Below are 66,369 nucleotides of genomic sequence, written 5' to 3' on the forward strand. Positions count from 1 at the left end.
GGCATCAAACCATCAAAAACCCCAACTACAACACACAAGCAACTCACATTGTTCAAAAATCACACCAAAAACCCATAACGTAACTATGACCTAAACATGCATTCTACCCCCATGAACTTCATAAAACTTACTTAAAACATAACATAAGCTAGAGATCGACTCTTACCTCTTGAAGATCTAGAGTAGAGGCGACCAAACTTGGAGTTGGAAGAGATTCGAGTTCTTGAACCTCAAAGCTCCAAAACTTTGCTCAAAAGCTCAAATCTTCAAAACGAAGTTAAAACAAGTGAAAAACTTGAAAGATCTAGAGGAAAAACATCAAAGATCGGTGAGGGGCGGCGGAAAGCTCACCTTGGCCGAAAATGGGGAAAAGCTCGCCCGTTTTCGGCTAAGGGACCCTTTTATAGTGGCTGGCCAGGCCACGTTCGGGGGCCGAATGTGCCTCCGCATGCATGCCATGTTCGGCGGCCGAACTTGAGGTTCGGCGGCCGAACCTGGACTTCCCTCACTTGTGCTTTCGGGGGCCTAAAGGCGCTCCCGAAGGCATGCATGTTCGGCGGCCGAACCTGAGTTTTCCTCCAAGGTTGTTTTAATGCAAAAACTCATTTCCATTTTACTTAAAACCATGAAATACCTTAAAACATTTTATGAAAATATGTTTCTACCCTACTAGAGGCTTCCGACATCCGAGATTCCACCGGACGGTAGGAATTCCGATACCGGAGTCTAGCCGGGTATTACAGCTGGGCTCAGTTGGCTATCGTAGACCTTTAGAGTTCATGAGTGGTGCCTTCACTCCTTGTAGACCATCCCCTGTAAAGAAGGTGAGGATTATTGTAACGTTGGTATCGATAATAATGTATAATTATTATTTTTTCCTATAATAAAATAAACAGTTTGTTCATGAATTCTCATGTCCAGTTGTTTTTTTAATAACTTTTGTGAGACTTATGAGCATATGCTGCTCGTTAGATTCATTGTTCGCTTGTATAATCCCAGCTAACATGACATTTGTTATTATAGATTATTAGGTGATTCTTTAGATTAACTTGGTTTTGAAAGAGTTCAAATCAAGTGTAAGATTTCAAGCAAGTGCTAAATTTTGAAACCATGACACATACCAACAGGGTTTGCTGAAATTAGTAGCTCTCCAAAAACAGTCTTCACGGCATCAGTCAAAGTCCAGCCTGGTTGGTATAAGGCACTTGGCCACTAGTTGCTGTAAAATTACCGACCTTGATAGTTCCCCGTTGCACTTGTAGTGGCCTAAGAACCCTCCATCTTATTGGTACGGAGAAACAAAATAAATCAAACTGAGCCCATGAAACTAGTCAAAAAATCAAAATAAATGTCATTTGATAAGGAATTCACCACTTCTTAAGTTTGTTAAGAAAATCAACGACGAGAGCTTGCATGTCAGGCATGATTACTTGATGTTTCCCTAATCAATTGCTGCAATTATCAGTACACAGTAACTAATCGCTTACAACGCCGAGAGAGAAAGTGCAGCAGTGAAAAGTAACGACTTATAAGTAAATTTTTCTAGCTTTTCTTTAGATTTTTGGCCAATCAAACAAACTATCAGGAGAACCGAAATTAGCCATAACTATAACAGAGTAAAATTGAGCTTAAAAGAATCGACTAAGCTAAATTTCTGAAAGTTGAAGAGCAACACAATGAAGCATTGTGGTCTTTGGTTTGGGCTTCAATGCGTTTTCTGCTTTTGCTCTAGTTTGTTTTATGGGTTGGTCAGTGGTTACAGCTACTCGGATTGTCCGATAATAATATGGGTTCCGGATCCAAACCCTTCTATGTTTGCACGACTTCAGCTTAAATAATTATCAAATCCAAAGCTTTGTACATCAGAGCGTTGCTTCAATTCTACGTATCAATGTGCCATTACGTATGAACATGCATTTTCTGAGCTGCCGATGGAATCATAAGCTGAATTATGGCCCAGCACGCCCTTGAAAAAGGGAATGTTCGTTCCTCCTCAAGTCTGAGGTAATGCTTTTAGGAATGATGATTTCATGATTTATCAGATAGATCAATATATGCATTGATTATAGGAACTTACTTGATACCATTTGCCATAGATTTATGTCCATGTGGGGGAGACTTTTGAAGCTAAAGAAAAGAAGAGTGCTATTTCAGACGTAATTTCTTAATTATTACACCATTCAATACTCAACAAGAGATGATTATAAAAAAAGAAAAATGAAAGATTTAAGATTGCAGACTATGCATTTGTTATTATGCCGCTGTAACATTCTTCAACAGCAGCGTTTATTTTGGATATTTTAGAAAAGTTTTAGCCATGGTTTTATCAAGTAGTTTAAGATGAAATATTTGAACAAAGAATGAATTAAACAACCAGTTCACCATTGATAGAATGACTCTTAGTATGCTATTTAGGCTAGCTTCAAACTGCCATTTTAAGTAGAAAAAAAAAATGTATATATAAACTACTTCACACGACCACATGCCAATACCAATTTAAAAATAATTCGATCTATTTTAAACGAAATAGTTGCAGTAATTAAATATTTATTGTAGATTGTTGAACATTTTTAAAGATGAATTTGGAATATACATAAACTTTTAACTTATAACCTTCTAAATACAAAATTTAAAGTATAAAGTGATAAAATATCATCAGTTTAAAAACAGAGGAGAGAGTGAGATAGAATTGTATTACTTTAAAGAAATTGCTAAAAGTTAGAGAGGATAATGTTTAACTTCAAAATGAGTAGGAAAATAATAAAATAGAAGTGGGTTTAAAGCTGTACTTAATCATTAATAAACACACTTTCTCTTCCAAACTTGAAAGGCCTTTTTTCCATTTACAGGTTTGCTAATTAGCAATGTCTTTTTAAAAAACAAGGAAAAGTGACTTCGAGAATGTCATGCACAGTTAAGACAAAAGCTGGTTCCTTGGAAGCTCCTTTCCAAGTGGCCACTCTTCATTTCATTCCTAATGACAACAAATTAATTTTCGATCTCCATTAAACCTTTTGGTAATAAAACTAAGCACATTAATCAATAATTTTATATAACAATGTTACTTTTTAATCTAATGTTATTAAAAATATTCTTTTATTAATTTAAATTTATCGTCAATATATAATAAAATTTATGCTAAACTTATTATAATTAATAATCATCATAATCAAATAATTACATATACCTTTGTTCATTCTAAATTATAAAATTTTAATTTACTTCAGATGGAATTAAAAGATATCTAAAATCATGGGACGGGGACCGCAGCGAGCATAGTTCCAGCGACGACGTCACGACTGTGAAGTTTGATACAGTAAATATTGATGGTTAATCAAGACTGTTGCCCAAGTCTGCTTAGACTGTGGCCACCAAACACGGTTAGTGCCGTCCACAGCATTTCCGGCCCATTGCCTCCTTCTCTGACTCTGTCCTCCGCACAGCAGCATCATACACAGCTTTCTCGTTTATAAGTTAAAATCAAATTCTAATCTCTCTAACTTTCTGGGATTTGAGGTTACTAAGAAAAAAGCTGGGTTTTTTTTCGTCAAACTGTAGAGGAAGAGAAACAAAAACGAAAACCAGGCATAGGGCCCCACATTTCCTTAACCTTTCCTTTTTGTATTTTCTCGAGAATTTTCTCTTTCTTACTCTCCTCCTCTCTGCACGCTCCTCTCTCTCTCTCTCTCTCAACACGACTTTAATTTGAAATCCTATACCCTCGTCTATATTTACGCGCATTTCATCTCTGATCTCATTTATTGCATTATCATTTAATAGACGCCCACACTGCAGCTCAAATCTCTCCGCTTTCATTTTTTCTTCCTTTTTTGAGACTATGAGTTATTAATCAAAAGATTCAAAACCCTAAGCGCAGGTACATCTTTCGTTTACTAGTCTGATCTTCTGGCTTATGTTTTTATCCTTTTTTTTTTTTTTTTTTTTTTTTCTGGGTGTTTGTTCTTTTGCTGATTGGTTTTGTTTTTGTGTAATTTTTCGTCTAAAAGTTCCCATTCTGCGTGAATTTGCTTTTGGAATATTCTAGATCTACTGCTTATTTGCTTTAGATTTTCATGTTGGCTTTCCCCCCCATTTGATTATTCCCCACCATGTTTCTGGATCGACATCTTTCATTAATGAGTCTGATACTCTGGGTTCTGTTTTTATCCTTTTTTTCTGGGTGTTTGATCTTTTGCTGATTGGTTTTGTTTTTGTGTAGTTTTTCGTCTCAAAGTTCCCATTTTGCGTGAATATTCTTTTGGAATATTATAGATCTACTACCTCTTTGCTTTGGATTTTCATGTGGCCTTTTTCCCCCATTTGATTATTCCCCTCCATGTTTTTGGATCTTCTCCTTCGAACGTCAAGACAATTTGTACACTTTTGCTCGTAAGGTTAAAAAGGTTTATATTTAATTCATCCTGTCCTGTAGTCTCTGGAAGTGTTAGGTGTTCCTATTGGTTACGGTTATTTGGTTCAGAGAGAGAGAGTGATGGCTTCTCATCGTCATTTCATAATATGCGTCTTGTATATGGCATTGTAATTTGGTGTTTTTTGTGTAATATGTTGAGTGTTGTGCAGAGGTTCAGACAAGTAATAGTCTTGATTAGAAATTATGGAGTCACATCTTGCTGATGATCTCCATTTGAAGTGTTTTCTAACTTTGTCAGAAGACTGCCTTCTGTGCCACACTGGTATTTAATATCTTGGATTCTATGCTATCTGTAGTGTCTTTTTAGATTAGCATAAGCAGGTGATATGTTTGTTTCTCTTGATCATGTGTGGCTTTCTATTTATATGTTAATTAGATGCTCTAGGATTGCTGTGAGGCAGCCCGTGAGGCTTTGTATTATTCAGTTGTTTCAGTGGACATCCTACAAGAACAGAAGTCTGTTAATTTTCTGTTTGTTTGTGTTTTGAAGTTTGAGTCAAATCATGAAACTTTATGTGAGCTAATTGCCTTACCATTAGTAGGTTGAGGAACTGCAACTTGTCAACTCCTTGCATAAATCATGCAAGAACATGCTTAGTTAGTTGCTGTATGCACCTTAGAATTATATGTCAATCTTATTTGGGACGTGAAATGGTGAAAGGAGGCAATGGTGAAAATGATCAGTAAATAGCTTGTACTATTGAATTATTAGCAGATAATTGCTTGAAGATGTTAAAAGTTTACTTTATAGCTAACGTGAACTGATTAGCATGCTTGGCTTTCTATTAGAGTTATGGTACCCCCAGCCAATTAATGAATAAATAATATTGAATCCAATCCTGTGTTCTCCCTATCCTATATGACATGTTATGAGCATTGAAGTTCCTAATCACCTTCATAGAGTTGGCAGTGATTTGCTTTATATGTATTTTATTTATTTTTTACAGAGTGGCAACACTATCATGGCATCTGGCAATCCTTTATTTGATGACATGAGAAGTAAGCCAGAGGTTATTGATCCTCCTCAAAATGAAGACATGATGGATGTTGGTGAAAGTGTGAATGATCCTGCTCAGACAGCTTTGAAACCTAATGTGACGGTGTCTAGCAGTGTCCGCGAATTGTTAGAGTGCCCTGTGTGCTTAAATGCTATGTATCCTCCTATTCACCAGGTTTGCTGTAATGCTTTCTTGGTCATTTGTGATCACGGGGCATTCATGTGATTGAAACTTGCCATTCCTGAAACCTTTTTTGGTTTTAAAATTATATGAGTTCAATTATGGATACATCTTTTGGACACAGTACACATGAATGCTCACACATGCACACATCATAGGAGGAATTTAAAATTTTCATTTGAATACTTGTTCTATATTGATTGTTTGTCATCATTTGCAGTGCTCAAATGGTCATACATTATGTTCTGGCTGCAAACCCAGGGTTCATAATCGGTGCCCCACCTGCAGGCATGAACTTGGTAACATCAGATGTCTTGCATTAGAGAAGGTTGCAGCATCTCTTGAACTTCCGTGTAAATATCAGAGTTTCGGGTGCATGGGCATATACCCATACTACAGCAAGTTAAAACATGAATCACAGTGTGTTTTTAGACCATATAACTGCCCCTATGCTGGATCAGAATGCACAGTGATAGGTGATATTCCTTATCTGGTTGCCCACTTGAAGGATGATCACAAAGTTGACATGCATAATGGTAGCACTTTCAATCATCGATATGTCAAATCGAATCCACATGAAGTTGAGAATGCAACATGGATGCTAACGGTATTGTTCTGGTTTGTGCTTGATTCTCTTGTTAGTTTTTGGATCCCCCCTTGATCGTGAACAGATGAAGGGCAATACCTTTTTTTATGCACCTCAGAAAAGAATTTTTCATGTAGATCCAATTAACATTAATAATGTACCTGTAAATCCATGCCTCATAAACGTTGCACCTTTTTACTAACAAGCCTCATTGAGTCATTATGTAGATTAAGTCTTCATAGCTCCACCTGTTGACATATCATGCTGATTTCTTCTAGAGTGAACTTTTGCAAAAGTTTTCATGACTACATAATGACTAGTTTGTCCCCATTTTTTTCCTTCTCTCCCTCTTTAATTGTAGGTTTTTAGCTGCTTTGGTCAATATTTTTGTCTACATTTCGAAGCTTTCCAGCTGGGTATGGCCCCTGTCTACATAGCATTCTTGAGGTTTATGGGTGATGACAATGAAGCAAAGAACTATAGCTACAGCCTGGAAGTGGGTGGGAATGGAAGGAAGATGATATGGCAAGGAGTGCCTAGGAGCATAAGGGACAGCCACAGAAAGGTGCGTGACAGTTTTGATGGTCTCATCATTCAGCGAAACATGGCTCTTTTCTTCTCTGGTGGAGACCGGAAGGAATTGAAGCTTAGGGTGACTGGTAGGATTTGGAAAGAGCAGTGAGGTGATATCTTTCCATTCTGTTGAGTAACCAGAGGTAGTAAATTGGTTTTGCAGTGTGACGAGTCTTCTGATCATGTATTCTTTGAGTTGTAAGAAGGCAAACTCTCTTTGCTTGTCCATGCACCAAATACATGAATGGGAGACATGACGCGTTTATGCCTGCAGCGATAATATTTAATTAGATTTAGATGTGCTATTCTGCACTGCCATATGTAGCAATTCATGGACCACAAATGTGTGCGTTGAATTAGTTAATGCATGAACTTATCGTGGAGCCATCTACTTGAAATTTTGCTTTTAGTTTCTTCAAGTGGGTAGATGGGAAGTCCTCATGTTGCAGCTCGACTCTTACCTCTTAAAAAAGAGAAGTGCATAGATAGACTTGGATTGTGGGCTTCTGTTACTTTACACGCGTAATATTTTAACCTTTGAAGCACCGCTTGGTACATTCTCCAATCATACATGTAACTCACGCCACTGCATAGCATGGAAGAAACGTGAAAAAATGTTGTCAATAGTTGAAGACTGATAAGATGATTATTTGACGATGCGGTTGATTTTTTTATTTTTAATAATAGACTTTAATTAGGTCCAAGTTCAAAACCCATCAGTTTTATCGATGACTTCAAAACTCATTGGTGGGATATTGCGATTGACTTTGAGCGTTGTAAATTCAAGAATTTTCATATGTTCTCGTTATGGTTCTTTTACAGAAGGTTTTGAGAAAGCGCAGTGGCTTTATTTTCACGCTTCTGTATTTGGGGCAACGGTTTCTTTCTGCTGTAGAGACTTGGGTTTAGGCCTCTAAGCCTAAGAATGACAATATAGCAGTGGCTCTATCAATCAACGCAAAATGACAATCCAATTAAAGAAAGATGTGTGAATAAAAGTGAATTCAACAACTAATAGTGGGTTTCACAAAGAATAACTACTAAAAAATAAAATAACATAATTATTGAGTTGCCACTTTCCTATTAGTTTATGTCAAATGCTAATATGAAATCACCTATTTATTATATAATTTATCTTATATTTGGCTTCATGCACGCATATTAATCAATAAATTTTCTTTAATTTAAATCAAATTTAAGCGAAAATGCATGCTACTTTTAATCTTTAGTTATAAGTAAAATTAATGAACAAAACCCAGAAGCTTCCTTCCTTCTCTTTGATGAGATTTAAAGGACGCGACGTGGATAAAATGCTTGAGACGTTTCATTTCTCATGGCTCAAATCTCATTAAGAATACTTTGATAGATTAGGAGTTAAAACCAAAACAAGACTGTCCAGTTGAAAACATAAAAACAAGTAAAATTCTAAATCAAATACAGTGTCGCTATTTTACATATCAAATAAAATTCAACTTTTATATTAATGAAATGCTTAAGCCATGTCGCTACGCATACGGACTGCCATATTAGCTGCTTTTAGACAATCATGACAGCAACACAAAGTTACATCAAATAAAATTATGGATTCAACTGAGCATTGTCAACTTATTTTCATTGATTTATTCCCTGTATTTAGGGTTCAATGGGACGTTAGAAAGCTTTCACACATTCCAGAAGAATTCAAAATGTTGACAAACAGCCTTCGTCGCCGCCTCGTATATAAATATCAAAGCCTTAAAAAGACCAGAGACAAGGGATGTTCAAAACCTGTTATCAAGTTTGTATGATATCCCGAGATCATGTAGTTGAAAATTAAACAACAAATGGCTCATCTGTTAATCAAACAAAAACCATTTTGAGCATTAAAGCAGAGGGAAGCAGACCCACTGCAGCCTCAAGTGCACTTAGCTAGGTAGGCATCCCATCCTTGAAGTCGATATTCACGGGCTGCTTCTGCCGGATCTGCTGCCTTTATAATCCCCCGGCCCACAATGATGATGTCACTACCCCTATCATAGATCACCTGGAAAATCATGTCCCACAGTTATAGAAAAGCTACAACAAAGCCAAGACTAACATACTTTGCTGATGTAAATCATTGGAAAAGGCGGAAAGTAGTGAAAAATAAAGTAGTGCTACAACTTAAGAAAGGAATAGAAAGTTGTCAGAAGCAATTTCAGTTAACTTACAGAATATGGAGTGTTGTATTGCTGGCCAAGAGCATCTCCCCCAGTCACCTTTTGAACTCCTGGGGTTGCCTGAATAAATGCTGGGTTTACTGGTGCACCTGACCATGATGCTGGATTAACTGAGATGAAACCAATGACAAAATCTGAATGTTCTTCAGCAATTTTTACTGCTGCAGCTGTGTAATCTCCAGTGGCAAAGTTACCAGCTGAACTCATTTCTGCAAGCAACAACAAGCCCCTACCACGAGGCAGACCCTAAAAAGAATTCAAGAATAGATATGAATCAGGTAGAATCCTCTAGTATAGATGTAGTGAAAAATAGCACAGCTATGTGTCAAACCTTCAATTTCAATCCATCCACAATTCCAGGACCAGAAATAATGTGAGCATTAACAATATCAGCCCAATCCAGAATATGAAAGATGCCCCTGCCGAGCAAAGACAAGGATGTCTCAGGCATGTGCGTGGGCACTTATTACTAAAGGAAAAAGGAAAAAGGAAAAATAAACAGTAAAAAGCTAAAGCCATGTGGCAGTTGGGTCTCACCCTTCATACTGCATAGTCACAGTGTTGCCAATGTCGGCAAACTTGCGATCTTCAAAAATTACGAAATTATATTTATCTGCGATCTTCAGTATCCAAGACAAGCAACTAGAAGTTAGCAATACACAAACTTTAAAATGTGACATTTCTAGAAGTGCCAAATAAAGAGAGTAAGAAAGCTTCCAGGTTCCAGCAACTTAATACTACAACAACAACAACAGGCCTTAATCTCAAACTAGTTGTGAACTATATGGATCTACAAGAATTGGTATTCTTTTCAAGTTTCAAATGCCTTATTTTAAGGTACCTAAAAATTATAGGCATATCGGTAAACCATTTTTGCATAAATATTGATCTAACCAAACTTCATAAACAATCAAGCACTAACTAAAGTATGAATGCCTGTCTCCATTCTGTCATAACAATTATGGATCAACAACAATAGTTTCCAGAACTATTCTCTCATCATTACAGGATATATAATGTAAAAAAAAGTTGATTTCAGGTAGTTGAATGTTGTACGTTCTAGGGAACCAAATAAACTCAATCTCCATATAACGTGTGCTAAATTAATAATAAATAATAACAACAACAATAACATAACGAACCCTCAAAAGCTGCAAACTTGAAATATTAGGTGATGTAGAAACATACCGCGCGAAGCCTTGAACCAAAATCTGGGGTGAAATCAGGAAATATATCAACATGGGTTTTCAACATGCAAATCTCTGGTCCAACCTACATAAAGATAAAAATTAAGTTAGCCTAAGAGGAAAAGTAACGGAACTTTATGGGTCTAGACATTTTCAGGCAACTCTTTCCTCTTTTTCGAAGAAACTGAAAATTTTCCAGGAAAGAAAAAAGTTTACAGAAAACACTCGCCTTCTCAGCAAGGTCGAGCAACTCAGCAGCAGTCCCAACATCAGCAGCCAAACACAAATTACTCTCCTTCTTGACCATCAATTCAAATAGTCTCTTCCCTGTTGGATTCTTCGCCAACTTTGCTCTCTCTTCAAATTTCAAAGCCTTAGTCCTAACTTTAGCCATGGCTGGAGCTGCCACCTTCCTATTCTCCTCCAGAAACTTCATCACGATTCTTTCCATTTCCTCATCCAACTTCCCCTTCTCCCTCAAGACCCTAACCATCTCACTCAACTTAATAATCGAATGCAGTTTAATTCCATTCACCTCCAAATTCTCCCTCCCGCCTTGTTCCCTATCTATTAAAACGACAGCATCGCTGACGTTCAATCCCGCCGCACGCAAAGGAGCGGCGGTCTCGAGAACGGAGGTGCCGCTGGTGACGAGATCTTCGACAATAAGGCAAGTTTGGCCACTCTGGAAGACGCCTTCAATGGCCTTAGAGGTGCCGTAGTCTTTAACTTCCTTGCGGCGCATGACCATGGGGATGCCATTAGAGAGGGAGACGCAGGTGGCGATAGGGAGGGCGGTGTAAGGGACGCCGCAGATAAGGTCAAAGGAGGAGGAGGAAGAGACGGAGGAGATTAGGGTTTGGGAGATGTGGCTGAGTAGGGAAGGGTAGGAGATGATGAGGCGGAGGTCGATGTATATTGGGGAGGAGATGCCAGATTTAAGCTTGAAGTTGCCAAATTTAACGGCAGAGATTTCATGGAGCTTGAGGATGAGAGACTCCATTGATGACATTGTTGGAAGTGGAAGTGGAAGTAAGGAGCTGCGGAGTGAGCGAAGTGGGAGTTTCAGTTCACAGCTTAATAAAAGGAAGGGCTTTAAGGCCGAGGAAACGTCTCCCTGAATTTTCCGTCAGTTTCGGCTTTGTTTTTTATATATATATATAAAAATTATTTAAATATGTCATCTTCAAATTTCTTTTACACCTCTACCTTTGTCTTTAGGAATTTTAATCCAAATACTAATTTTGATGGGCTAAACTAGGGACGTAAACAGATAAGAATATCTATGAAAATTAAACTATCTGAATTTAAAAAATTAAATTATTCGTATTCAAATTCGATTTATTTATATTAGTAATATTTAAATTCGTTTAAATTCAATTAAAAATTAATTTAAATTATTTAAATTCATTTCAAATTTAATTATTTTATAAATTTTAATTAATAATTTATATAAAATATATTTTTTATTAATAATTTTTATTTAAAAAATTTAATATTTTCAAAGAATATTTAAATTTAAATTTTTAAATAAAAATATATAAAAAAATTTATAAATATTATTATAAAATATAATTTTTATATTAAATTAATTATTTATATAAATAGATTCGGATAGTAGGTAAATCTACATAAAATCGAATCCAATTCGAATCTGCAACGGATATTATTTTTAAAATCTAAATTCATTTCAAATTCGATTATAATTATCTAAATTCATATTCTATTAGGATTCGATCGAATTGAATATTTAAAAATATTTGATTCAATATCATCTCGAGGCTAAACTATACCTACAAAAGTTTCCATAGATAATCAGAAACGGCGGCTCTGTAGATGCTTTTGTAACGATATATATCACCTACGAAACCGCCGATAAAAATTACTAACAGAAAGGGTGCCATCATACCGTATTAAACACCGAATTTTATTAGAACTATAAAATTAAACGTGTTTGAACTTAGAGAGCAGTACTAAGGGTGACTTCTTGAAAAGTTCAATATTGCTGGATGATTTTTTAAAAAGTCTTTGTGTTCTATATTTTACTAATTTAATATTAAATTTGATTTTCAATTAAGAATTTTTTTATTTTATATTAACTTCTTAATTTATTTTTAATTTTGAAATTAATTTTATTAATTCTCATTTTAACAACTAATGGGATTAAAAAAGGCTCCTTGCCTTGGAGAAGAATTAGGCATAAGTTGCAAAGGAGCTCGCATTTTATAGGAAATCCAGCTCTTCTTTCCTTTCACTAAAGTATGATAATCAATTTTCTTCTTTTTTAAAAAAAAAAAAAATATTATCAACAGATTATTTATAGAATTGATTTGTAGGTATTACTGAAAATTTGATTTCCACGATAAATTCATAGGTAATTTTATATTTTTATTTTTTATCATAATTTATAGATAATTCATACATAGTTTAACATATTGTCTTGTAGTGCATTATTCTCATTCAGATTGATCCTTCAAAATTCTTGGATGATAATTGAGTTAAAAATTATTAGAAAAAAAAAAACAAAATAATCAATATATTAGTCATCAACCATATTTTAGAAATATAATAAATTTAATTTTATAATTTTAATTAACATATTTAAAAATATTTCTAATGCTAATTTTAACAATAATATCAAACTTGACTATAGTGACACACATTCATAAAAACAAAACTTCAAATTGAAAAATTATACTATAATAAGCTGTAATATAAATGTAATGTAACTAATAATTTGATTTTTCAAAATTAAATTTTAATATCAGTGGTGAAGGAATTGAAAAGATTTTATCATTTCACTTTTTATCCCACTAACGCCTTATTTGGTTGAGATAATTTAATCAGAGAATTTCAAATTTTCAAAAACGTTAATTTGATTAACATTTTTATTTAACTTTTTAAAAAGTTAAAAATATTATTTTATTTAATAAAAAAAAACTTATTTTTTTCTAATTTAATTAAATTAGATTCTAAAAAATAAACTTTCCGGTAAACTAATTCCCATCCCAGAGGATGGGCATAAGTAATGCAGGGCAAAAATTTAACTAAGATGAGAGAATTCTCTGGGGGTTTGGAAATGTCATGATATGTGTGTCTGTGGGTCATTTTATAAATGTTTTTTTCAGAAAAAAGAAAAGCTTAAGCATTTGTGTGAGAGTAGTATCCTATAATTTGTTGTTCACAGCTAGCATGTGATCCATCAACATTCCCAAAATACTAGCCTGCCATATCCCATTTGCTTGCAGGTTAGACACTGCATCCTCTAACTCTTCCTATCTGAGACTGTGAGGCAATGCACTCATAAGTCTCTCTTTCTGCCTGCAACTGGGAAGGACTTTAAACAGCTTTAGTTTCAGCTTCAGAACATTCTCTCTGTCTCTGTCTCTTTTTCAATCATTCTGAGCGTTATTATACCTTTTTCCTTGTTAATATCTTCAATGAAGCCATTATTGAAAATATTAAAAGCAAAAAAGGGAATGATATAGACAAAGATAGTAACATTATCTTTAAAAATTACTTAACAGAAATATGATAACCTTTAGTATAAAATGTAATTAACCAGAACAAGAGACTGCATTCTTCCCTACACCTAGCAACAGTAATGGTATCTGTACAAATTAACTCAAATAGCAGTCAATAGCAACAACTAAATCTTAGGTTTTGTTTGGTTCAAAGTCACCATTAATTTCTTTGGAAGTTACATAATTTCAAGGAACTAATTTCCTTAAGTTCCTAGGAAATTGAAAAAAAATACCAACCAAATAAACTGAATATGCTAACTTTCTGATAATTGATTAAGTTAGTTATTTTTCTTTTGCTATTCACTCCAACTGAAACAAATCTCGCATCAATATCAATATTAATGTCAATATCAAACACGGCATAAATGATGAAGTTTTTTTAAGACAATAATAGAATCTGTGTTTGGTACAGTAGGAGCTGTAGATAAAAATTAAAGAATGACATGAAATGAACAAGTATAGTGCTCATAGTTTATGCAATTGCCGAACCATCTTCAAACCATCTTTAATTCTCCTGTCTAACCGGAAGAAGATTTGCTTCATTCCGGTTCTTATGTAATTTAGAAAAGGCATAACATACCGTGAAAATAATGGATACGAGAGAAATTTTGATTGGATTCTCTTTACCTTGATGCAAATATGCATATCCAATGCTCGCCAAAGCCATTTGAACCTTGGCACCAAGTAGGATCAAAGCATCCACGAAGCCATAAGGTTTCTTACCACCAGGAGAAGAAAAAGGAAGCAGAGATTTCAAGCATTGCAATATACTTAGCTTTTCCTTGATCATTCCCTTAAAAATGAGCTCAGCGATGCAGACAAACATGACTGCCGAACACAGTCCCCAAACTATCAAACCATATCGAGGCTGATTCGGCAAGGCCATTTGGTCAAAAGCCAGCACCAGGATCTCTAGCAGGAGGTTTGCGAGAATGAAGATCCATCCCAATTCTTTATGATCCTAAAATTGGATTGTTCAGAGATAAAATTGTTAATCTGATCCCTATTGATGCCGGAAAGAAAGAAAAGAAATTGATATGCATATACCTTGGTGTCTCTTCGATGGTGATATCGATGATTGTTGTTGGGTTGAAAGAATTCATCCCCTGTTTCTTCCATCATCAAGTCATGGACGAAGGTGTTGGTATTATCATGTTCTGGTTCAGATGAGGTTCCATGAGACCTCGAAATCATGGTGACCGATCAAGGAAAACAGACAGAGAAGCAATTGAAGATACACGATTCAAGAAGACCTGTTCTGCTATCCCCACTCCACACGGGTTGACTTTGAAACTTAATGGTGAACGTGCAGTCATCATAGACTAGCTTATATGCCACTAAAGCAATGGGCCTTCGGGTCCATTTCTAGAAAGTCATGAAACCCTAGGTTTGAATTAGAATTTATATATACAGACATAAAAGGATATAATTTAAAATTTTAATTCAACATATTTAATCGTTCTTTATCTCTAACTATCAATTTGAGATGAGGCTTTGTTATTTTGAAATTAAAAGAAAATTATAGTTATTCATCTTAATAACGTAGACAGACTTAAATATCTTTAGTATTTAGATCAAGAGCTCTCATTATTTGAAAGTACAAGTTTGATACACTTGGTAATTATTGGTGAAATAAACAAATAACACAATGTGATTCTTATATACATACCTCCACCGCAGGCGGTTAAGAAAAACTTTTGGTTCAATTGCCGCTATAACCCCGGATCATTCAGATCATCTCTTGAGCTGGACCTGTAGGAGAATTATTGCCATTTTCGATCCCTTAATCTTGGAAGCTATCGCATGTAAAGAAACAATCTTCCATGCTCGGGCTAAAAGATACCAGAATGTTATTGTAAGGTGACTAGTGTCCTCATTCAGTCGACATCCATGGTATAATCCAGGGACATTCATGAGCTTGCAAATGATCTTCATTCTGTCACCTTTCTCCATTTGCGACACCAAGGCAATCAAGCTGCCCATTTTATTGCTTCTGCAGTAATCCAGTCTACCAACACATTATTTTTCTCTCATCTCTTCCCAGTAGAAAGTTTTTTCAAGCCTTTGAGGAAAAATAATATGTACACACTTTAATAAAAAACCAGCAAAGTTCGGCAAGCCAATGCAAACAAATGTAACGGACTCGCAGGGCCCAGAGAAGTGAATGCAGCTGCACACCTCAACAAATTCATTCTTCCAGTTCCAAGTGGCACAAAAAGGAATTTAGTTTTCTTTTCATTTTTTTTTTTAAGAAAAATGAAGAGTGGGATGCAGCTGAATCACATATCTTTTTTTTTTTTTTTTTTTTTTTTAAATTTTAATAAATAAAGTAACCTTGAATAAATTAGTGATTTTATTAGTGCAGATTATTTACTATTTTATTTTATATTGTAATTTAATATTTTTTGTATTTTAAATTTGTACATATTTATAGTTTTTTTTAATGAATTTATAGTTTTATTTATACATTTAGAATATTCTTATTTTAAAAAAGAATTAATCATTGGAACATTATTCTTCTTCTAATCATAGCCATTTCATTCCTTTTCATTCTTTCCTTCTGTTGCCTAAACCAACAGAACTCATTTTTAACTGGCCATTTGTGTTTTATCCGTCCCTTTTTTTTTCTGGTGAAATTATCCATTTCCTGTCCAGCCAGATAATTCCCAAATTTCATTGCTTTTTTCTTTCTTGTTCTATTTTGTAATAACCCTTTTTGGCTCACATTATTTTGTCAACTTACTGCTGATTTGAATTTATTTTCTTTCTCTTTTAATACGATATCTCTGATGCAGGGGAGCAACTGATCAAGCCCCTTTTCCCATCAATTCAGATTCTTTGTTGAATATGTAAGGGAAGCCTTTTTTTTTCAATTATCTCTTTTTGTTGTTGAGTGATTGGTGCAGTCGATTGTTGTTCACATTTCTTATTTTATTGAACTAAATATGCTATATATTTGTGAGTAATTCATACCCTTTTCATTTCATGCAGAGGAGGAGGAGGAGAAGGAGGGAGTAATAAATGGCCAGCAGCCGTTGGTGATTCAAGTTTTCTTACTTTTTTGACGGATGGAAATGTCTGTGCGACAGGAGAATTCTGATGGTAATGTTTCTTATCATTTGGCATTTTTCCATTTGTATTTAAGTATATGAGAAAAATGCCTTCTTTTTTCCTCCTTTCTGCCCTCAATGAAATGACAAAACTTAGATTCATATGGCCCTCTGACACGTTTATAAACCTATCATGGTGAGATGTTATCATGAGGCTTATTCAGAAACTAAATTATTGTTGTGTGATTTGGGTAGCCAGATGCAATGATCATAGGCCTGTTCTTGAGAGTTTATTCTGAACTTTTAATAACCTTAGAATGGATAAATTTGTTTAAGTCTTAATATGTATTAGTTCTAAAATTAAATGATTTTGAAACCTCTTCTTTTTGACATGATTAATTACTTTCGGTAATTCTTCATTTATGATATTGTAATAATCATTCTAAAAATGTTTGCTGTATGTTTGATGCAAACTTGGGTTTTTGTTTTTTGATTAAATACATTGCTTTCATAGGAGCTTATGGTAGCATGCAAGATTACTTATTTCCAGAGAAACACAGTTGGAGCAGGAAGGATCGGAACAAGGTTCCTGGTAATCTAAATTTCCTCTTGAAAACTCTTCATTTTTAAATGGCCTTCCTCATGGAGTTCGATGGGATATATAAAAGTGAGCTGTAGTGTGGTATTTGCCAGCTCTGAAACTTATAGCGTAGGGTCATTTCTTAGTTGCCCAATGTGGTTTTCTGCTAAAATGTTACCTCCTTTTGCCCTATTCTGAAAGCTTGTCTGGCAGATACAAGGTAATCTTGTCTACTTCATTAACCAGGTCCACAGCGAAAACTGGAGAAACTGCTGAATCAACCAGGCAATAAGATTTGTGCAGATTGTGGGTCACCAGACCCAAAATGGGTGTAAGTTTTTCAGATTGAACAAAAAGTTTTTTGTTTTGTTATTTTGATTCTTTTTTCTCCATCTAGCTTTATTTGCTCAATGAAAGATGAGTTCATGTTCATGAGATTTTTTTTTTGTGGCTGTTGGCTGGATATCACATTGACTATTTTTCTTTTGACCGAGTTGTTTGGTATGCATCAGGTCCTTAAGTCACGGAGTATATATTTGTATCAAGTGTTCTGGTGTTCATAGAAGCCTTGGAGTACATATATCAAAGGTGTTATTTTTGCAATTTCACTCCTTATCCTGCTTCAGAATCACAGATTGTTTAATATTGTGCTACTGTGATTTCATACTGTAAACTAAAGGAGAGTTGCCTCAATTCTTTGTATTCTATTACTTTTTTCACCTTATGTGGGTGATTGATTAGAATTACAAAATTTTGAAAAGTTTTATGCAGCATTATTTATTTTGCAGTTTGATGCTCTAATTTGGTCCTCATCTTATGCCAGGTTCTATCAATCAAGCTAGATGAATGGACAGATGAACAAGTGAGTTGTTTCATTGAATTGGGTGGCAATATTGCAGCAAACAAGAAGTATGAAGCTTGCCTTCCAGATGAATGCAGAAAACCAAAGCCAGATGCCTCTATAGAGGAGCGAGTAGAATTCATTAGGTAGTGCGAGCAAGTACAGGAATGATCATTCACCTTAACTATCCTATTCTAAATCAGGATTTTACTCTGAATACTCAGGAGAAAATATGAGCTTCTACAATTTTTGGGCACTAGTGATAACGTGACAAGCTCTCATCGGCCCCAAAGAACTTCGTCATCTTCTCAAACCAGTTCCTCCCAAGAGAAGAAGCCCTTCGACAAGCAAGCAACAAGGCATCGTATTGGGAATGCACTGCGTAACAGCTGGGCAAGAAAAGAAGCTGAGTACAAGTACCCAAAAAAGAGCTCTTCTATGGTAATGATTTCCTACCTTATTAACAATACTTTTATCAGACCATGAATTTTCACCTTTGCCACCCCTTGATGATTTACTGGGAAATAAAATTTCATTCACTGGATCTAGTCACTAGAAATGTGCTGTTTATAGGCAGGAATGGTTGAATTTATTGGACTAATCAAGGTTAATGTGGTAAGAGGAACTAATCTAGCTATACGAGATGTGGTAAGTAGTGATCCGTATGTCATCATTGCCCTGGGCCACCAAGTAAGCCTCTTCTCTTCATAATATCATTAGCATTATAATTATGATATTAACTGAAATGAAGGCAACTGTGTTCTTAATCTATACTCTTTATTAATTCTTGTTCCAGTCTGTGAGAACTCGCGTCATAAAGAACAACCTGAATCCAGTTTGGAATGAGAGTCTAATGTTGTCAATCCCAGAACAGATTCCTCCTCTAAAGTTGGTGAGTTGTCTTTGTCTACCCTGGAATTAAAACAGAAACTATGAAAATGCCGATTGAACCATCCATCTCTGTACATATTGTGTATATTATGTGTACTTTATATTGAAGAAATGAACAGCAGTTTTTATGACTCTGGTATTGGAAAAAAAGTAATGCCTGTTTTGAATTAACTTTTAACCTGCAGCTTGTGTATGATAAAGATACATTTTCTACTGATGACTTTATGGGCGAGGCTGAGATAGACATTCAACCTCTGGTTGCTGCTGCCAAAGCCTATGAAACCTCCAGTGTGACTGAGTCAACGCAGCTCGGCAAGTGGGTAGCCAGCAAGGATAACACTCTAGTGCAAGATGGTGTGATCACCTTAATAGACGGAATGGTAAAACAAGACATAAGCCTCAGGCTACAAAATGTAGAGAGAGGGGTGCTAGAGATCGAGCTGGAATGCGTTCCTCTTACTCAATAGTTAAGCCAGAAACACAATTTCCATCAGCTGGAAGATGCATAATAAGAACAAATGTTTAGCCTGCTGCTATTGCTATTTTTGTATACTGCTATACAGTCCCCGTCCTTGTTTACATGGAATCTTAGAATTGCCCTTTTGAAGATTTTTGTGGATAGTTTGTGAACTTTCATAGTTACTAAGCATAATTCAAATGTAATCAGGTTGAGCAGCCCAAATACACTAAAAATGCTGGTTCGTTGGCAACTGTGTTATTATAATTATAAACATTGTTATTAGCCTTAAACCAAACCATGTTCCTCAGAGACGCATTGTTTAGATCAGCATTTGCAGCTTTCTTGATTATTATATTGTAGCATTTTCTCATCTATAGATCTTTTTTTTTGTTCCGAATTCTGGGCATTATTTTCAACGCCTAGATATATATATAATCATCCATGTTGTAGGTTATAAATTATTCAAATTCATGATAAATCTTACTCAATATTACAAGTCTTCTATACAAATTATAGTATGATGACTTTTCTTTTATTACTAGAATGTATATACCCAAATGTGGGTAAAAATTTCCCATATCCATAATCATGTAAAACTGTACAAGTTTATGTGGCAAGCTGTTGTAGCAATCACGAAATTAGATTGACAATTCATTTTATTTACAAGCACCAACTCATCAGGTGTGCCTTTCTAAAAGTAGTAATTCAATGCAAGAGCCAAGATGGAGAATTTACTGAGTTGGGCCATAGAATATTTGAAGAAGAAAGAGGCACTAAGGCCACCCTTAAATTCATTATAGAACATTACTGGTTCAAGAATAGGTAAGGTGGTCAATCTATTCATATATCAGTAGAGAAGTTCAGAACTTCAGATAGGTACAAGTCGACCAAATATAGAATGAGAGAGGATGCCACCAACCCACCCAAGAAACCATTTCGATAAATATATATATATATATGTATTCCAGATGCATAATAACTTGAATTTGAAAAACAAACGGTAGTTTCCTTGCATCAAAGACTTGGTAACACGCTCAATTCATGGACAAAATAAGTTCCGAAACCAATGAAACAGTACTGCAATAAATTTATGAAAAAAAAAAAAAAGAAATCAAAAAATCTTCAAGACTTGGTGAGGACAAAAATTAGCAAAAGATCCTCAAGAATGATACAAAATATCATCAACCTTAAAGATCGAGGAATAAAACAGCGGCAATTGATGATAAAATCATAAAGGAAAAAACTGAAAAATATAAATGCTCCATAAATGATTTAGTTCATAATTAACTCTATTGCATAACAAGCCACCCCCTTCTTGTTAATCTTCATTCGAGCTCTGTTATGGCATCATGAGATAAAAGAAAACTCCAGGAATCCACAATTCCAAAGACGATATGGACCTAAAACACCTACATTTACTTACCATTAAAAACTAGAAACATCAACAAGTGCAAAAGTATAATCAACTCACAAAATCAAATTCACAAGTCACTTCACTTCATTATCATCTAGGATGAGACACTAATTCTACTCTATCAAATTGGAAAAAGAAAAACAAAACTAACAGGAAAAGAAAAGGTAGCAGAAAGATGATCTAAGCCATTCTGTTTAGTGTGCCACATGAATCCATTCTTGGAAACAGCAACAGTATTTTACTTGGAATATGACAAATATAAAAAAAATCAAAATTATCAACAACTGAAGGAAATATAATTGAATCAATTAGGGAAAGATAACACCACCATTCTCATTATTATCCACCATTTGAGGACTAAATATTTACATTGCCATAAAGGAGAAACTCCCTTGTGCACAATACTACCAAAACACGCAATCAAATATGGTGTTTTGATACAACAGACTATTATTTCTCATAACAATCTTCACAGAACAATGAACATCGACCCCCTAACCGATGATCACACATTTAGAAATGAGAAAAAGCAAAGTCCATGAGTCCAAAGAGCACTTTGAATTCAACCTTTAATACAATATCCACATCCATGCATACATCAACAGAACATCTGAAACCAACACAACAAATCATCAACTATGTGCTGCAGGGAAATCATGAACAGCAATCAGGACACCGAATCAGTCCATTCTCATTGCATATAAAGCACCTCTTGAGCACATCTTCCTCTTCATCAAAAATCTTCCTACTGCCACTACAATTTCCACATGGTACAAATCTCATATCACCGCACGCTTCACAAACAAACCCAGGCTGTCTTCTCGGGAAACCATCAAGAACGTCGGCCAATTCGCCAGTCTCATACATTTGCTTAATCACTTCAGCACCACCCACATGCTTTCCCCTTATAAATACTTGTGGTAAGCTCACATTACCCTCTCCCAACACACTTTCCAACTCATTCTTGTAAGCTGAATCCATGGAAATATCCCTCTCATCAATCCACATTCTAAACCCTCTAAATATCATCCTAACAGCATAACAATCCTCAAACGTCCTTCGAATCCCTCGTAGACTGGTAAAATAAACCACAATCCGATCCGAGGTACCTGGCAGTCGAATCCTAGAATTGGCGAACCCAAAAGTATACCTATTATATTCAGGTCCCATCGATTTCACAGGCTTAAGCTTGCTCGCTAGCGTTAGCGATTGTGATTGGGATCCGTGGAGAATTGACTTGTGGGATTTCGACGATTCGAAGATATTGCTAAGCCTCTGAACCTTCCCTTTCATGGGTTCAAAGGAATTGAAGAATCTGGAGGGGGATTGAACAAATTCTTTGGGGGATGATTTTGATGAGTGAATTGTAATAGAACGATTAAAGAAAGAGGAGGCGATGGTGGTAGACTTGGATTTGCCCGTGAAGTCCATGTTATTTTCGAATTCGGCCATCAACTCAGGTCACAAAACGAGAAAAATGAAAGGAATTGAGAGTTTTCCTCTCACCTTTAAGGGAAACAAACAAAAGGGTTTTTGATAGATCAAGATCGAAACAATCTTGACCTCAAAATTTGGGGATAGAAAAAGATGAAAAGCAAAGAGCTTCGCGATTCTCAAATTCAGAACTTGGAAGCTACCAATGAAAACCAAAATGGAGATCAAAAAAAGAAAAAAGAAGAAGAAGAAGAAGAAAAGAAGAAGAGAAACAATCCTGAGTGTACAAAATTCTAAGATGATGGCGGTGGAGAAAGAAAAAGAGATAATCGGAAAACCCCAAATGGTGGTGGTGGTGGGGGTAGAAAGATTTTAAAAGGGTGGTGTTGTGTTTCTTGTTAGCTGTTGATGCTGATTCAGCTGTTATGGTTAGAAATCCTTCGATTTCTTTTCAGGTGGACAGAGAGGAAAGGGAAGAGAGAGAAATGTGGGCTTTGTTTGTTTGATTTATGGATTCGGTGTTTGTTGGGTTTCTGGAGAGAGAAATGTGGAGGAGCTGATATTGGCGGCCTAACTAAGAATATAATTTTATTTAAATGCGCATGCATGCATGCATACATCACAGGCTTAATCAACTGACCTTTTGGGTTGGGCTTGGGAATGAGGGTGGGCTTGCCTTTGCCTTTGCCTTTGCCTTTTAAAGTATGAAATTGTTTCTTCTTGTGAATTTTAAAATAAAATTCATTCACACGGATGTGTTGTGTGCGCTACGGAGACCTCTCTCTCACCAACCGCCGTATTGCAATTTGCAAGCTAATTTCAATTTCAAAATTTTCGTACTTAAGTGTACTTAAAAATTACTCAATATTCTAATTATGAACAACTGGATTAATTTTAAGGAAAATTATTAATTAGATTTATCTTTATATGACTAATAATGTCTAAGATAATATTTCTTTAATTACCATAACAATTACTTTCAGCACTATTGACAGCATCATTAAGATCATCATTTCCATGATCCCCAAGTTGACTATACTAAATATTCTTTACATAATCCTTTTTTTTTTCCTTGATTAAAGTTTATTAACATGAAGGGCTTTTTTTATTTTACCCTCTTCCCATTATATCATTTTAACTGTAATAATTTTGCTCTGTGGTCCAACCAAGGGTCACTCTAATTTCTTTTGGGTTGTGGACGGATTTCATTCTCCCTTACATTTATTCATTTTCTTTTTTCAGCTTTCCAAACCAGACATTTGATCTAATTTTAAATCAATGGATTCAAATACATGAATCCAAATTATTGAATTTGGAATCTAAAGGCTAACTTTTTTTTGCTTTGAAGAACAACATTCATAATTGAATTTCACCATAACCATTTACTGATGATTTGTGAGTTCAAGAACACATGATGCTCAAGTCCAAAAGCAGTGTCAACATAGAATGGCTTATAGAACCTGAAATTCTAACGCCAAAAGAATCAAATTAGATCCCTCTATTTCACCTTGTCCATCTGGGCACCATCTTAGTCTTCAATTCTAAGCATATAAACCCAGCAACAAAAGATTTAGCATTTCCAAAAGATGTTAAATGAGTGAAAGATGCATCTACAAAAGATTTAGCATTTCCTAATAATAAAATCCAAGGTGTTTGCCAAGTGAACTTGTTCATGAAGTATGCATATATCGTTCTTTCTTTTCCCTCATCAGACATATAATAAGCGATTTCAAGGAAATAGAATGCAATTCCATATGAAAATCAGAGAGAAGAGGCAAAAGATGCATCTACAAATTAGAAGAGATACTTGGCTCCATTTCATAACTTCTACAAATTAATAATTTTCACTACGTGCTTGAGCTATGATTTTAATGATTTAACTAGACTAATAAAGAAACTGTTAATTTTACCTTAGTATATGGATGCCAAGAAATCTTGGGCCATCCCCTAAGCCAGGGACAGAACAGCCCTCTCAAGCAGGACTGGCGATAAAGTTCAATCCTTACGACAAGACTCTCAAGTGAGATAAGGGTATCGAATCTTGGACGTCCATTGATAGGAACTGTTTAATCGTAAAAACCTGAGAGCATCACACTCTTCAATTTCAATTTCATCTACAGTAACAGACAAAGTAACCACTTGCTCCATTAGTAAATTTAGTGCATCGATGGACTGGAATCCTCGAACAGTGAGTCGATGTAGCCCAGAAGGTAACCTTTTTAGCTGCAGAGAACCAGCTTTCATCATCCATCCTATTCTGATTTCGATCTCCATTTCGGTTATAACTTCTAATATTGAATATAGCGTATCTAAGGACTGGAAGGTGCCTATAGTGAGTCGATGCATGCCAGAAGACAATTTTTCTACCAACCAATCACGAGAATCGTCATATAACCTCATTTCATTAATTCTTGGGGCACTTGGAAGTGATGCAACAAGTAATTTCTGACATCCTACAACCTTAAGTGTTGTTAGAGATGGAAGGTGATCAGACAGCACCACCTTTCTTAGATTGGGACATTCTCGTACATAAAGCTCTTGAAGAAGAGGGAAAGCTCCACCTTTAAAAGAAACCAATTCATGCCATTGTAGCATCCTTTCAAAACTCAAAATTTCCAGGGATCCAAATGGCTTCTGCATGGACAAGCAACTTCCATAAAACTCTGGCCCAATGACCACCAACCTTGGAAAGTCTATGATTGACAGTTGTTTAAGAGAAGCTAACTGGCCGAGTGGAGGTATGGAGGTACAGTTTCTGCATCCATTGAGCTCTATGCAGACAATATTTGAGAAAGAGGAGAACCCCACCCAACTTGGAAATTCTGTGCCCCCATAACCGAAAATGTAAAGACATTCCAAGTTGATCTGAGGGTGTAATTGCTCAAGCACTTCTCTGTCGTGCTCTGGATTCTCTGTTTCACCATTCCATCTGAATGTCAACACCTTGAGGTGCCTCTTCGCCTTCAAATTTGCTTCTAAAGCATCTTGAATATCAACAATATTCTGCAGATTCCTAATGCACATTTGTCCCTGTAGGTCCTGAAGCTCCCCCAACTCTTTGATGTTAGACCCACTTTGCTTCCCCAATACGAAATCAGTCAACGTTTGAAGCTTTGTTAACCTTCCCATTTTTAGGGGCATCTCTTGCAATTTTGTTTCTCCAATATCAAGATGATTCAAGCAAATCAACCTCCCCATATTGGTTGGCAATTGAACGAGGTTTCTGCACCCTTGCAATATTAAAGTCCGCAAATTACATAAACCAACCATAGACTCTGGTAACCTTCTGATTGATGTTCGAAAGAGATTCAGATAACGAACATTGCTCAAATTGCCAATTGAATCCGGTAAAACAGCAAGGTATTTGCATTCATGCAAGATTAACGTTTGCAAATTGTACAGACTACTGACAACTTCGGGTAGCCTTTCTATGGATGTTGAGGAAAGATCTAGATAACGCAAATGTCTCAAGTTGCCAATAGAGTTAGGCAATTCAATTATGTTATCATATTGGGATAAAGACAACACTCGCAAGCGTCCAAATGTCAATAATAAATTTTGCATTACCTCATTATCAATACATTTATGAGGAGGCAACCGTGATAATTCCACAGGGAATAAGGTGCGCAAGAACTTGGCTTCGTAGATTGCCTCAAATTTATCAGCAGCATCATGTTTTGTTCTTGTATACGATAAATGACGAACTATCCTAGCAATTTTGTATGAATTATCAGCCTCCAATCTGAAGGAAAATTCTCCAGATACAAGTATTGCTAGGTCATGTATAAGGTCATGCATAACAAAGCCTGATTGATTACCAGTTGATAGCTGAAACAGCGTTCTTGATACCAGGATATTGAAGTATTCTTCACCTACTTCCTCCAACTCCTTGTTTCCTTGAGATTGAACTAGAAGACCCTCTGCCATCCACAAAAAGACTAATTCCTGCTTTTTGAAGTTATAATCCTTGGGAAACATTGCACAGTAAGCAAAACATTGCTTCAGGTGCGATGGGAGATAATGATAGCTTAATCTTAAAGCTGGGAAAATGTTGTCACTCGTCAAATTCCACAATTTGCTGTTCAAAACCTTCTCCCATTCCTCAACATCAGTTTTCGACCGTAGGAGGCCCCCCATTGTTTTTGCAGCTAAAGGTAATCCTTTGCACTTTCTCACTATCTCCCTGCCAATTGCTTCTAAGTCGTGAAGTGCATTAGGATTTCCATCATCAAATGCATGTTTTGCAAACAATGACCAGCAGTGATCTGCATTTAATTCCTTTAAATGATGAGTTGGAACAGTGCGCATAACTAGTGCTACGCTTTCATTGCGTGTTGTAACAATAATTTTGCTTCCTTTTGCACCAGATTTCAATGGCATTCGTAGAATATCCCAATCAGCGTAGTTATCATTCCACACATCATCTAAAATGAGCAAAAACTTCTTGTTCATCAACACCTCCTCTAGCTCAAGTTGAAGCTGATTTAGAATATGGGTGTCGCATTTCTTTCGCGTGACCCCCTCAAGAATATCTTTTGTTACTTTGGAAACATCGAATTCTTCTGAAACACAGACCCATGATTTAAGTTGAAAACATTCTGCTACTCTCTCATCACTGTAGACAAGCTGAGCAAGGGTAGTTTTACCTAACCCACCCATACCCACTATGGGAATCACACCCGTGCTGTTCCCATTTCCATCATCTGATAGCAGCAACTTCACTATGGCTTCTTTGTCATCATCCCTACCATAAGTACCAGACTCATCTACCAAAGAAGTTGTTGGAATCTTATATGATGGTTTTTCTCCAATACCCTCTCTGAGACCAAAGGCATCCTTTTGTTTTACCAAGTATTCAAGTCTCTCCAGAATTTCTTCTAACTGAGTTACCACTCCCTTTTTAAACGGGTTACGAGAAGAGAAGAAATTGCGCACCTTTTTCCTTGGAGATACAACTTCATGCTTCGATTGTAGAGCTCCAGAAGCAATCTCATCCAACAAGTCATCGGCTTCATAGGCAGCATCTTTGAGATCGGTGAGCCAGTTTTTCACGGCTGGCTTAGTGATCTGCTTCTCCTCTGCATCATCAAGCACGCCCACAATAGAGTTTAATGTAATATTCAACTTCTTGAGCAACCTATCATCGAGTTTTTGACCCTTGAAGAAGTCGACTACTTCAGGAGACGCCATCCGATCGAACAAAAGTTGAAGAAAAGCAGAGAGAAAGGATCCTCCTATCAAGGCTGCAGCCATGGTTTCGTACTTTTCACAAGGCTCTTACTGCAAAGAGACAATTGATCAAGCAAATGCAGAATAGTTAAAAAGGAACAAAAGAAGAGATAACATTGTTTCCATTTTCTCATCATTTGTCTTTAGAAGTTGACTCTTCTGTTATTCAACGTGGGTTTATTTTACCATTATTTTTAACTGATTATTAAAATTTAGTATTATTAATTAGTTTTTTTCCAAATGATCTAAAACTTTCACCGCTTAAATCCCTTAAATTATATACTCAATTATCTTTTTATCTCATCTCTTACCTTTAGTCTATTAACAGAAACATGAGATGATTATGGGAGATAAAGTAAATAATAGGATAGATTTTTGAAAAATTATAAAGTAATAGAAATTAAAAAATGAAATTGAAAAATATCAATTATTATATTTTAATTTTTTTTCTAAATGATTGATAATTTTGGACAAGTTAATTGTTTTAAAAGTGACAAATGGAGGGAGTATTTAGGAGAGGGCGAGTAGAGTGAGCGAGAAGTTATCTTAAAATCTCCTGCGCATTTTGAGTGAGAAGTCCTTCCTAGACAAGTAGGAGAAAGCTAGTGCTAAAGCAGGATATTACATAGTTCCTGTTCTTTTCTGGTAGGGCTAGTAATAAGGGATACATTTCTTTTTCTTAGGGGTCCTTGCAACCGAGTGCTACTGCACTTTACATTGGATAATCAAGTTATAGTTATATATATATATCTATCTTGTAGCGAGAAGGTTATTTTCAGACCCACTAGAAGATGTTTCATTTTCCTTAAATGCTAGAAGAGTACAATTCCAATACAATAACTGGTTTTTGTCTCTAGACACCCACCCCTAGTGAAGCTGAAACTTGAAAAGGAGGTGAAAGCATGAGATAAGTTGCTCAACATGCACCACTACACCCCATTTGAATGCAGCCTATTAGACTTCATATAGGAAGAACCAGTCTATCAATTTTCTAATGAAACAATTTTGAAGTGTTCAATACTGAATGAATCAATTTAATATGGATAAGAAAAATTTAATGTTCTTAATTTTAAAAATGATCGATTCTAAAATAATAAAGAGAGTTAATGAGTTTAGTATGTGCCCCTTAAATTTGTTAGTGAAATGGTGCAATTGAAAGTTTTCTGTTACACGAAAAATTGATTGTTGATAAAGATAATATTGTTTGTTAAATCATAAATAAAGTCTATCATAGATAAAGTTGTATATTTTTTATATTAAAATTATGGTAATAAAATATAATTTTGTAGTTGATGGTGAAAAAAAAATAAAAAAAAAATGTTGGAGGATAATTTTTTTTGGCATTACACTTCAATCTTTAATTTATAATATTATTTAGAGTTAGTGATAAAAAGAAATTTATATTTTTAAATTTATTGTAATTATATATTATATTTTTTTATTAATTAAATATAATATTTTAAAATTATTTTAATTGTGTTTTATCATTATTTATATTATTAAAAAATTAATAAAATTATTTCATTTGTATTTTATATTTTTTTAATTATAATTAAAAAGGAGTTTAAAAAGGAAGTTTACGCCATCTCGTCATTGTAATTATATGCTGAAAGTAAAAATTTATTTAGCTTTTTAATTTTATTTCCTTTGTATTTCATAAATTCATATAATGAGAATTTTAAAGCTCACTGCAGAGACTCTGCTGCTACTGAGCTTCTCTTGGGCAAATAGGGTTTAACGCCACTCACAGCCTAAGCAGTTCCCCAGCATTTAAATCTAATCTATACCCAATGCTCAACTGACTCTGTGTTACAATTATTTTATAGCTTTTAGGGTTTGGATTTTTACATTTGGGTGACGATGATGTACGGTGATCCTCAACACCAACAACAACAACAGCAACCGGGCGGGGAATTCCTCAGGGGTCCACCACCACAGCCACCGATGATGCGACAGCCTTCCGCGTCTTCAACTACTCTCAATCCCGGAGATTATCACCATCCCTCCGCCTCTGGGCCTCCTCCCCCTTCTTACGATGGTAAGGCTCCAATTGTGCATTTACGGGCATTTGAGGCTCATAGAGGCAGTGTTCCTTCCATGCTCTTGATTGTTTTAATTGTTTGCAAAATTTAGGACAAGAAGAGTATATGATGAGGTGATAAAGCTTTTTTCCCTCTAAGAACAAAAGGAAAAGAAGGAAACAACTTATTGGTTAATTAAATTCTGTCGTATTCACCATATGGCACATTATGTTTGCTTCAGTTTAGTGAATATTGAAAGAAAAAAGAGTAATAAAATTCATGAATGTTGAAAAATGAAGTTAATAGTCTTGCTCGAAGTCTTTAACGAGCTGCAGTGGCTTCTGACGCAAAGTGACTCTGTAGCTGGTGGGCAATGACTGAGAGCCTCTTACATAGATTCAGTTGTTTGTATGTCACACTTTTCTACAGTAAGTTGAGAGTCCTTACATTATCGGTCTCATGTTATTACAGAAAGGGTTAATTTATACATTAAGGCTTGTTTCCTTTTTAATATCGTGGGAAAATGGATTTAGAAGTAATTGGAGAGGTGTGGCTACTAATCAGACTCTGCATTGACCACCTTTTAAGCCCTACTTTCATAAACTTTGAGGCATGGTCTAGAAATTTTGCTATCTGTTTCTATTTGTAATTCTAACTTTTTATTTGACAAACGGCTGTAGCAGTTCATGGTGACAGTTTTGGTGCAAAAAGAATGAGAAAGCTTACCCAGAGGAGAGCTGTTGATTACACAAGCACTGTTGTCCACTATATGCAGGCAATACTCTTTCTTTGTAATAATCTGCATATCTTTTGTTGACAACTTAAGTATTCATGTTATAATTTTATTTGTGCCACAGATTCGTATGTGGCAGCGGGATTCAAGAGACAGGACTGCATTGCAACCTACTCCAGCTGCAGCTATTGATGTCAGTGATTTTCTTTTTGAACATTTTATTCTGTTAATAGAAGAAAAAACTCTTAAACGTATTATTTTGTTTGTAGACCTGCTTGACTGAAGTAATCATTAGCTTATACTTCATGCTTTGCTTGTAATGTCTACAGTTACCACATTGTTTGATCTTTGGTGCAGATGTTACCGACAACTGCCTATTCTGACAATCCATCAACAAGCTTTGCTGCAAAGTTTGTTCATACATCTCTAAACAAGAATCGTTGTTCAATTAATCGTGTTTTGGTACGTTAGAATGAGATTGAATTTTGAATAGATTTTTACATGTTTTCTTGTATCTACTTTTGCTGTTCCATAACTTTTTTAATGGACAATTTATTTTTAAGGAGAGAGTGGAAAAGAGTAATTGCACCAGTTTCAAGAAATCATTTCAAATAGAAACAGGAACAAGGGATGAATATAGTCCTTAATTCTTTGCGTTCTAAAAATTTGAACATTTTGAAGTTTAATTTCTGTGACTGTAGTGTGAGGGAATATCATTCTGATTAGCTCTTGGCTTATTACTGCATCTGTTAGATTTTAGCTCAGAATTTTTTTTACTCAAAATGTTAAACAATGTCATATTCCAAGTTGAGATGTTAACTATTATTATCTACTCTGGCTTAATCAAGCTTCTTTATGCAGCCGTAACTTTGCTTCAATTGCATTTTTCAATATTCAGTTTTGGCTTACATTGTAAAGATAATTATAGAAAATAAATAGCTAGTACTGAATGAGTAGGTGGGTTCTTGAAAGATGTCAAATCGGATGAAATTTGAATGGCTAGTCCATGAGATGGGAAAAGAGAACACAAGGAAACTAATAATCATCCATTTAACTAGTACTGAATGAGTAAATGGCTTCTTGAAATATGTCAAAGCAGATGAAACTTGAATGGCTAGTCCATGGGTGGGAAAGGAAAATGTCAGGAAACTAACAATCACGTATTAGCCTTTTTTGATTTATTAATTGGCCATTTCTGAGACCTGTTGTGGTGTTGTCTATGGTTCTTGGTATGTAGGTTAATTTTACACGAGCTATAGCTGGTATTCTAGCGTGTTCATGTGTGCACATTTCTGTCTGTTGCATTGGCATGTGTTTTTGTGTGTTAAATATCAAGTACCTTAACATTTTTTTACCTTCATTCTTCATCCTTAGTGGCATCCTTATTTTTTCTCCAGAAAAACCAAACACAAAAGAAACTAATGGCATCCATTTACCTTTTGTTGATTTATTTCATTGGATATTTTTGAGACCTGTATTGTACTGTTCTCATGGGTAAGTTAGCATGACATGAGAGTTTGTCCTTTGGCATGCACATACATGCATCGAACTCTTCATGCTGATGCTTTTTAACTTACTCCTTTTTTCTTTATGCTTATTGCATTAAATATTCTTAAATAACCTAACTGAAATTGTGTTCACCCTTTTTCATTCTCAGTGGACTCCTAATGGGAGACGTCTAATCACAGGCTCTCAAAGTGGCGAATTCACTCTTTGGAATGGACAGTCGTTTAATTTTGAAATGATACTTCAGGTACTCTATTAGAATAGCCTGATGCTTTCATAGATTTAGTTTGAAATAAAATCCAGCTTGATGATTCTTGTGGAATTCCTTCTTTAATGTGCAGGCCCATGATCAAGCAATCAGGTCGATGGTATGGAGTCATAATGACAATTGGATGGTCTCTGGTGATGACGGCGGTGCAATTAAGTAAACTATCTCTTATATTTTTATCCTCATAAATGTATACGTTGGATAGACCTATTTTCCTTGACACAATATGGATTTTAATGTGGGATCAACTTTAAGGTACTGGCAGAGCAACATGAATAATGTTAAGGCTAATAAATCTGCCCATAAAGAATCAGTTCGTGACTTAAGGTAGACATTCATTTGCTTCACAATTATGTTCACTGTGAGCATTTATCCTTGAAATATCTCAAAATGCATCTCTTGAACAGCTTCTGTAGGACAGATTTGAAGTTCTGTTCTTGCTCTGATGATACTACTGTTAAAGTTTGGGACTTTGCTCGATGCCAAGAAGAGCGTTCATTAACTGGTAATGTGCTTGGGCTATCATTTTATATGATAATGAGTTCATTGCTTCAAATTTGGGTTGTTTTCTTGTTTTGGCATTTGCAGCAAAAATGATTTCTCATGTGGCAATTATGTGTAGAAAGTGAAAAGTGGCATTTGCATCTATTGGACGTGAATAATATATTTTGCTTTTTGTTCGTTGACTGATTATGAGCTTAATATGTGTTTGCAACCAAAGATCATTTATATTTTTTATGCTTGATCTACTTTGATTTAAGCTTTGATAAAAAAGGTCTTTTCAATTTATTTGTGACTTCTCTTAGGGGTAGCAAGAAAATTGTTAATCTGGGGTCTTCTCTCCCTCCCGCTCTCCTCTTCCACTTTTGGTGTTCTGGGTCCATGATTAACTTTCTGCTTCATGGAATACATCATATGCATTTGCATAGCATGATAAGGTTACCTTTACATTATCCTAATTGTGTTGCATGTTTTTTAACCTAAGAGCTCTCTCTGCATGTTTTGAACTCAGGCAGGCCATGGTTGGGATGTTAAGAGTGTTGACTGGCATCCTACAAAATCTCTATTGGTTTCAGGTCTGCCAAAATGTCTTTTGTGAATTTTTCATCCAATAAATAAGTTGTCATTTCCCTGGTTAATGCCATTAATTTGCCCTTTTTAGGTGGGAAAGACAACCTTGTAAAACTCTGGGATGCTAGAACTGGGAGGGAGCTTTGCTCATTGTGAGTACAATATCATGTTTCTTAGTAATTAAATTCATTGTTTGCTATTATTTGTTATGGCTTTGTTTGCAGCTTCAAGAATGCTACTGGCTAAAGCATTCATTTAGCCAGTTTGGTTGTTTATTCAACATTGTCCATATATTCCTTTGAAGGATTTAGTGGGTCTGCTGTGATCTTGTGTCTGTTAGTCATGCTTGAGCCCTCCTATGCACCCAAAGAAAAAAATGCCAAGAGTAGCTGTTGGTTGCTTTTGACCAATTAATCCAGGCATGCTTTTGATAAGTCAAAAGCAGCTGAACTCCAATCCTTAAACAGATGCTATCTCACTTTGACAAGCTGTTTACGTGTTTTGCAGTCATGGCCACAAAAACACAGTGCTTTGTGTTAAATGGAATCAAAATGGTAATTGGGTGCTAACTGCTGCAAAGGATCAAATCATTAAGGTAGGAAACTAATTTTCTAACTTTGAATATGGTAACTTGTTTCCTTCTCTCATCTGACCTTTGTTCCCCCCTCATTTCCAGCTTTATGATATTAGAGCTATGAAGGAACTTGAGTCTTTCCGTGGACACCGTAAAGATGTGACTGGTTAGTAACAGCCTCACAAGATTTTGTTCAGTCCTGCCTAATAAATTACAAATGTAAATATAAAAGTTAAACTGGTAATGTGGACAATGACTATGCATTTACTAGATTTTTCTTAATACCAGAACTTCACTTGTGCCAGAATTGACAAAGGCATATATAGATGCCCTAAATGAATTTAACTTTCAAATTGGCCATTTGTTCTGATTTCCAACTCTTTCCATTCTGTTATGTGTCTGGGGAGATTAATTTTTTGTATCTTCTTTTCCACCTTTTCTAGCATTGGCTTGGCATCCATTCCATGAAGAGTACTTTGTTAGTGGGAGTTTTGATGGGTCTATTTTCCATTGGCTTGTTGGGTGAGTTCCACATACTGAAAATTATTTGACAGTTAAATTATTCTATTCCCTTATCTCTGGTGTTTCCATTATGTGTATTGTGTATATAGATTTATGCTCAATATACTTCCACTCTATATAGTTCCAAGGAAAATAATGTAGGCAGGGAGCACTAATACATTCAAAACAATGTTTAAATAATGGCATAGAATTGTAGTGTATCTGGATTTCTCTCATCATGGAGGCTTCTTCTTTTGGGATGTTGGGATGCTGAATTGAATCAGGTGCTCCAATCTGGCATCTTGTGTGTGTGTGTGCCCAATTTTTATTGAATGGTCAATGGACTTCTACTAGTACTATGTCCTTATAACGGGATGAAATTATCAGATGATGTTGAATTGATAGCATTGATTTGTTTTATGATCTTCTTTAGTCATGTCCTATCCAAGTAAAATGAAGCTACAAAGGTAGATGATTAGTGATACTCTCATTGAAATCTTTTCAACTCTGTTACTCTTCTTCCTTTTTGGTTTAAATGCTATTTGATATTTTAATTGGATATTGTAAATTTGAAATTATCTTGCATTTTTATGAGTAGGCATGAAACTCCTCAGATTGAAGTTACCAATGCTCATGATAATAGTGTGTGGGATCTTGCATGGCATCCTATTGGATACCTTCTTTGCAGGTAAATGACATTTTGTTTATGATTATCTTTTGTAGTTCATGATGGCTCATTTATTGTTTAGATAAACATTTGCACAAAGGGAAAAGCAACTTTTATGTATAGTACCAAAAGAAGGGATAAAAACATAGTTGATGGAATGGAAGCAATCTTTAACAATTTTGCTTTCTTTCTGTAATTCAATTTCGATGCTCATTCTGTTGGTAATTTAGATTTCATTTTTCCTTCCCCCTTCTCCTTACGAATTTAAAAAAGAAGAATTGTCTAAGGAGATTATTGGACGGGAAACTTCTTCTGTTAAACTATTTTTCCATGACCTATATTGGTTCAGATAGATTGTTTTATTTTTATTTAAGCATGTGTTTTTATCAATTTGGAAATATTAAGGTCTAGATATTGTGAGGTTGTGATGTTGGACGGCTAGAAAAATGATTCAAACCAATGATTATTGGACTACTTGCAGCTTGTTTTGGCTCGATTTACTTATTGAGCTTCTGCCACCTCTTCATGTAGTTAACTTTCTTAATAATATTATGCAGTGGTAGCAACGATCATACGACAAAGTTTTGGTGCAGAAATAGGCCAGGTGACATTGCTCGTGACAAATTTAACATGGGTCAGAACCAAGGTAAGACTCTGCACTTGCAGACTGATCACTAAGCTAATTGATATTTTTATAAACTTGAATATTATTCTTAAAATTTTCTATCTGTTTTTAAGTTATGGTATCAGTTTTAGTAAAGTTGTATGAGATTTTAAACTTAAGCTGAGTTTAGTTTTTCTAAGGTTTTGTCTGTGTATCAGGTTATGGGGAACAAAACTCTGCCCTTGCTGGACGTTTGCCTGGTAATTTCCCTGTGCCTGAACCACCGACAACTCCAGGACCATTTGCTGCTGGATTGACTCGAAATGAAGGAACAATTCCTGGTGTTGGAGCTGCAATGCCACTAGCAATTCCATCTCTTGATGTATCTGCTCAGGGGGAGCAGAAACAGCCTGTTCCAATGTCTATGCCTCTAGGTGCCCCTCCTCTCCCTCCTGGTCCACATCCATCTCTTCTTGCTGCCAATCAGCAGCAGGGATATCAACAAAATCCTCAGCAAATGCCGCAACAGCAACACCAAGCGCACCCTCAGCAAATGCCTCCTTTGCCTATGCCACCAAATATGCAGCAGCTACAGCCCCCATCGCATTTCCCCCATCCCCATCTATCTCGCCCTCCACAAATGCCCCCTCATGGTATGGCTTCACCAATTCCATCTTCTATGCCAGGATCCTTGCCTGTGCCTGCATCAATGTCTGCATCACATCCATTGCCAATGCCTGGTCCAATGGTATGATAGAGTTATATATTTATTTTATTAGCTTTTTTTGAATTTCACTATTACTTTGATTCCAAAATGTGGGATGATTTCTGAGATTGTTTCATGGTTCCATATTGCTAAATAGACATTGAATGCAAATTCTAGTGGTTTTGAAGTAATTCCTTAGAAGTATTTTAACTACTTTCTGTTATTGAACGCTGGTAATTTGGAAGGACTGAGACAATGTATTTAAAGAATCCTAGTTTCTAACTATATGTATTTAACACTTCATTTAATTTGTAAATTGTTGAATGTTATTGGTTTATCCCTGCTTTTTGTCTTTTTAAAGGGAATGCAAGGAACAATGAACCAGATGGTCCCTCCAATGCCACAAGGCCATTTTATGGGCATGAATCCAATGCACTCAGGATCCTTATCTACAAATGCCCCTCAAGTAGGGGGCTTTCCTAATAGCCTGCCAAATATGCAAGGTCCATCAAATGTAACCGGGAACCAGATGTATCCACAAGGTGGACCATTCAACCGACCACAAGCTGGACAGATGCAGATGATGCCGGGGTTTAATCCCTATCAGGTAATAGAGGTGTTGCTTTGTAGTTGTAATATCACAGGTAGTTTAGTGTAACTTCTTACATATGGTAAGTTGTGTTCCCAGCATGTTCAGTCTGGGTGCATATACAAGTTAGAACAATTAACAATAATGTGGGTCGTTATGTAGAACCATTAAAGGGCCGATTTTGGGGTATTGCTGAATGATTCACAAATTTTGTTCAAAAGTTTAAGAAATTTGATCAAGTATATTTATCTCAACTGGTTTTGAAAACGTCAATACAATTCTCAGAGGATCTAATTGATTTCTTATTGCAGTCTGGTAGTCAATCTGGTATGCCTCCACCGCTGCCACCGGGCCCTCCACCACATTCCCAAACACCTCAGTAAACCATTGATTCATCACAGAGCAGCTGCTGCTTGGGCATGGGGGGGAACTACAACTTGCACCGTCTTGCTTGTGTTCATGTTAACATGTCTCCATTCTAATACTTGAAAAGAGTTTTTTTTTTTTTTTTTCCTTTGGTCCTTTTTCCTGTGGCTATTGTATAATGTGGCGTAAAAGCTTTCAGATATTCGATAAACTTTGGTTGAATGGAGAATGCAGTGAAAGTGTCTAGTGCTTCTTCTCTCATTTTCTTTATTATGTGCAATTAAAGTTGCATTTGGTTGGATGATTTCATGAGCCTTCTAGACAATATTAGTGATTAAGCTTAGTTGACTTTCACATTGTAAGAGTCGTTCCTGTGAACATCACTGACCTGGAGTTGCCGCTGCTTGAGGTTAGAGTATCAGAAGAGGGGCAAAACGCTTTGAAGTCGGTTGGTCCGAAAAATGCAAGAAAGCTTAGCTAAAAAATGAGGTGATTGTTATATGCAATATACTTGAAACTAGTATAAGAAATTAAATATATCTATAATGCAGCTAATTAAGGATGAAATATTGTATAATTACTCCTTGGCCCAAGGGGCAAGCACTCTTCCGCAACAATGAAACAGTCTACAGCTCGCTTGTGTTGGCCGCCCAATGGATTCTTGTTTGATATGACTTCAGACCAACAGAAATTGAATTACGAATATCATGAGCAAAACACCGTCTCTTTGGAAAGGAAAAATGAAGAATAAAATCTGAGGACTTGAGAACAAGAGGAAACGAGAGTATGAATCATGATCCCGCTGCTAAGTGCTAATATAACAGCGCATCTAATCTAACAATTGACAATTTATTTATCTTTTTGAAATTTCATCCAATTCTTCAAATTTTATCTGATTTTAATTAATCTATTAACATTTAGTAACCATGTAACCCACAAATAAAGTTATATTATTAAATTTATAAAATCATATCAATAAAGAAATTATTTTTTATTAATTTAAATATTGACAAGTATACAATAGTTTTCTTTTCTTTTTTTTTTTTTAAAAAAGGATATTTATATTAGTTTTATTCTACTTGAAAAGAAATTAACGTTTTAGCAAAGAAAATTTTTTACGAGAAGTTCTTTTTAACAAAAAGTAATATTTTTGTCTTAGTAAATAGTGAAAATAAATTTCACCCTGTAAAACAGTTTTACAAGGTTTATGTAAATTTCCATTTCAAATTATAAGATAATTTTTTATTAAAAAAAGGTAAGTGATGCAAAATAGCCCAATAAAAACCGCTAAATAAATTCCATTTAATTTTTAAGAGTCCCATCATATTACCGTGCCTTAGTACACATTAAACTGGTCCACCGATATTTTCCCTTAGTCCATAAGGTTTTACATTTAACTCCGGCCTAAGGTAAAACCGAGACAATAGTTGAGCGTCTCTGAAGGCAACAGAGAGCGGGCGAAATGGAGAAAGAAATTTGTTGTAGACTGCATTGCATGGCCACCCTCCACAAATAAGATGGGTATTGTAAACAACGAAAGAAGTACTCGCTCTATGAATCCCCATTAGACCATCCTCGTGAATATACAAAAGGCAGCTGCTTTGAATTCAAAGCCAGCAACCTACTTGCAAAGAATTTACATAACCCTCACCACTTTTCAGGTTTCCTTTTGAAAAAAATTACAGGAAATTATGAAAATATGGATACATCATTTACTAGGAGAAAAAAAAAAAAAAAGTCGAAAGGGAGAGATCACCAATAGCTCTACCCTCTAAAAACAAAATTGGCTTCCTCCAATCTTGAGAGCAGAAATTCAAAACCAATTCCTGAAATTTCCAATCAATAGCATTCGCAAGTACCATCAAAGTTGCATCTTGACTCTGTAAGGTCAATGAGCTAAACCTTCCCTTCCTGGACCCACAATGGATTTATCAACCATGGGAACATTGTATTGTTGATATACTCTTGCTCTGTTTGCTGCCCACCATTGTTCTGCTTGTTTCTCACTGAATCGCTTTCGGCTGCAAAACAAAAAATAAACATACCAGAGGGTAATGATATCTAACAAGGCATTAATCAGAAAAAAAGAAATTTCAGATCACTTCTCAGAAATTTTCCACCAGTGTAATTGAGGACATGCAGATGCTAGCAAGGGGGAAACATGCAATACATAGGAGCTTCAAAATGTACAAACCACAATGCCTAATGGTTCAAGCTTGTCTGCTGGCAACACAGCCCCCGAGTTTTTGTTTATAGAAAAAGGGGATTGGTGGGCAAAAAATGAGGAAAAAATAAAGTAAGGTAATGTCCTATTGTTAGTTCCATATTGCTTGCTCTTACAGCTCTTCTTTTCCCTTTGTTAAGGGAGGGGGTAGTTAGTTTAAGAGCGAAGGGCCTTAAGAAAAGCATTATATTTGTTGCCATTGAATGAAAATATACTTCTGGCCTTTTGGGAGAAAGCTTTGACAAATAAGGATTTAGTGAACAATACAGTGATAGCTTGTCATGCCTTGTGAGATACCTGAAACGAACACGCTTAATATCTTTAGCACCTCCAGGCAAGGAAACAAGGGTAATGTACACACCCTGTTCATCCTGCTCAACCCATTCATCCCCATGGGTAGGTTCAACTTTTGCTGTTCTGTTTTTACTCTTTGCTGTTGCTTCCAAATGTGGCACTTCAGAGTGATGCATAGTTTGGTTGCTAGTGGTGCCAGACACAGTAGAAATTGCCAGGCTGCTTGATCCATTTGAATCTGGTTCGTGACAAGTTGTGGGACTACTCAGTTGCTCATTGATTACAGAAGAAACTTCCCTTGGGGGAGTGGCACTAGAAAAATAAAAGGAAGGTGAACTGCTGTTTCTTGTTGCTCCAACAGGTAACCTTTCTGCCATGTCTTTCAACTACCAAAAATAAATTAACAAACAATCAATTAAGATGATGCTCAATTGATTAATAATAATAACTTACACGGAATGAAAAAATTTACAGCCTCCTTCCAATTAAAATAATAAATATGATTATTGGTTAATACCACTGTTGCAAGACACTTCTGGAGAAGGCTTAGAATAAACAAGTTTTTGTTCCTACAATTTATTTTCCTAAACTTGATGCAACTGATTAACATCTACAACATGCATGCATGTGGCTCATGCAGAACACTTCTGAGATTGTAACATATGATGATTAATTAAACACATAAAACGCCCCAACAATATATAATGTATGCACTATGTTTGATATTATTAAATTTTTTGAACATAATGTCCTCAGATCCTCCTCTAAATCTGACTATACTTCACAAATTTCAAATCCTAACATTCAATAATATTATTGTATAACAGCTTTGTCCCATTCTAGGCATTGGTGCTAGAACTTATTTCCCAAACAAGGTAAGCACATCCACTTTTAACTCACTTGGGCAGTAAGTGACTTGATAACTTCCTTTGCTGCTTTGCATTTTGAAGTCTCCTCCTCTGCAACTGCAATAGCTTCCTTTAATTGTTCGGTTGTCCTTGCCAGCTCAACTTCCTGAAGTTGAGCTTTGCAAGTAAGTTCTTCAACCTACATTATCCAGCCAGTGAGCCATAATGCACAGATGTAGCAGCAACATGCAGAGTGCATTAACAAAGCTAAGAATACATGTGAGTGTTGCATAGTCTCATAACGTCAAGCATGTGTGTCTCATTAGACTGTAATAATGTGATTCCAACAGATAATCCAAGAAAATTTGTAATAGTGTTGCAGCAAATAAAATTGGAAAAATCATGATGACTACAAGCGAATCAAAATTCAGATTGATTTCAGGTACGATGAATGTTGTGACTACAGAAATTTAATAAGCAAAATTAACATGTTAAGAAAAAGGGACTAGAACACATCTGTCACAGCCATGAATTGTAGCAACATAAGCATTAATCACCACAAACATGATACTATTCTCCAATTATAATGTCAATCTAGATAACCATGTTTGTCAGTTCTGCAGGAGTAGATAAAAGCTCAGCTATTGGCCACATAATTAACATGCATGCAAGCATATACAGATACACATACACTGCAACTCAGAACAATAAATTTCTGAACAGATTGAAATTAGAAAAGGTAACATGAATACCTGAGCCCTTAATTTAACAACTTCCTCACTCAGCCTATCATTTGACCTTTTAGTGTCATCCACAATAGTTTTGGGCAATGCATGCACTGATATTGTTGGGGTTGGTGTTGTTGCACGAGGTGGACTAGATCGCCTTGATGTTGGTGATGTTGCTCGAGACATAATTCTTGATCCCGGAAGAGAAGCTGAGAAAAATTTCTTGGATGAACCAAAATATTTAGAGTTATTAAATGCATTCCGCTGAGAAGAATCATTTGCAGAGAGAGAAATCTGAGAACCATTCAACTTGTTTCTTTTCAAAGATTCATTTTCCACATCTTTAGATGATTCTATGGAATTATTTCTTCCAAGTTGGACACGTGACCTTGTATTCAAATAGTCACTGTTTTCAGCTTCAATTAGTCGCTGATTTATACTTCCTCTTCTACTTAGAGCAGAATGCGATGAAGAGTCAGCTTCAGTGGCCCTCCTAAGTTTGCCGAAACATTGATCACAGACACGGTATGGTTTGTTGGGATTTGGCGCCATTGAAGCCTTGAGAGACTTTTTACTACTACAAGAATGGCAAAATACAAGGCCACAATTGTAACAATTGTGTCGTTTCCTTTTGAAATTAAATGGAAGGCGGCAGCCAGAACACATGGATTGGTCAACACCAGATACCCACTTATGAAGACAGATAGCTGCAGTAAAACCAGTGCCACAGGCAACACTTTTAACCTGTTTGTCCCTCAAAGCTTCAACAATTGTCGGGGAATTTCTATCATCTGTATCACCATGACCTAATCGACCATTGGCACCTTTTCCCCATGTGTAAACTTCAGTTCTTGAAGTTAAAACTGCTACATGATAAGCACCACAAGCTAATTCTTCAACGAAGTTTTTTGTAAGCTTTCCTTCAACACGAACAGGGAGCTTGCCATCTGCTTGAGAATTCCCAAGCTGACCATATACAGGGCTTCCCATTGTGTAAACATGACCCGTAGTTGTCAATGCAACAGTCATGCTGTGCCCGCAAGCAACTTGACAGAAGTTGGGTTCAACAAGAGCAGCAACGCAAGTGGGTACCAATCTCGGTCCTTTGTCGCCATGCCCAAGACGGCCTTTATCTCCATCTCCCCATGTAAATAGCTTTCCTGAAGAACAATTGCTCGAACTTGAAGACCCAACCATGACTTCTACAACTGCAGCAGTGTGCCAAACACCACAGGCTGCTCGCACAGTGCGAAGACCTTTGAGGGATTCCACTTCCCTGGGTGTAGATACACTTTTGCAGTCCCCATGGCCTAAAACACCAAAAGTTCCATCTCCAAAAGTAAACAATTGCCCAGCAGAAGTCACAACAGCTGTGTGCCATGGTCCACATGAGACTGATGAGACATGTATTCCCTCTAGAGGTCCATTTAACTTTTTTGGAACCCAATTTTCATTTCTATATCCAAGGAGCCCAAAATTTTGAGAACTACCACCCCATATGTATAAATCTCCTGAAAGTGTTACTGCACAGGAATGGTACTCTCCACATGCCACAAGTTCAACATTGATATCTTTTAGACCATCTACAAGCTTTGGATGCAATACATCAGAGTCAACACCATGCCCAAGTCTGCCTCCAAGCTCCTCTCCCCAAGAGAAAACCTCCCCCTGTTTTGTTACCAAGGCAGCATGTCGACGACCACACGCTATAGTCTGAACATCCAATAGGACTGCAGATTCCAAGGGTTTTGGAACTAAAGAATCCATCTTAACACCAGAACCCCCAACTCCATGCACTCCACCACCAAGAATACCATCACCAGTGACTTCTCCCCAAATGTAAACATCCCCTAGTGCGTCATTCTCATCATGACCAGAACCTTGACTCGATGAGCTAACAGCACTTGATAAACTAACTCTAAAAGCATCCACAGTCATACCCTTTAGACGCCCATTTATTGCTTCTGAGCCTCCTGATGACACAGAATGAACTGAGCCACAAGCAGATTCAGATGGACATAAGACTTTGGGAGCGACAGCATACAATTCAACATCAGAAAATGCCTTTTCTAAACCAGCTTTAGGAGGACTATCATATGGAGTACGAAGACGTAGGGGATCCATTTCATCCTATATCAGTTCAAAGAAAAAAAATATTGTTCAAGCAATGTAATGCAATAACAAATGAGAGAGTAAAGAAGCATACCTTCTGTGAACTGTCACCACTACCAAATGCAGAGCTCAAAGGAGAACTTCTTTGGGTGTGTGCTCTAGGACTAGTTGCTTCAGATGAGATCCCATCACTTCTGGAATCTGCTCTCCCTTTCCTAAGATGATTGCGTGATATTAGTGCTTTTAGACCAGTAATCCAGACTTCAGCTTCATCTTTGTCCTTGCATATCTGGTTAATAAGAGTTAGACAATGACTAAAAGTTTCAATATGACAAAAGTTGTGATATGTGATTGAAAAAGTTTGATCAGAAACTGTGATCAATCACAGAAGATGATTCTCCAGATTTCACAGCATAATCTGGAGACAGAAAAAGGAGGAAGAGAAGTGAGAGTGGCCATCAGAAGAGAGATACCTACCAAATCTAAAGACCTATCACTATATATAAGAGAAAATGACTGGTATTCTTTCTCTGGGCGAGGATATCTCTGAAATACTGGCTGCAGTATGCAAAATCAGGAACAACCAGTTAGAACATAGTGAAATTTTTGCCTATCACATGGTTGTGTTTGCTAGTTCTAATGTGGATAGAGAATCATGTAAAAGACATCATATAACAGATGCGCCACTTTATTAGCCATCCTCTATCAATACACCATATAGCTTTGAACTTCTCTATGCAGTCCAATTGCACAACTTTCCAAAGCTAGTAGATGCATGCAACATACCATATGAAAACTGAAGCATAAATAAAAAATTACTAATGCAAGTGCACTTCATAATATAACATACATAAAGCATTTCTCACTGCCCTTTCTTAAGGCATATAAAACTTTCATTGCAACTTTGCATATGCAAATACAACCTCCAATATATTAAGTGCAGAATAAAGAAGTAATATGTGAAGCTGAATCATCTGAAAACCAAAGCAATTTAAATTATTATATCCCATTGCTAAAAGAAGAAGCCACCTTCAACTGCCAATAACGAGGATCATGAATACCTAATAATAGGTTGCAAGGTTCAAAGTGAAATATATGTCTCAACCTCCCTAAACTATAATCAGCATGTTACTGCAATAAGCAGCATGTAAAGCTACACAAATCTCAATGTAAATAAACTTACAGTACGTTGTCCAGATATAATTCTGGAGACATGACTCAGTTTGAGATGCTTCTCCTCTTTTCCTGATAACCATATTAGAGCAGATTCATCCTGAAAGAAACAAAAGAAGGACATAGTGTACATACAATTTTGTTAGAGGTTAAAATGCAATTGAAATATTTCCTTCACATAATTTGCAACCAACAGAAAGCCTAAGCAAAAATACATGACCCAAATAGAAAGATTCTAAGATTCAAAGCACTAAAATGCAGGATCTAGAAAAAGTAACATATGAAAGGGCTTGACACAAACAGAACTGGATGCAACATAACCAAATGCTACAAATACATGCATACATCCACAATGAGACAAAAGGGAAAGGTCCAACTTATCCTTCTAACTTTTTATTAGGAAGGTGAACATTATTCTGGAAAGTATGCTCAGCATCCATTTTATTTCCCCCTAACCACCCCTGCAATAGTGTAGAACTACCATGCAGGGCACCAACAATTGTCATGTGCCTTCCAGCATAGAGGTGAAACTGTCTTGAGAGATCATCACATCCAATGGCCAAGTGAAAGATTACATGCGTCACTTTTTCAGGCTTCTTCATTCCAGTGTTAAATTATTGGATATCTTGCAATATTTTCTATTAAGTCCTAGAAGCTCTTTTACCTTCCATATATATACACTAAACTTCCTTTCTTTTCTCTTTATTACTTTTCATTCCTTAAGAAAACACACTAATCCTTATTTTCTCCAGAAAATCTTATTTGGTAAATATCCATGTGAAAGTTGCTGAACCTAATTTTTCTTTGCTTTAAGCTTTAGTGAAAGCGACATCTTTGTGGCAAATCTAAGACACCATATGACTCATTAAATAGAACAAACATTGCATGGAAAACTTTGAACAAAACCAAACATCCCTGGGAACGTATGCTACAAACACAACACAGTAAATAAAACAAACCAATTAAGATGAATGGATGAAGTTGTAGACCAAGCTACTTGAAAAGGAGAAATTACTTTATTGGGCTTCTTATTCAATGGAGAAGAGAAAAATTCCATAGATTAAATGAGATATCCTTGACCCACAAGAAACATTGCAAAGCCTCAAATGAAGAGGAAGAAATGGGGAAAACAGATGCAGTATATTTAATCTTACATTGGCCAGCCTGAAGGGGCAAAATTTGGGTTTCCCTCTCCGTCCATACTTGAGTAATTGGGCTCCCTTTTTAAGAGCAGTGATAGCCTGCGTAAAGAAAAAACCAAAAATAAAATAAACTAAGCAAATGTGAGGTAATTCACAGTAAGGTATTTTGTAGCTTAAATGATAGTTGGTATTATCAGAGTTATTTGACAAGCACGACAAAATTACCAAACCAGCACGCAAGCATCTCACTGAAGTAGCCCACCAGACAAAGAAGCAAAACCATTTTCCTTTTTATCATTTTAATGCTACATTAACAAAATTTCCCCTTAATGTACACATAAATGTAGAGCATGTACTATCATGTAGAATCAATTTTAAAAAACCATGAATGTCCAAACAATAAACTTAAATAAACGAATTACCAACTCAATGTCTCTCTCCACAGGTCCTGGCCTCGACTGTTCGGTTGCAGTCATTTTATCCACTAGAATTCAATAACTTCCTTTGCCTAACAAAACCCTACCCGTTGCTGCCTCGTACTTCTATACATAACCCCAAACACACACATTGCCTCATTTAACACCGGCAAACCCTAAATCACCCACTTTCCTCAGCTCATCGACACTTCACATCAGCTTTTTCTTTTCTTATCGTTTCTTTTCAGCTTTTGGAAAGGAATAAAGAATCAAAGCTCAGGGCCGAAATTGCAGAAGTGATCAAAGTGAAAAATTGATCGAATTAGGAAGGAAAGGCTTGGGTTGGAGATTTGAGGGTTTAAATAGGAAGAAAAAGTATGAGGAAATGGGGTAAGAACAAAGAAGCAGAGAATTCCGTTAGGATGCAAAAGGACGAAAGAATGTGATTCGAAAGAGTGATATGATCGAAGATTCTCCTAAGGCTCGTTGGAGTCGATGTTGGGGGGGAGAGAAAATGCGGGAAAGTTAGCGGTGGAGTGAGACGCGGAGCAGCTGCAGAAATACAGTGAGAGTGAGAGAGGAGAGAATCTAATCGGAGAAAGTTAATGAAAATGATGGAATTTAATTCCAGTCATTTATTAGTCAACTCTCTCTTTGTTGACCTTCAAGTAGTGCCTGTGACCATTTAAATATTTTTCCATGTTGAACGTATGTTAAATTGGATTTATGTACTTTTTATTATTTAATTATAATACTTTAAAATAAAAGAAATTAATAAGGTTTGTCATTCCTTTGTATTGTATGTGGTTTTTACCATGCAATCAAACAATTTGTTAGTTAAGGATAGTATTAAAGATATTTCAATTAATAAAATTTCTATATTTTATTAGAGATCAACTATTTATATTCATATTTATATAAGATCAGACTTATAATAATTATATTATGTTAATATTATTCACATTTATTATTCTATATTTTTTAATTATAAATGAATTATTTTCAATTCTAAATTAGAACAGTAAAATTTAAAATCTTTTAAATTTATTCAAGTACACTTATCTAGACTAAACTTTTATTCTTTGTTTTATGTGAGATTAGTAGAGTTTCCTAATATTAATTTTTCAAGTATTTGGACCTATACATAAATCATAATATATAAAGTGTTGAAGGCCACAACTAGTTGGACTGTGCAGGTCATCAGCCCAGTCCAGCTTCATTCACTCTTAGAATGATTAATAGGCCCACTTTACTAGACGGAGAGAGTCTCGTGCTTTATCAATGCGTATCAGAATACAAACAAGTTCGTTTGAAATTGAAATTTGTGATAAAAAAACTATTTTAAATATTTAAAAATTTTACTTTTGTTTTAATATTTTTAAAATAATTTATATTTAAATCTATCAAATTTAAAAAATATATTAAATTTTTTAAAAATCTATTATTTAATTCTTTCATTAATATTTTTTAACAAAAAAATTTATTAATTAATTTTTTATTTTATAAAGATATTTACTAATTATCCGTGTTAAAAATATTTTAAACTCTATACAACATGGGTGAATTAATTTACAGAAAAAAAATTTTTAAATTGAGACTAATTAAAGTGTTTCAATATCAAATAGTAATTTTTTTTATTTCTAAATTTAAATATAATAAATTTAATTGATATTTAAATTTTAATATATGTTACCAATAGGCAGATGTCATCAGAATGGAGTAGGCAGCAAAACTTGAATGAATATTTCTTTTTCAGTAATTTACAATATAACCTAAGTGGATGATCCTGTAATTGGGGATTTTCCTATTTTGTGATCTATAATTAAGCAAATACTTTGTTAATCAAACAACTTCCAAGCCATTGTATATTGTTCCTGTTCTCTCCGGTGAGTGAATTTCTCCAGCTCTTCCTTTCATCAAATGGGGTCTAAGCTTGTTCACATCTGATAATTGAACTGGCTTCAGAAAGAATTCTCCAGCTCCTTCTTCCAAGCATCTGATCAATACCCATTAACTCATGTCAGATCAGAATTCAAATAAATCAAGCTTTTTATGATTTATATACAGTATATGACAATTGGCTCACCTATTAATTCTTGATGGAACATTCTCTGAGGACATGATCACAACTGGTATGTCCTTAAAAGATTTAGATTCCTGCACATCAGATGCACATATGATCAGACTTTACGATCTAGAATATTAAGTCTTCTGAATTTAAAGGTAGCATTTCTAGGCAAGAATTGATGAAAGTACCTTGATCTTTCTAAGGAGATCATAGCCTGTCATCCCAGGCATACAATAATCTGTAATGATCAAATTTACTTCAACATCCTGATGATGATCTGAAGAAACAGAAGAAAGTATTGAATCTGTGTGTTCATCTTCATTCAAACCCAAGAACTCCAAGGCCTTAGTTACTGAATCGACTGCGGTAACTGTACAAGCAAATCACAATCAAAATAAAAAATCTAAACCAATTAAAACACAAAGGAAAAGATTCAGAGAAATCCCTGAAATTACATACCATGATAAGAAGAGGTTCTAAGGAGCCTTTCGATCAACTTTCTGTCAGTGAGACTATCATCAACAGCAAGAACATGGAACTGATGAGCCTCGGCGGCCATAATTAGAAGAAAGGCGTATGAAAGAAAAGAAGTGCAGGAGGAGAGAGCATGAAGAGAAAGAAGAGAAGGTAGGAGAGTTTTAAATGGGGAGGCATAGAGATACAAATCCTGCAAGAAATCTAGACAGTTTGGAAAGCAAGATCCGGCAGATATCATTCAGAATCGCCCGTATCTTCTAGGTTGATTTTTTAATTAGACAGGAAGCAAAGGAGGACTCGTTTTTCATTATAATAATAATTAATAATTGAAGATTTCTGATTGTATTCATGTTGACCCTTGGAGAACAGGTTGAGGCAACTGTTGGTTTTGTCCTTCAACTTGGCCTTTTCAATTGCTGCTAAGGCTACAGCAACTAATCCGGGACACGGTCTCATTCACAATCAAAATTTCTATTTGATTTGGTTTTATTACAATTAAAAATTATCAAACTTTACATTGATTAAAATCAATGGATTATAGTATATTAGTCCATTTTCAGGTCAAAATAAGCAATAAGAAAATTCAATTATTAAATTTGATAAAAATACGAATTAAATAGAGTCCTTCTAATTTTCCCCAATTTTTGAGTCAAAATTAATGATTTTAGTCTGAAACCAATTTAGAATGAACTACCACTTACATCTACAGTATTATAATAAATGATGAAAATCACTATAACAATTATGTTTAACAATCCCTTTGACTTGTACCAATTAAGAAAAATTATTATATTTTTGGGTAATGAATTTGGACCTTTACCAAATTTCTTTTCTTCCTTTTGGTGTCAAAGGACCTTTGCCAATTCTCAAGGGGACAATCTTCCCTTTTATTTAATGTGCTTTTCCTTAGATTATAGAATTCAATTTTAGGGTTAGTTTGTGGGTCTTTTGGTTGAAATTTCTATGGGCTTCAATAGTATGTTTTTCTTATACCAAGCCTTATACTGTTTATGCTAGGCAAAGAAAAATCTCTATTTTTTAGTAAAAAAAAAGAAAAAAAACTGTAATTTTATTTATGAAAAGTATATGTTAGATTATACAGAAGATTTATATTTTGTTAATTGTATAAATTATGAATTATATAATTAAGGGATTTTGTTTAGTTTTTTATATGCAGTAATTAATATCATTTACCTCCAATCATTAGATGTTTACTTAGCCTAACTAACGATAAAGATGAGGCTGTTATATAAAAAGTTCATCCATGGTTTTTTTTTTTTTTTTTTCGATGTAACAGTTTTTGTCACATGAACTTCGTACTATTCTTCCTACATAGTCTCTTTCATTTGGAAAAAAATAAAAATAAAAATAAAACACTACAAGAATTTTGATGTTTACCAACGGAAAATTCCGTTGGTAAACATTGAAAATCCGTTGGTGATCAATATCACTAACGGATCACCAACGGATTCATTCCGTCTGCAAAATCCTCGTTGGTAAATTATTCACCAACGGAAATTTCTATCCGTTGGTGACACTAACGGATCACCAACGGAAAATTCCATTGGTGACACCAACGGATCACCAACTGAAATTTCCGTGGGTGACAGTGACGGTATTCCGTCGGAAATTTCTGATGGTGACACTAACGGATCACCTACGGAAATTTCCGTTGGTAATCCGTTGGTGATCCATAAAATTGCAAACCCATTTATTTTTATACATTATTACGTGTTCCTGGTAACGTTACTTGGCCTCCTAAACCTGGCAATCAATAACTATGAAGATAAACTCTGATTTGTAGACATCAAAGTAACTCTGAAATTATCTTGAATGAAAGCATTTATATTCAGAATCAATTCAACAATGAGAATAAATAAAAAGCTAGGTTCATTATGTTACAGGCTAGCTTGAGATGTCATCAGTTATCTTCTACATCAAACCAGAAATAAACACAAGTTCGAGAACAGATGACTCGAACTCGCTGCAAAGCCAGCTTCCCACTTGTAACAACAGCCTTGGAACCCCCTTCTATCCGAGTTTGAGAAACAGAAACACCATCACAACTAGTCTTCACAGAGGAGGAGAAAATCTCACTCCCCCCAACTGTAGTCACGATTGGGCATGAGAGATAGTCCAAAGGGTTTGACTCACATTGAAGGATGCAGCCATCTATAGTTAGCCTTCCACTTCTATGAAGCAAGCAACAACCAAGCTCTGCCTTCACTGTTAGGTTCGCCAATTTGCAAGTGGACAGGAACTCCAATGCACTGCAATTGTCGTCCTGCATACCTGTCTGAACCTCACCTCCACCAATCTGAACAAAGTAAGTTGAGATAAACAGTGAACAGGTGGAAGAATTAATAACTCCAGAAGTTAACTTTTACTTTGCTTTACGAAATCTGTTCCCTAAGAGAGAATTAAGCTGGCATAGACAACGTGTATTTATTCTAAAGTTTTTCTCCTTCTACTGAGGTGTCTTGGCTGTATTGATACCTCTGTTTTACATTTCTTGTATAAATACAATTGTATTCTCAGCTATTTCATAATAACATTTTTCCTTTCTTCTTGTTTAGCTATTTTCTACTGTTATTCTTGTTACAAGTGATGTTATCTTAAAAGGAACCCAGATTATAAAATTATAAAATTATTTCATAACACTAAGAGACCAATCACAACAGTAGGTAAAAGGATGTGTCAAATTATCCACAGAAAGCAGAACAAAGTAATAAAACTGAATAGACGCAGAAACTACCTAGAAAGCAACTCATGAGCTTCATGCTTCCATTTTTTTCGATGAATTAAGACTCATTATCTCAAACATCTGAAAGACAATTACCGGAAAAAACTGAATAGACGCAGAAACTACCTAGAAAGCAACTCATAATCTATGGCCAAGCACATCGCTATCTCAAACATCTGAAAGACAATCACCGGAAAAAAATATCACAGTTGCATGGAATTCCACAAATTACTTAAGTCAACACATCCATTCTCATCAGAGAGAACAATAATATCAATAATTTAACCCACAAATAAACTACCAACAGTTAAAACATAATTTGTAAATCAAGTCTGAGAACTTGCAATAATTTTCACAAAAAAACTACCTGCAGGAGATTGGGCTGCCGGCACTCGTCAATGAAGTGGGGGAGAGAGGCTTGACTGGGAAGTGGGACTGTGGGAGATGTCACCGACTGGAGAGAGAGGAGATATCGCTGAATAGGGAGAGAGAAGAATTATCGTCAATGTCAAAATGCAAGGAAAAAAAAAAAAGGGCTTGAAAAAAAAATCTATGATGAGAACGGGTTGAGCAAAGAAATTAAACAAGCATAAATGTATCATAAAATTAACAAGCAAAAAATTAACAAGCAAAAAATTAAACAAGCAAAAAATTACAAAAAATCTAAGAAATTTGAAATCGTGGAGTGGGAAATTCGACGGTGGATGGCGGCGAACCTTTTGATGGCGGTGGACGTTGGATGAACAGGGCAGTGAACGGCCGAGAGGTTGGACCCAAATTCCGATTTCAGTGAGCCCGTGGATATTGATGCTGAGAATAAGCTCCGTTGTCGACGGTCGATGGCTTCGAACCGTTGATGGCGGCAAACCTTTTAATGGCGTGGACGTTGGATGAACAGGGCAGTGAACGGCCGAGAGGTTGGACCGAAGTTCCGATTTCAGTGAGCCCGTGGATATTGATGCTGAGAATAAGCTTCGTTGTCGACGGTCGATGGCAGCGAACCGTTGATGGCGGCGAACCGTTGATGGCAGCGGACGATGGATGCACTTGGCAGTGAACGAGCAGTGAACGAGGGAAAGGTTGGAGGCAACTTCAGATTTTCAGTGATTTTGATTTTAAGGAATTAGGGATTTCATTTAAGACTGGAATTTTGGCTCCAAAATTTTCACTCACGGATTACTGACGGATAGCTTCATCCGTTAGTAGTCCGTTAGAGTGATTCCGTTAGTATTACTTACGGAATCACAAACCGTTGGTGAATCCGTTAGAATCATTAATGGATTTCAAATCGTTGGTGAATTCGTTAGTATCATTAACGGATTTCAAACCGTTGGTGAATCCGTTAGTGATACTAACGGATTTACCATCAGTTAGTGAAATTGTGAATTCTTGTAGTGAAAGATGAGGCTCTACAGAAGTGTATGTCAAATCTCACCGTTATAATATCTTGGTTACGTGGTCCACGCACCAATTAAATATACATGTTCTTTATAGACTGGGAATTGCATATATAATTGCCACAATCTGTTGTTTACATCCCATTCTTCTCAAGTGCAAGATTAAGATAAATGGAAAGGCTAGAGGCAAGAGATCCAGAGGGAATGCTCAGAGGTCAAGCTACAATACTGCAATGCATTTTTGGCTTCATGGATAGCGTGGCACTCAAGTGTGTAGTTGAGCTAGACATTCCTGATATAATAAACTCCCATGGTTGTCCCCTCTCCTTGTCTTCCATTGCTAAAAGCATCAACCACCCTTCTCTGGACATTGATCGCCTCTCACGGATTATGGCATTGTTAGCTCACAGAGGAATCTTCACATCAAGTCATCCAGAAGGGAAACACAACACTACTACTCTCTATGGCCTCACGAACTCCTCCAAATTTCTACTCCGCAATTCCAAGACAAGTCTTGCACCCTTATTGATGTTGCAATACCATGAAGGGACTGTACCAAATTGGCATCACCTTAGTAATATTGTAAAGGAAGGTGGGAATGGGTTTGCTAGGTCTAATGGTTTAGAGCTTTGGGATTTTGCATCATCTAATCCTGAGTTCAACACCTTATTTAATAAGGCTATGGATGGGATATCAAGCATCACAATGGAAGCAATGAAGACTAGCTATAAAGATGGGTTCAAGGAAATAGGATCGCTTGTTGATGTTGGAGGCGGATCTGGTGCAATGGTGGGTGAGATTGTGAAGGCACATCCACATATAAAAGGTATCAATTTCGATCTTCCACATGTGGTGGCTACGGCACCAGAGTATGAGGGCGTCACACATGTTGTTGGCGATATGTTTGAAAGCATTCCTGCAGCTGATGCAATTCTTATGAAGGTAATAGAATCTTAATAATATATTAGAAAACCTAAAATTTAAACGACTCATCTTCTACTTGAATATAAGTATTACAAATAATATTATTGTTATTGAAATGTAGTGGATATTGCATACGTGGGATGACGAAAATTGCATCAAAGTCTTGAAAAAGTGTAGACAAGCATTGCCTGAGAAAACTGGAAAGCTTATAATCATGGAAGCAGTTTTAAATCCGCAGGGATTCGACTTGTTCAATCATACAAGATTGATATTTGATCTAGTGATGATGGTTCATGTCGAAGGAAAAGAAAGGAGTGAAGTAGAATGGAAAAGGCTGTTGGAGGAAGGAGGTTTTGGAAGCTACAAAATTATAAAAATTCCAGCAATGATATCAATAATTGAGGCTTATCCCTGATATGCTCTCTCCTTGGATTGTGTAGCTAGAAATATTACCATTTATTTTTCTATTTATGGTGTGCTTTTCATCTTTGTTATCTTATTACTCTGTGCTTTCTATATAATCTTTGGTGAATGAACGCAGCACCCTTATCTCGAATGAATTAGTCAGATCGATGGAGGACATTTATTACTTGCGTTGCGACAAGGAAATAAGTTTTTATTTTCCAAACTGATCAGGTATTGTACTCCATTAGTTCACTGTACACCCACAAGCCCCACTACCCATTAAATGTGTTTTAAATCAATCTGACTAAATTTTCTTTGCCTTTTTCTTCAAAAAGGAAATTTTCTCCAAATAATTACTATCTAAAAACCTCCTACCATGATAAGGAGAGGTTATCTAACTTCTAAAGAGACTTTCAATTTAACTTTTTATCAGTGAGTAAGAACATGGAACTGATGAGCCTCATGAGGCAGCCATACTGATAATAATTTCAAGAAAGGTGCTAGATACTTATACTAAAATTACTCCACAAAGTAGTAAACAAATGTAGCAATATATTTAAATTCTTGGATATGATTGTATGGTAAATCTTTTTAAAGAGAGACTCCATTCTCCCTCAAAAAATTATTAAAAATAAGTTTTGGAAATGAGAAATTAAAAATAATTAATTACTACACAAAAAAAATATTATGATCTGTCCAAATATTCTATTTCTATGAACATTATAAGTTTTTCATCTCTTACAAAAAGATTATGATGTACTATTATTATGATATGCTTATTAATGAATTGTTAAATTTTTTTAAATAATAATATAAAGCACATTTACCTTTAAAAAAAAATACAAAGCACATTTAAGGATAATAAAAGTTTTTATTAAATTAATACTGACCTATTCATAGATTTATTTTAGTGGTAGGTGCATTTGAGTCAGGTTTTACTCTTTCAATTTTTAATTACCGTTTTAAAAAAAAAAATACTGAAATAATCAATCTTATAAAAAAAAAAATACTGAAATAATCAGTGTGTGTCTCATCATGCGAGAAGTTTAAAATTTTAAAGTATTAGTAAGAAAATTTGCAACTTTAACAATAATTTAGTTAGCAATATACTGTCTTTAACAATAGTAGGAATAAACCGTGGATATTTAATTTTAATGATAATAAAATAAAATACCATATACAAATTTTGGAAATGCCCCCAAGTTAAATATTTAACATTTAACTTTAATTAAACTCTTTTTTTTTATAAAATAAACTATATATAATTATTAATATTTAAATTTTATAAAATATAACTATTAAATCTTAAAAAGTTATAGCGGATATAACTCACATTCAAATGTAAAAGATTAAATAATTATGTTTTATAAAAGTTAATTACTTGATAATTGATTGTTTTATAAGAATAAGACACTAAATAATGCATTTAGTTAAAATAAAACTAATGGTTGTCGGCTGAAATCAATATCTGCTTCTTAGAAGAAATTTACCATATTGTATAATAATTTTATTATAAATATTAATTATAATAAATTTTACTTTTACTATTGTGAATATTCAGCCTTCCAATGATATGTAATAATTTGTTTTTTGTTTATAAAGTCAAGCTTACTTTTAAATTTATATATATATATATTTTTTTTTTTTTTCTGTTGTAAAATAGGCTTTAATAAAATTAGATAAATTCGTTTTATCTAGGTAATAACCAAGTTGCTCAACTTGATACGCAATTAATTAAGGAGGTGACATTTGGCCCTACCTAATGACTTTTTATCATCTCCTGACACGACGCTGCCAGTCGTGTCACTTTTTCTGGAAAATCAGTACAACCATTGCATGCATTATTGTGGGTATTCACCCACTCGTGTAATTATAGTTTTTATTTAAATTATTAAAGTACTCTGGGCAGTTTATATGTGAAATGTTTTTTTTTTTTTTTTTATTCATAAGAGAGTACATACACCAAGGTAATTGGTAATTTCTCTTACTCCGTAAAAATTTATAAGTTTTAACTGGAGTAATATAGTCTTCAATTACACCACATTCTTGTGAATTGCAAGATTAAGGAAGAGGGAAATGGAAAGACTAGAAGTAGGAGATCCCGATGAAATGGTCAGAGGTGAAGCCACATTATGGCAGTGCATTTTTGGCTACGTTGATGGCATGGCACTCAAGTGTGTAGTTGAGCTAGGCATTCCTGATATAATAAACTCCCATGGGTGTCCCCTTTCCTTGTTTTACATTGCTAAAAGCATCAACCACCCTTCCTTGGATACCGATCGCCTCTCACGAGTCATGACACTGTTAGTTCATAGAGGAATCTTCACATCAAGCTCAGAAGGGAAACACAACGCTACTACTCTCTATGGCCTCACGAACTCCTCCAAATTCCTACTTCGCGATTCCAAGAGGAGTCTTGCACCCTTGTTGATGTTGGAGAACCATACATGGATGATACAACCTTGGCATCAACTTAGTGATATTATAAAGGAAGGTGGGAATGGGTTCTCTAGATCTCATGGTTTGGAGTTATGGGATTTTGCATCAGTAAATCCTGAATTCAACATCTTATTTAACGGGGCTATGAGTGGGGCATCCAACATCATGGTGGAAGCAATGAAGACTAGCTATAAAGATGGGTTGAATGGGGTAGGATCCCTTGTGGATGTTGGGGGTGGGTCTGGTGCTATGGTGGGGGAGATTGTGAAGGCACATCCACATATAAAAGGTATCAACTTCGATCTTCCACATGTGGTGGCTATGGCACCACAGTATGAGGGTGTCACACATATTGCCGGTGATATGTTTGAAAGCATTCCTGCCGCTGATGTCATTCTTATGAAGGTAATTATAGAGTCTTTTATATACTGTGTTAGATTGTTATTTGCTATTAGAAATCGTACTTCTACTGGAACATCATTATTGTAATTAATATTGTTATTTTCGAAATATAGTGGATCCTACATGTTTGGAATGACGAAAATTGCATCAAAATTTTAAAAAAGTGTCGAGAAGCATTGCCTAAAAAGATTGGAAAGCTTATAATCATGGAAGCAGTCTTAAATCCAGAAGAACAGGACTTGTTCGAGCATACAAAATTAATGTTTGATATGTTGATGATGGTTGAGGTTCAAGGAAAAGAAAGGAGTGAAGCAGAATGGAAAAGGTTGCTGGAGGAAGGAGGTTTTGGTAGCTACAAGATTATCAAAGTTCCAACACTGTTATCAATCATTGAGGCTTATCCTTGACAGGTTACGACACTCTCCTTGGGTCGTGTGGCTAGAAATATGAGGTGCCTATTAATTATGATGTGCTTTTCTATCTTTTGTAAAAAATGCAGCTTCTTTCTATATTTGGTGACAATTTGGGGAATGAGTGTAGCTTAATAGTTCCACCCCTATCTCCAAATAATACCATGTATGCCTTTACTACAATGTAATATAATAAAATGCCTCAGGAAACCTAGCCTAGTTTCATTATACTAGTTTATATATATTAAAAAAAAAGTACTTATTTATTTTCCAAATGCGTGAAAGAATTGCCTTATATGTAGCAGTCTCTCAATTAACATGTGAATAACAATTTTTTAATTTAAATAAATAAAATATATTGTTAATGTGTTTTGATAAAATGTATGAACTATTTTTTATAGGATCACAACTCAATATATTTCATTGGCACCACCAAGCTCAACTCCCTCCCTATTTTGACAGTACCTCAATTGAACATTGAGCACAAAACAAATTTAGCAAAAATTCTTTTCACAACGAAACAACATGTAATATGTCACACAAGATTACTATTTTTTTTTTTTTTCATTTGGCTCGGTTTATAAATCAGAACTTAAACTCTCTTATATATATTCATAATAGAAAATTTTATAAAACTCTAAAAAAGTTAATCTGTTTTTAAAACATTATAGAAGTAAAACTTGATTAATAAGAAATCAGATTCTAGTTTTTATAATTGAACTTCCCATATTAAAATTTTCATGTCAAGAACTAAATTTTCAAAAAAATTTTTAAATGAACCTAATTTACTATAAATTCAAAAGATATTAAAGTGGGTTCTATTTATTTTTTTTTATAATAAGACCTACTTATTTATATTTTAAAAATTTCTTGATCCATAATGGATCGGGTTTATATAAATATTTCTCAAATTTTCATATTAAAATTTTCTTTTTATATAATTTAAATTTAAATTAAATTTATTTTTTTTATAAAAGTATATATGTTTTAATTTTTTGACAATTCACACCTGCAGGTACAAGTTAATGACAAGATTAGAGTAGAAGTTAAAATCAGACCCCTTGAGTTTATATTATCACTTATTATATATACCATATTTGATCAATATGATGATTTAGTACTTTAGAATTATTCAACAATTATATGTGCAGGCCGAAGTGCTAAGGAAGGAGGTGGCACTTGGCCCTATCCAATTCCAATGGCAAGGAAGGGAGAGATTTTATCATGAAACTGTGATTCCAAATGGGTTGTTCTATATATGATGACAATTTAATACAACTTTGTTAAAATATGCCCTAAAATTAGGGAAAAAAATATCAAAGATTTATTTTTTCATGTAATTTTCTTAAGGAAAGATTTTTTGTCTCTAGATAGTTGATACGATGTCGGCCACCTTTCCTCATATGAAAGCCGTGCCCTTTGATAATTAGTCGTTGGCCGGATAAAACGTTACCTTATTACAGCATTTTGTTTCTTTTATTGTATATCACCTTCACATTTTCATAGATTTGCCTTTTTCTATTAAACCCATCTAGTCTAGTCTTTCTTTTTATCAATCTATTTTAGCTGTCTATTTAACGTATCTAAATTTAACAAATAAAACATTCACAATAACTAAAAAAAAATAATACACTTCAAAAATAAAATACAATAAAATTAATAAACCTAAAAAAAATGAAACTTCAATCTACTTCTGCCGAATTCTGCAACTTTAAAATTATTCTTGTGCGGCATAAACATCTCCAATCGAGAGACTGCTAGATATATACAGGTGATAATGGCACTGTAATTCAAATAAATTAATATCTGAATTGATATTTATAATGGAATTTAGCTGATATGTCATCGAGTATGAGTGAAATTAGGCTTATATTAGATTGTACAATTTCAAAATAAAGGGTGGGCCTACTAGGCTGCACTCATTCACCAAATTGTTTACTAAAGATAGAAAAGGACACTCATAATAAAGAGACCACTATTTCTAGCCACACAATCGAAGGAGACCGGTGTGCGTCAAATCCAAAAAAAATAAACACTATTGATGATCTGAGATCCAATAGAATAGGGTTTTACAAGGGTTTTGGTATTGAAATATAAAACTTAAACTTTCTGGGGAGGGGGTTCCCCTTTTATCCATTTCGCTATGCTTGCTGGTGACGTGTAAAAGCCTCTCCATGATTGGGACACGCGTCTCTGACATACAGATTCGGGCGTACGAGGGTATCAGCAGCCTGCTCCATGCGTAACGGCCTCTGATTCTCCTCGTGCGTACGCTCGAGCGGATCTGCTAGGCTGTCTTAGTATGCTCTGGATACTGGGCTGGGCCGAGAGTCTGGCCGGACGCTGAGCCTGAGAGGAGAGGGCCTGCTGGTCGCGGACTGGGCCGATCTGAGTGAAGAAGCTTGGTTGGGCCCGGCCTTGAAGGTTGAATGAGCCAGGCTTGTTGTGCATATCAGGTACGTGGGCCTCTGCGTTATGGACCTTGGGCTGTGGTCAAGCCCCTGATCCGGGGTAAAGAAATCCAGCGGTCATCAATTGCCCCTTCACCTTCTCGGTAGACGCTCTTTAACTTCTATTCTAATAGACTGAATATCTTTCATAAGGAATCGTAGTAAGATGCGACGATTTTTTCCAGGAAATCCCCAGCGAAAAATACACACTATTCCTTCTTTTCTATCGAATCGATCATAACCACTACCTATATTCCATAAAATTGTGCACCACAAATAAGAACTAATAAATAGACCGGCGATCCCATAGAAAGACATCACGATCCCTTGTGGGAAAAAAATTATTTGCTGAGACGGAAATAAAGATATCAAATTTCTGCCTATTGCTCCCACTGCCGAGGGGGTGAATATCAAGAACCATTATGACCGCGCCTGTTCGTGTTCAGGTGCCTTAATAACATCCTTTCATCTTTCTGTCGTTGTGCAGTTTTCGAATCCTATCTGCTCTTTCCCCTTTCTGGCTTTTCTCCATTCTTCGTGTTCTTTGCTGTCTTTGCTTTCCTGTCATCATTATCTGGACATGTCCTTTCTTTCCTTTTCCATGACTATCTTTTAAAATTCTGACACCGTTAGCTTAGAGTCTAGCATAGCTCTGCCTCGTGCTAATGTCTCAGGCTCCGGGTATATATCAACGCTAACTTTTCTTCATTCTCAAATCCTCTGTTGGAACAAGAGGTTCTTCCCTTCCGTTTCTCTGTCTGCTTATTTCCTCCATCGAGATTGGTCTGATTGTTCCGTTTTATCTGCAAAGGATCCATTTGACGCCTCCTTCAAACGGAATGAGGTGAGCTTGAGTTTGTATTGCTTTGTTGCCCCAGAGGTTTGTTTCAATCTTGCTTTTATCATCTTGATGGAGAATTGTTTTTGACTTGTCTCTGTTTTGAAACTTTTTGCAGTACCTGAGATAAGAATGGGTCAGTTCAAAATTCTTGAAAATTTGATGTTACCTCTAAGGAGTCTGGACGGTGCTTTGGAGATCCTTCTGGTAGGGCGGCCGATGGGTGGGACTATTCGGCAAGCTGCTGAGACTGTTTTACCCAGGTCGTCTGGCCGGCCTCCTCCTCTGTTTGTTGTCCGGGCTCCAAAGAGGTTCTGGGCTGTTGGGGAGTTTGCTCTAACTTTGCCTTCCCTCAAGAGGGAGAAAGAAATTTCTCCGATGCCCCTGTTATCTTCTTTTGATATAAATGGAAGTGGCGAGAAAGATCAGCTTATTGTTTCCTTCAGTGTGGGGTGCTTACGTTATGAGGGACTGAGATCAGCTGCACTCAGTCAAGTCTCCAGCGATTTCTTCGAATGTATGCTTTGTGATCTCTTCGGTGCCGTAACTCGAAGACTTATGTTTTTCATGTGTGGTGCACGGCCGGCATATAATATCTGAGCTTGTCCGAATGTACCGTGCATCACACTTGGGTAACCGAACGTTTGCCTAAGGGAACAGTGAGAAATGCTTATGGGAATCAACTTGTTCAGTTCCCCTATAATAACGAGACAGAGCTCAGCCGACCTGTAGAGCTCGCTTTCCGTACTAGGATAGTCCCCGGAATTAAGACTAAGATAGTAGAGCAGATGTCAGTGATGTAAACGTAGATGATGATGTATGTGGTTATGTAAATCCTTTAAGGATAGTCTTTCATCCCGTAGTGTAGGCCTTTGTAACGTGCTGTAATATACTTTTCTTTTAATGAAATTCTTGTGTTTTGCTCATACTTGTTCTTTCTCTGTCATGGATGAAGTACTGATACTGCTTTTCGTCGTAGCTTTAGCCAACTAACTTTTGTTTCGTTTTTTCCGAGCTGAACTGACCACGTTTCGCGAACTCTTGCTTTTAGTCGATAAGCCGAGCTCCGGGCCTACTTAACCAACTGGACGGTCGGTTTACTTTTCCGAGCTTGACTAACCGACCCGTGAGCTCGGTCTTTACTTGATGGATTGAGCTTTGAGCCTCCTTTAGCTGACCGAGCTCTCAAGTTATGTTTTCCGAGCTGGACTAATCCGACCTGTGAGCTCGGTCTTTAATCCTTGAGTTGATTTCGGAGCTCTCAGCTCTGTATGATTCCGAGGTGCCCTTATCGCCTCTTTCCGATCTCGCAGCCTTTGTTTAATAACGATAAGTCAAATCTTATATCTTTTTAAACGACGAGCAAGTCTGACCTTTATCATGCTCCCATTTGCTTGTACTTTTGAGTCTTTTCATGACTTGCCCCTCTGTTTCCTTGGTATTCACCATGGAGGCGGTGAAGTGGTGAATTTTGCAGGTTGAGTTGTTCTTGCGGGCTAAGTTGGGCTTGTAGGTGGCGAACGGGCTTTTGGTTGATGGGCTGTAATCACGGATCTGACCCTTGACGGATGTGGAGAAGCCCAGCGATCATCTTTTTGCCCCTTTACCTTCTCACCGGTTATTTATCTAACCGTTGAGAGGGTAAACTTCGAGAGTAATTAATGATCGCGCCGCTCCAAGACAAAACTGTTCAGATCCACGTTCCGTCTCATTATTGCCTTTCATCTCGAATTCCTTCTGTCTTCTGAAGAAACTAGCTCTTTTCTGCTCTCTGTCTTCCTGCAACTCCTTTTGCATTTTTCACCCCATTGTGTTCTCAGGTACGCTTCCTTGTTCTTCCATGGCCAGTTCAAAGCTTCCTGATATTGTTAACCTTGAGTCGCATATTACACCCTCCAACATAACTAAGTATATTCCCCAAAGATTTTTAGATGCTCCGTTGTATTTCATTCGAGCACCTTTTTCAAATGAAAGGATAGTCCTTCCTCGCCCTCCCCCTCCGGGTTTGGTGGATCCCCAAGAGGGTCGTCGTATAGTGTTTTTCTTGAAGCAGAGAGAATTCGGTCTACCGTTTCCTTTTACCCCTTTCTTTATTGAGGTCTTTGAATATTTCGGGGTGACTCCTCGGATGCTATCCCCAAACTCCATTTTGTTCATGTCCTGTTTTGAGTCTATCTGCCTGAGTTGGGGTTTTACACCCACGGCCTGTCTGTTTGTCACTTTTTTCTGTCTGGTTAGGGTGGTTCAAAATTTCTACTATTTTTCCCCCCGTACTGGGTTATCTCTTTTCACGGGGTACAAGGACTCCATAAAGGGATGGGTGGAGAACTTCCTTGTGGCGGAGCTAAAATTAGGGTCCGCCCGTACGTGGGAGGTGGATTTAAGTTGGGGGGAGATCTTTCCGGGTTGCAACGAGCTGCCCCAATTGAGTCTTATTGAGCAGGTCGGGCTGATTCGACTGACTTCCGTTGATAGGAAGTATGACGTCGAGAAGTGTATGTTCGCGTCCAATCTTAGGGATATCCGGGACACGGGTATAATGCCTTGTCTGACTATTCTGTTTCTTCTTTGCTCATCATATCGGGAAGTATGCTGATTCTTTATAATTTCGTTGCTTTTGCAGCTTCTGAGGTAAAAATGGATGACACCAAGTTCCCCAAGAACTTTGTCCTGTCTCGGGATAATATGCATGCCATTTTCGATGCCTTTGGGGATGGGCGTTCAGTGACTGAGATTGCTGCGGAGATGGTTCAAGCTGCTTCCTCCAAGAAGGTTAGCCGACCTCTCGCCAAAGCTCCTTCTAGAGCTTCGAAGCCGAGCTCTCGCGGCACCAAGTCATCTCGGCTGTCTAGCCGAGGTGGATCGAGTTCAACTTCGAGGCCTGCTGAAGGGTCTAGATCTGCTCCAGCCTCCTCAGAGGTCGTGAGGGAAGCCTCCCTAGCTATTGTGGAGCAGACCCAAGGTGCTGAACAAGTGGAGCAGGGTATTGCCCATTCTCCTGGGGGTGTGTCAGGGGGAAAGTCTAAGTCCCCTGCTACTAAAGGTAAGGAGGCCTCTGGGACAGGGATGGAGATCATCCTCCTAGATGACCAAATCTCAGAGGTTTCTGCTCAAGATGCCCCTGCCCCTGCGAGGACTGAGCCTGAGGGATCTGAGGGCATTTCATCAAAGACCGGGGACAAGCGTCCAGCCCCCTCCGGAACATCTGCCCCGTTGGGAAGGAGAAAGGTGTTTCTGCTATGCCTTCGTTATCTCCTTCTGGCAACGTTCTGAACACATCGGACATTACCTCCGAGTCTCCAGCCAGTGCTGTCGCCGAACTGCTCAGAGAGCGAATGTTTGACAGAATTACAGAGGCTTCGGATCCTCGTCTTCTTGCCCTGACTGGTCTTTTAGCCAGTTCTACCAAGGAGCAAGTGTCCTTCCGATCTCGCTCTCGTGAGGAGCTCAGATCTTCAATTAGAGAAATGCTTCTGATGGTAAGTTGTTTTTTTTTTTTTTTCATCTCTCTTTAGGTTTGCTTCGTTTCTTTTTCTGACAGTTGTTCTTCCTTTTTAGGCGACGGGCCTCTTTATGGAGGTGGATGCTCGTGATCGCTCCCTCCAGGAGTCTGTAGACCGCCGGATTGAAGAGGCGCGTCTGGAGGAAAATCTGTCTGCAACCAGCGATGCGAGGGGTAATCTGGTAGCTGCTCGGGAGCAAATCCAGTCCCTCCAGATGGAGCTGCATTCGGCGCTAGAGGCCCTTAAAAAGGCTGATGAGAAGGCGGCTGAGACAGCAGGGCATACCAAGTCTTTAGAAGCAGAGCTGTCTCAGACTCGCGAAGTTCTCAAAGTGTCTGATGAGAGGGCAGCTGCAGTGGAGGTTCGTTGTAAGGAAGTTCTGAAGCAGCTGTCCTCTATGACGGAGGCCCTTAACGAAAGGGATGAGGCCGTGAGGCAAAAAACTGAGGTCCAGCAACAATATGAGGGCTTAAAGGCTGATTTTGAAGAGCTTCATGCTCAACTGAAGGAAGTGAAGGCTCAGGAGGAAATGGCCCTAGCTCGGGTGAAGGTCCTTGAGCAGGAATTGAGTACGAGCTCTGATCATATCAGAGACCTGGCTTCATCGGCTGAAGAGTTCAAGCTTCGCCATCAACAGCTCAACCATGAAGTTAGGGCCCTGGAAAGTAAGTGCTTAGCCCTGCTCAAGGTAGTAAAACATGGTGAGGACAAGGCTTCGCTGGTGCGCGAACAATGTATAGCGGAGTATCAGGAGTCTGACGAGCTGAAAAGGAAGGTCGAGCAGGCCTGTGAGGCTCACCTTCAGGACTATAAGGATTCTTCTGAGTTCAAGGAATTTGTAGCTGAGGCCTGTGAAGCACATGTCGATGAATATAAAGCTTCTGGTGAAATGAAAGCGGCTATTCTTAAGAAAGCCTTCCGTATGTATGTGACTGGCTACAATCGCGGTTTAAGAGAAGCCAGACACGCTCCTGATACTCCTTTGGCCGAGCTTCGCAAGTACGAAGCGGACTCAGATGGCGAGCCAGTGCTGTATGGGGAGGATGATTTCCCTATGCCCCGAGGAGATTGCCGGAGGGACATATGCCGGCCAGCTGAGTCTTCTTCGGAAGAGTCCGAGCTAGAGGGGGAGGACGTGGAAGTCCTTGAGTCAGGGAAGGATGACCCTAACTCTGAGAAGGAGGATCTTCACCCTGAGTCAGAGATAGCTCCTGTTGTAAACGTTGAGGGCTCTGATCCAAGGGATTCCGAGCTTCCTTCAGATGTGACTGCAAGTAGAAATAATGTAGGCGAGGGTGTTCTTACTGATGTAAGTCCTTTAAGGACTATTTATCCCCCCACCTCGTCAGAAGGATAATTTTGTAATAGTTATTTGTAATGAAATATCAGTTTTCTTTTTCCTCAAAGTACTCTAATATTTTTTTTTTCATATTTGTACACTATGTATTCTCATTCATAAGCTATAGATTGCTCTTGAGTTGCAAGCTCAGCTCTTAGCTAATAGTCTGAGAGATCAAATCTCATACCTTTTAATGGCGACTAACATGTCTGTTTTTTGCTTTTAGCCTTTCCTTCTTGGTTGTGAATTTGGATGTCTGTTCCCGATAAACTGATTTTGGAGTATAGCCTTTTTCTCCCTTATTTATCCTTCTGAAGGTTTCTTCATTTATGAGCCCTTTTAGAGAAGGAGCTCGGCCTTTTTCTTTGGCCTTCATATCTTTGAGCTTTTGAGGATATAAGTTCTTACGGGCTAGGAGCTCGGCTTTTTGTCCTATAGTCAAACTTTTAGCGTTAGCATCTGTTTTGAGGTCGGCGCTTCTTAGCTATCGTGCCTCTTCAGGAGGTCGGAACCTGATTTTTCTTTGGTAGCTCCGGGCTCCTCTCTTCTTGTGAGGTCGGAACTGTGTGTTAAGTTGTCCCTGCATATGATATGGGGAATTTTCATTTCGGGAAACTCTTAAGTCCTTCACCGACCATTTTTTGTTTTTAGGAGATCTTACGAGATCCTGACTGTTTTTGTTCCGGGGTGACCTCGGGGCCCCGCCGGCAGTTTTTTGTTTTGTTTTCCCGGGAGTTCTAGGGGATCCCGGTCTTCATGCTCCGGGAGGCATCTTTAAGATCCTCACCGGCCGTTCCGGGGTGACCTCGGGGCCCCGCCGGCAGTTTTTTTTGTTTTGTTTTCCTGGGAGTTCT

The 66,369-nt window shown here is 36.5% G+C and overlaps 11 protein-coding genes and 1 long non-coding RNA gene across 23 annotated transcripts; 5 read left to right on the forward strand and 7 right to left on the reverse strand.

Annotated features, from left to right (window-relative positions):
- The first annotated feature begins 3,490 nt into the window (after positions 1-3,490).
- Positions 3,491-7,183, forward strand: LOC110626847 (E3 ubiquitin-protein ligase DIS1). Of its 2 annotated transcripts, none has more exons than XM_021772976.2 (4): positions 3,491-3,877; positions 5,380-5,604; positions 5,831-6,217; positions 6,558-7,183. In XM_021772976.2, the coding sequence occupies exons 2-4, from the start codon at positions 5,395-5,397 to the stop codon at positions 6,876-6,878; spliced, it is 918 nt and encodes a 305-aa protein (XP_021628668.1). In that variant the 5' UTR covers positions 3,491-3,877; positions 5,380-5,394; the 3' UTR covers positions 6,879-7,183. The 2 variants fall into 2 exon arrangements, with proteins under 2 accessions (XP_021628668.1, XP_021628669.1); XM_021772977.2 differs by lacking the exon at positions 3,491-3,877 and adding an exon at positions 3,941-4,694.
- A 1,167-nt stretch (positions 7,184-8,350) lies between these two features.
- On the reverse strand, positions 8,351-11,271 carry LOC110626560 (uridine 5'-monophosphate synthase). Of its 2 annotated transcripts, XM_021772536.2 has the most exons (6): positions 10,384-11,268; positions 10,156-10,239; positions 9,505-9,587; positions 9,299-9,386; positions 8,959-9,213; positions 8,351-8,792 (listed from the first exon to the last, which is right to left on the reverse strand). In XM_021772536.2, the coding sequence occupies exons 1-6, from the start codon at positions 11,164-11,166 to the stop codon at positions 8,664-8,666; spliced, it is 1,422 nt and encodes a 473-aa protein (XP_021628228.1). In that variant the 5' UTR covers positions 11,167-11,268; the 3' UTR covers positions 8,351-8,663. The 2 variants fall into 2 exon arrangements, with proteins under 2 accessions (XP_021628228.1, XP_043818009.1); XM_043962074.1 differs by lacking the exons at positions 9,299-9,386; positions 9,505-9,587 and having other exon boundaries at positions 10,384-11,271.
- A 2,149-nt stretch (positions 11,272-13,420) lies between these two features.
- On the reverse strand, positions 13,421-14,981 carry LOC110626562. 3 transcript variants are annotated; one of them, XM_021772541.2, is made up of 3 exons: positions 14,726-14,981; positions 14,306-14,639; positions 13,421-13,481 (listed from the first exon to the last, which is right to left on the reverse strand). In XM_021772541.2, exons 1-3 carry the CDS (start codon positions 14,870-14,872, stop codon positions 13,456-13,458), a joined length of 507 nt encoding a protein of 168 aa, XP_021628233.1. In that variant the 5' UTR covers positions 14,873-14,981; the 3' UTR covers positions 13,421-13,455. The 3 variants fall into 3 exon arrangements, with proteins under 3 accessions (XP_021628233.1, XP_021628234.1, XP_021628231.1); XM_021772542.2 differs by lacking the exon at positions 13,421-13,481 and adding an exon at positions 13,536-13,555; XM_021772539.2 differs by lacking the exon at positions 13,421-13,481 and having other exon boundaries at positions 13,989-14,639; positions 14,726-14,980.
- Positions 14,982-16,223: 1,242 nt separating this feature from the next.
- On the forward strand, positions 16,224-19,795 carry LOC110626561 (probable ADP-ribosylation factor GTPase-activating protein AGD11). 2 transcript variants are annotated; one of them, XM_021772538.2, is made up of 11 exons: positions 16,224-16,381; positions 16,474-16,527; positions 16,670-16,780; positions 17,243-17,320; positions 17,555-17,639; positions 17,821-17,896; positions 18,132-18,295; positions 18,374-18,590; positions 18,723-18,839; positions 18,946-19,041; positions 19,226-19,795. In XM_021772538.2, exons 3-11 carry the CDS (start codon positions 16,747-16,749, stop codon positions 19,505-19,507), a joined length of 1,149 nt encoding a protein of 382 aa, XP_021628230.1. In that variant the 5' UTR covers positions 16,224-16,381; positions 16,474-16,527; positions 16,670-16,746; the 3' UTR covers positions 19,508-19,795. The 2 variants fall into 2 exon arrangements, with proteins under 2 accessions (XP_021628230.1, XP_043818010.1); XM_043962075.1 differs by having other exon boundaries at positions 16,254-16,308.
- A 1,427-nt stretch (positions 19,796-21,222) lies between these two features.
- LOC110627171 (uncharacterized protein At5g39865) lies at positions 21,223-22,902 on the reverse strand. The gene has a single exon (XM_021773435.2). It carries the CDS (start codon positions 22,364-22,366, stop codon positions 21,569-21,571), a length of 798 nt encoding a protein of 265 aa, XP_021629127.1. The 5' UTR covers positions 22,367-22,902; the 3' UTR covers positions 21,223-21,568.
- Positions 22,903-23,984: 1,082 nt separating this feature from the next.
- LOC110626339 (putative disease resistance RPP13-like protein 1) lies at positions 23,985-27,694 on the reverse strand. Its single transcript, XM_021772169.2, has one exon. The coding sequence runs from the start codon at positions 27,599-27,601 to the stop codon at positions 24,365-24,367; it is 3,237 nt and encodes a 1,078-aa protein (XP_021627861.1). The 5' UTR covers positions 27,602-27,694; the 3' UTR covers positions 23,985-24,364.
- A 1,546-nt stretch (positions 27,695-29,240) lies between these two features.
- LOC110626340 (flowering time control protein FY) lies at positions 29,241-37,444 on the forward strand. Of its 4 annotated transcripts, none has more exons than XM_021772170.2 (18): positions 29,241-29,615; positions 30,279-30,373; positions 30,456-30,524; positions 30,689-30,793; positions 31,989-32,084; positions 32,179-32,261; positions 32,361-32,432; positions 32,513-32,610; positions 33,122-33,181; positions 33,268-33,328; positions 33,684-33,771; positions 33,853-33,916; positions 34,194-34,272; positions 34,850-34,939; positions 35,476-35,564; positions 35,723-36,270; positions 36,590-36,835; positions 37,129-37,444. In XM_021772170.2, exons 1-18 carry the CDS (start codon positions 29,438-29,440, stop codon positions 37,198-37,200), a joined length of 2,193 nt encoding a protein of 730 aa, XP_021627862.1. In that variant the 5' UTR covers positions 29,241-29,437; the 3' UTR covers positions 37,201-37,444. The 4 variants fall into 4 exon arrangements, with proteins under 4 accessions (XP_021627862.1, XP_021627863.1, XP_021627864.1 ...); XM_021772171.2 differs by having other exon boundaries at positions 29,242-29,615; positions 30,282-30,373; XM_021772172.2 differs by having other exon boundaries at positions 29,243-29,615; positions 35,741-36,270.
- Positions 37,445-38,709: 1,265 nt separating this feature from the next.
- On the reverse strand, positions 38,710-46,931 carry LOC110626543 (PH, RCC1 and FYVE domains-containing protein 1). Of its 3 annotated transcripts, XM_021772507.2 has the most exons (9): positions 46,127-46,896; positions 45,717-45,803; positions 44,573-44,662; positions 43,867-43,947; positions 43,484-43,678; positions 41,302-43,407; positions 40,602-40,748; positions 39,705-40,087; positions 38,710-39,204 (listed from the first exon to the last, which is right to left on the reverse strand). In XM_021772507.2, the coding sequence occupies exons 1-9, from the start codon at positions 46,178-46,180 to the stop codon at positions 39,072-39,074; spliced, it is 3,276 nt and encodes a 1,091-aa protein (XP_021628199.1). In that variant the 5' UTR covers positions 46,181-46,896; the 3' UTR covers positions 38,710-39,071. The 3 variants fall into 3 exon arrangements, with proteins under 3 accessions (XP_021628199.1, XP_043817780.1, XP_043817781.1); XM_043961845.1 differs by having other exon boundaries at positions 38,710-40,087; positions 46,127-46,915; XM_043961846.1 differs by lacking the exon at positions 40,602-40,748 and having other exon boundaries at positions 38,710-40,087; positions 46,127-46,931.
- Positions 46,932-47,842: 911 nt separating this feature from the next.
- On the reverse strand, positions 47,843-48,975 carry LOC110626544 (two-component response regulator ORR9). Its single transcript, XM_021772508.2, has 4 exons — positions 48,648-48,975; positions 48,377-48,558; positions 48,207-48,277; positions 47,843-48,116 (listed from the first exon to the last, which is right to left on the reverse strand). The coding sequence occupies exons 1-4, from the start codon at positions 48,901-48,903 to the stop codon at positions 47,963-47,965; spliced, it is 663 nt and encodes a 220-aa protein (XP_021628200.1). The 5' UTR covers positions 48,904-48,975; the 3' UTR covers positions 47,843-47,962.
- A 1,514-nt stretch (positions 48,976-50,489) lies between these two features.
- On the reverse strand, positions 50,490-51,776 carry LOC122725151. Its single transcript, XR_006352610.1, has 2 exons — positions 51,421-51,776; positions 50,490-50,982 (listed from the first exon to the last, which is right to left on the reverse strand). It is a non-coding gene; the product is annotated as an uncharacterized LOC122725151 (long non-coding RNA).
- A 1,154-nt stretch (positions 51,777-52,930) lies between these two features.
- On the forward strand, positions 52,931-54,285 carry LOC110625910 (desmethylxanthohumol 6'-O-methyltransferase). The gene is made up of 2 exons (XM_021771603.2): positions 52,931-53,747; positions 53,851-54,285. Exons 1-2 carry the CDS (start codon positions 52,977-52,979, stop codon positions 54,142-54,144), a joined length of 1,065 nt encoding a protein of 354 aa, XP_021627295.1. The 5' UTR covers positions 52,931-52,976; the 3' UTR covers positions 54,145-54,285.
- Positions 54,227-57,597, forward strand: LOC110625911 (desmethylxanthohumol 6'-O-methyltransferase). 2 transcript variants are annotated; one of them, XM_021771604.2, is made up of 3 exons: positions 54,227-54,365; positions 56,195-56,978; positions 57,089-57,597. In XM_021771604.2, exons 2-3 carry the CDS (start codon positions 56,211-56,213, stop codon positions 57,380-57,382), a joined length of 1,062 nt encoding a protein of 353 aa, XP_021627296.1. In that variant the 5' UTR covers positions 54,227-54,365; positions 56,195-56,210; the 3' UTR covers positions 57,383-57,597. The 2 variants fall into 2 exon arrangements, with proteins under 2 accessions (XP_021627296.1, XP_043817446.1); XM_043961511.1 differs by lacking the exon at positions 54,227-54,365 and having other exon boundaries at positions 55,823-56,978.
- Positions 57,598-66,369: the final 8,772 nt, after the last annotated feature.

This window comes from Manihot esculenta, chromosome 11 (assembly GCF_001659605.2).
Source record: "Manihot esculenta cultivar AM560-2 chromosome 11, M.esculenta_v8, whole genome shotgun sequence".
NCBI lineage: Eukaryota > Viridiplantae > Streptophyta > Magnoliopsida > Malpighiales > Euphorbiaceae > Manihot > Manihot esculenta.

What these genes read in the sequence shown, in the direction of transcription:
- LOC110626847 (XM_021772976.2), top strand. Translation starts at nt 5,395, where the DNA reads ATGGCATCTGGCAATCCTTTATTTGATGACATGAGAAGTAAGCCAGAG. An exon ending in TGTATCCTCCTATTCACCAG is followed by an intron (nt 5,605 to 5,830) that starts GTTTGCTGTAAT and finishes CATCATTTGCAG; the next exon opens with TGCTCAAATGGTCATACATT. An exon ending in ATGCAACATGGATGCTAACG is followed by an intron (nt 6,218 to 6,557) that starts GTATTGTTCTGG and finishes CTTTAATTGTAG; the next exon opens with GTTTTTAGCTGCTTTGGTCA.
- LOC110626560 (XM_021772536.2), bottom strand. Translation starts at nt 11,166, where the DNA reads ATGTCATCAATGGAGTCTCTCATCCTCAAGCTCCATGAAATCTCTGCC. An exon ending in TTGGTTCAAGGCTTCGCGCG is followed by an intron (nt 9,588 to 10,155) that starts GTATGTTTCTAC and finishes TGGATACTGAAG; the next exon opens with ATCGCAGATAAATATAATTT. An exon ending in AATACAACACTCCATATTCT is followed by an intron (nt 8,793 to 8,958) that starts GTAAGTTAACTG and finishes ATGATTTTCCAG; the next exon opens with GTGATCTATGATAGGGGTAG.
- LOC110626562 (XM_021772539.2), bottom strand. Translation starts at nt 14,872, where the DNA reads ATGATTTCGAGGTCTCATGGAACCTCATCTGAACCAGAACATGATAAT. An exon ending in ACCATCGAAGAGACACCAAG is followed by an intron (nt 14,640 to 14,725) that starts GTATATGCATAT and finishes ATCCAATTTTAG; the next exon opens with GATCATAAAGAATTGGGATG.
- LOC110626561 (XM_021772538.2), top strand. Translation starts at nt 16,747, where the DNA reads ATGGAAATGTCTGTGCGACAGGAGAATTCTGATG. An exon ending in GCGACAGGAGAATTCTGATG is followed by an intron (nt 16,781 to 17,242) that starts GTAATGTTTCTT and finishes TTGCTTTCATAG; the next exon opens with GAGCTTATGGTAGCATGCAA. An exon ending in GGATCGGAACAAGGTTCCTG is followed by an intron (nt 17,321 to 17,554) that starts GTAATCTAAATT and finishes TTCATTAACCAG; the next exon opens with GTCCACAGCGAAAACTGGAG.
- LOC110627171 (XM_021773435.2), bottom strand. Translation starts at nt 22,366, where the DNA reads ATGGCCGAATTCGAAAATAACATGGACTTCACGGGCAAATCCAAGTCT.
- LOC110626339 (XM_021772169.2), bottom strand. Translation starts at nt 27,601, where the DNA reads ATGGCTGCAGCCTTGATAGGAGGATCCTTTCTCTCTGCTTTTCTTCAA.
- LOC110626340 (XM_021772170.2), top strand. Translation starts at nt 29,438, where the DNA reads ATGATGTACGGTGATCCTCAACACCAACAACAACAACAGCAACCGGGC. An exon ending in ATTTTGAAATGATACTTCAG is followed by an intron (nt 32,085 to 32,178) that starts GTACTCTATTAG and finishes TTTAATGTGCAG; the next exon opens with GCCCATGATCAAGCAATCAG. An exon ending in GAATCAGTTCGTGACTTAAG is followed by an intron (nt 32,433 to 32,512) that starts GTAGACATTCAT and finishes TCTCTTGAACAG; the next exon opens with CTTCTGTAGGACAGATTTGA.
- LOC110626543 (XM_043961845.1), bottom strand. Translation starts at nt 46,180, where the DNA reads ATGACTGCAACCGAACAGTCGAGGCCAGGACCTGTGGAGAGAGACATT. An exon ending in TGGAGAGAGACATTGAGTTG is followed by an intron (nt 45,804 to 46,126) that starts GTAATTCGTTTA and finishes TTCTTTACGCAG; the next exon opens with GCTATCACTGCTCTTAAAAA. An exon ending in TTATATCTGGACAACGTACT is followed by an intron (nt 43,948 to 44,572) that starts GTAAGTTTATTT and finishes TGCATACTGCAG; the next exon opens with CCAGTATTTCAGAGATATCC.
- LOC110626544 (XM_021772508.2), bottom strand. Translation starts at nt 48,903, where the DNA reads ATGATATCTGCCGGATCTTGCTTTCCAAACTGTCTAGATTTCTTGCAG. An exon ending in TAGAACCTCTTCTTATCATG is followed by an intron (nt 48,559 to 48,647) that starts GTATGTAATTTC and finishes TTGCTTGTACAG; the next exon opens with TTACCGCAGTCGATTCAGTA. An exon ending in ATCTCCTTAGAAAGATCAAG is followed by an intron (nt 48,278 to 48,376) that starts GTACTTTCATCA and finishes TCTGATGTGCAG; the next exon opens with GAATCTAAATCTTTTAAGGA.
- LOC110625910 (XM_021771603.2), top strand. Translation starts at nt 52,977, where the DNA reads ATGGAAAGGCTAGAGGCAAGAGATCCAGAGGGAATGCTCAGAGGTCAA. An exon ending in CTGATGCAATTCTTATGAAG is followed by an intron (nt 53,748 to 53,850) that starts GTAATAGAATCT and finishes ATTGAAATGTAG; the next exon opens with TGGATATTGCATACGTGGGA.
- LOC110625911 (XM_021771604.2), top strand. Translation starts at nt 56,211, where the DNA reads ATGGAAAGACTAGAAGTAGGAGATCCCGATGAAATGGTCAGAGGTGAA. An exon ending in CTGATGTCATTCTTATGAAG is followed by an intron (nt 56,979 to 57,088) that starts GTAATTATAGAG and finishes TTCGAAATATAG; the next exon opens with TGGATCCTACATGTTTGGAA.